This window comes from Gopherus evgoodei, chromosome 21, assembly GCF_007399415.2.
Source record: "Gopherus evgoodei ecotype Sinaloan lineage chromosome 21, rGopEvg1_v1.p, whole genome shotgun sequence".
Classification (NCBI taxonomy): domain Eukaryota; kingdom Metazoa; phylum Chordata; order Testudines; family Testudinidae; genus Gopherus; species Gopherus evgoodei.
In genome coordinates, this window is record NC_044342.1 from 1377234 (window position 1) to 1446004 (window position 68771).

The following is a 68771-nucleotide window of genomic DNA, read 5'->3' on the forward strand; positions in this document are numbered from 1 at the left end:
CAGGGACGCTCCTGGATGCGGTGCATTGAGTTTCTGGGTGAGGAGGGAGCCAGGGGTAAGGGGCCGGGGTTGAGGGGGGGCGTTGGATAAGGGACAGAGAGACCCGGGGACAGTCAGGGGACAGGGAAGGGGCAGAGGTTGGGGGGTGGTCAGGGGACAGGGAATGGGGGGGTTGGATTGTGGGTGTTCTGGGGGTCTGTCAGGATTCAGCGGGGGGGGTGAATAAGGGTCAGGGCAGTCAGGGAACGGGGTGGGGTCCCGAGGTGGTGGCTGTGGGGGGTCTCTGGAGGATGGCGAGGGGACAAGGAGCAGGATGCATTGGGGATTCTGAAGGGGGCAGGCAGTAGGGGGGCAGGAAGTGGGTGGGAGTCGGATAGAGGGCAGGGCCAGGCTGTTTGGGAGGCACAGCCTTCCCTACCTTAAAGCTCATTCAGCAGTTTGAGGCTTGCAGAAGAGCCAAGCTGTTAGCTTTTCCATTAGGGCTACCATCCCCCTGGATTAATTTAATTTTAGCACCCTGTATCCATTCACATGCATGTGCTATTTTGAGCATTTCAGTTTTCACAACATAGGCTCATCCCAGATTCTGGAACACGCTCAAATGCTTAGTTCGTGGAATATGTCCATAAGCTATACTAAAGACAAACCCACAGTAATCATCTCCAGTTTGTGAGGGACTCTGTCGAGCCAGTCTCTAGGAAACAGATAAATGCATGGAGGTTAAGTCCATCAATGGCTATTAGTCAGGACGGGTAAGGAATGGTGTCCCTACCCTCTGTTTGTCAGAGGGTGAAGATGGATGGCAGGAGAGAGATCACTTGATCATTACCTGTTAGGTTCACTCCCTCTGGGGCACTTGGCATTGGCCATTGTCGGTAGACAGGATACTGGGCTAGATGGACCTTTGGTTTGACCCAATATGGCTGTTCTTATGTTCTAAGCTAAATGAACCCAAAGTTACGGAGGCAGATATGAGTCAAGGAAGCCAGCAGAGTATTAGAAACCTGGAAGAATCTCTGATGGGCTCAGGCATTTGGTCACAAGCTGAGGTTGTTCAAAAGTTTTAGATTTTTTTTAAGCAGAATTATTTATTGTTTCTTTAAACAATCAAACACAGCAAGCAGCAAATATTTGTCCCCACATTTCTTAAACCCCAAACCATCTTCAGGTTTCTGCTGACTAATTTCAGCTTTTCAGCTAAAAAAAAACACAACAAATTTTGAAGGAAAGCAGGCATTGTCCGTGATTTTTTTCCTGCTTTTAGAGAGCCCCTAGTTTTCGATCCAAAAAAAGTTTTGATGGAAAATATTTGTCCAATCCTTTTAATGAGCTTTAGTGCCTTTTAGCACCAGCTGATGCTGAGAATCGGTGACACCTTGTAAAGAAGTTTTCTCAAAACTGGGTTTGTGCCGAGATGCAGAAGGTTTATTTTTTCCAGGGCCACCCATGGGGGGGTGAGCAAGCGGGGCAATTTGCCCCAGGCCCCGCAGGGCTCCCACGAGAATATAGTATTATATAGTATTGCAATTTTTTTTATGGAAGGGTCCCCCAAAATTGCTTTGCCCCAAGCCCCCTGAATCCTCTGGGCAGCCCTGCTCATAGCTGGAGACCAAACTGTTCACCTGTGTGTTCATTTTGCTCAAAAGAGGGATGAGTCTGGCAAGAGTGTATGTAGTGTTCAGACTGTGAAACACTGCAAAGTTCCTGTCTGCAGCAATCTCACGTGCAATGTCTGTATTCCAGGCTATAAGGAAACAGGTACGTTTTGCTTTATAACACTGAAAATATTTGCTCTAAACATGGGAACCCAGGCATCTGAATTTCTCCTCTACCCCTTTCCCCACCCTCCCTGAAGGACTATCCAAACTAGATGGGCCATCATGAACCGTCACTTTACAAAGGATTGGTGAATGCTCCTCTCCCTCCTGGGAACTGTTACCTGCAAGGAAGCACTGTGGGCTTGCAAGCTGAATGAAGAAAATAAAAGGAAGCCACAGGCTGATTTTTTAACTAACACAGGCTCTTTCCTTGATTGTGGCTTTTTAGGCATCTAGTAAAGTCTTCTGCAACAATTCCTACTCCTAGGGGAATACTGTGCCCCCCCAAAATGTGCTAAATATTAAAAATTCTGCTCACAATATTTTGTATAAATGCAAAATTTTGCATATTGTATTTGTCAAAAAAAACCCCAACATAATCATGCCAGTTTCAATTATGTTGGTAATTTACTTCAAAATATCTGTCAGCCAGCATGTCTGTAACAATATAGACCAAAAAAGAAGATTCTGGGAATATTTTTTTTTACAGATAGATTTCTTACTAGGCATATTAATTCAGAAATACGCCTCCCCTCCGCCCCACCAAAATGCATACTGCATCAGAAATGCTGCAGTTCCGCTTTGTGACCACCAGAGGCCGCTGTGGTAACAGAACCATCGTCTGCATTCATGCAGCTGGCTGTTCTGGCACCAAAGCGGCCTCTGGTGGGAGAAAGGTGGAACTGCAGAGCTTCTTGGGCAGAAATGTGCAGGACGCATGAATTATGTCCATCCGCAGCTGTGCAGAATTCCCCCAAGAGTAAATTCCCAATTAGTAGTCACATTTTTCTGGTTAAATTCTTGCAGCTGATTTGGCTCAGAATTGTTTTCAGCTTTGTCAAACTGGCCTTCTAAAAGCACGGCACACTCATGTCACTGGGCCAGACTTTGCTCTGGTTGCACATTATAAATGTGATCAAGTCATGATCATCTGCACCTAAGGTATCATTAATTTCTAGTTCTGTGATCAGTTCCTCTTTATCTGTCAAGTCAAGGCCCAGGACAAACTTCCCCCCTGGTGAATGCAACAATTTTTGAGTTAGGAAATCATCATCTGTAATACTTATTAATTCTGAGGATGTTTTAGTGCCGACAGTATGAGCTCTCCAGAAAATGTCCTTCTCTTGAAGTCACCAAGGATGACACAGCTTTTTTAATGCACGTTATAAACAAATGCAGAAGGAGACAGTCATCCTCTGTCACGATGTGATGTGGTTCTCTGTAGCAGACACCAACTAATATACCCTCTTGTGCTTTATCTGCTAGAACATCAATCCATAAGCATTAAGGATCATTTACTTCCATATCTCTGACTTGGAAACAGGTGGTGTCATTTTTAACATAGGGTTTCCCTGTCACCCTCCTTTCGTCCACTTGATCCTTCCTGAATAAGTTATAAGCATTGATTTTGACCGTCCAATCACGGGAATCATCCCACCAGGGTCCAGTCGCACCAACTAGTCCAACCTAATGCTCCTCCCTCCCCTGCCTCTTCTCTGCTTCCTCCCCCAGCGTGCCATGGTCCCGCTCCTCCCCCACCCTCCCAGCGGTTCCTCAGCCACTGAACAGCTGTTTCCCGGTGCTCCAGGAGGGAGGGGGAGGAGCAGGGTAGCAGTGCTCTTGAGAGAGGAGGTGGAGAAGAGGCAGGGAGCCTTGGATCAGGGGGTGGAACTGGGGCAGAGCAGAGCAAAGGTGGGGCCCCCGCGCTCCCCCTACACATACCCACCCCGCCATGAGCTGCTCAGGGCAGGGGCCAGGTGGGGGGCTGGGAGCACTCCATGACCCCAGCCCCTTGCCCGGACTCTTGCACCCCTCACACATCCCCAGTCCCCCCTCCATACACAATGCCCTGACTCCTGCACCACCCCCACCATGAGCACCAAACAGGAGCTCCTTCACCCCCCCACACACACACATTCCCAGTGCACCCCTTGCACCGAACAGGAGCTGCTCCAGGTAAGCGCTCCACACGCCAGCCTCCTGCCCCAAACCTGAGCTACCTCCTGCATCCTAACTCTTGGCCAGACCCTGCACCCCCAGCCCTGACTCCTGCACCCCTGTCACACATTCCCAGCCTCTTGCCCTCCCTTATCCACAGCGCCTTACACTAGTTAGCTAACAGTGCAAACAATATTTGGAAAGATCATTAAGTGGCCCCCTGAGACCCCCAGCGATTTTCAAATGGTCTGTGGAAAAAACCAATCAAGGTACCTCCCTTTATTTTCATTGACCTGTTATTACTTATAGGAGGAGGATGGAGAAAAAAAGAATGAAAAACAGGGGCGGGGGGAGTGATAAGAGAGAATATTCTTTTTCTTGGCTGGGTCCCAAGGAGGGGCCCCAAAAATGAAGCCGAGCACAGGGCCCCATTAACTCTAAATCTGTCATTGGGGCTGACCCCTCCGCCACAGGTCCCCATGCCGCAGCCAGCGGCTGACCCCCACCTCCCCAAGCTCCACATGCTGCTGCCAGGACAGGGGCTGACTCCTCCCTTGCCCCAGCTCCCCACACCGCTGCCAGGGGCTAGCCCCTAACCCCTCCAAGCTCCATTCTACCTGGGGCTGACCCCCAAGCCCTGCTGCCTGACACCTTGTGTCACCACCCTCCCCCACACATGTTCCTCCATGCCCTGCTAGGGGGGTGCACCGGACTTTTTTCGTAAATGGGCATTTGCTCATATGCTCTTGCCGACTGATTTGGGGGGGACCTCAGGGTCATGCACACACGTGCAGGGCTCAGGCATTTCAGTTTCCAACCGCAGCCAATTACACAGGCTGGGGGGAAGGATAGGCCATGCGTCAGCTGGGGATCCTGCACAGTTGGATGGATACTGCATGGCTGGGACCCTGCACAGCTGGCTGGATGCTGCATGGCTGGGATCCTGCACAGCTGGATGGACACTGCATGGCTGGGACCCTGCACAGCTGGATGGATGCTGCATCACTGAATGGAAAAGGTCCCGATGGACACATGTCTAGCAGGATGCAGGGCTGCTCTGGGTGCTGGCTCACAGCTGTGCACATCTGGGGCTCTTACTCACCTGGGCCCATCCTCGCTCTGCTCCCTGCCTGTGTCTGTGTGCTGGGGGCTGTGGGTGACACTGATGAATCTCAGTGGCGGGTGGGAACACGGTCCTTTGATCTTTCTCAGGGTGGCCCAGCTGTGAATGGGGTGCAGGTGGGCTGAGCAGCTCTGATCACAGCAACCGCGGCGGGAAGGTTTCTGTGAAGCCCCCCGGTGAGTCTGTGACCAAACGAACAGGATGTGGCAGCCTGTGTGATGCTGCACAGCTGGGAGCTACAACTCTGCAGCACCAGAGGGGAAATGACACTGCACAGATAGGGGTGGGACCCAGGAATCCTGCCTCCCATCCCCCCCCACTCTAACCCACTAGACCCCACTCCACTCCACGAGCTAGGATAGAACCTAGGAGTCCTGGCTCCCAGACCCCACCCCCCCTCCTTTAACCACTAGACACAACTCCCCTCCCAGAGCCAGGGATAGAGCCCAGGAGTCCTGACGCCCTCCCCCTTTAACCACTAGACACAACTCCCCTCCCAGAGCCAGGGATAGAGCCCAGGAGTCCTGACCCCCTCCCCCTTTAACCACTAGACACAACTCCCCTCCCAGAGCCAGGGATAGAGCCCAGGAGTCCTGACCCCCTCCTCCTTTAACCACTAGACACAACTCCCCTCCCAGAGCCAGGGATAGAGCCCAGGAGTCCTGACCTCCCACCCCTCTTTAACCACTAGACACAACTCCTCTCCCAGAGCCAGGGATAGAGTCCAGGAGTCCTGACCCCCTCCCCCTTTAACCACTAGACACAACTCCCCTCCCAGAGCCAGGGATAGAGCCCAGGAGTCCTGATCCCCTCCTCCTTTAACCACTAGACTCCACTCCGTGAGCTAAGATAGAATCCAGGAGCCCTGGCTCTCAGACCCCTTCCCCTTAACTACTAGACACCACTCCCCTCCCAGAGCCAGGGATAGAGCCAAGGAGTCCTGACCCCCTCCCCCTTTAACCACTAGACACAACTCCCCTTCCAGAGCCAGGGATAGAGCCCAGGAGTTTTGACTCCCAAACCCCCCTGCTCTAACCACTAGACTCCACTCCTTGAGCTAAGATAGAATCCAGGAGCCCTGGCTCTCAGACCCCTTCCCCTTAACTACTAGACACCACTCCTCTCCCAGAGCTAGGGATAGAGCCCAGGAGCCCTGACTCCCAACCTTCCTGCTCTAACCACTAGACACCACTCCCCTCCCAGAACCAAGGATAGAACCAAGGATTCCTGGCTCCCAGTCCCCTGTGACCCAGAGGCCCTTGGTGCCAATCAGCAAAGTGTTCACTGTCCTTCACAAGCCAGTCCTGTCTCAGACCTGACAAACTCACTTCACCTCAGATACTGCTTCCTGGTATTTAGCCCTGAAGGGCAGTGGATGAGGACTCCACTGAAAGCTGGTAACTTGTCAAGCTCCATGCTCGCTGCGAGCCATGTGTACAGGTACTAGTTCAGGGGTAATGTCTCTATCCTGGCACCTATGACTAATGGGCTTGGAGTGACCGTCCAGAGGATCTCCTGGCCTGGGGATGGCCCATTCACACCAGAGGGCACTGTCAGCCCTCCCTGGCTAGCTGGTGATGGACTACATGGTGTGACGGTGGCAGGCCCAGGCAGCTGGCATTAGAACTAACAAACTCGTCACTGGAGACCAGACTGTTCACCTGTGTGTTAGTTTCGCTCAGAAGAGGGATGAGTCTTACAAGAGCATATTTAGAGTTTACAGTCTATGAAATGCTTGAACATTGCTGCCTGCATCAATCTCACAAGCAGTGTCTGTGTTCCAGGCTATAGGGAAACATGAACATTTCGCTTTATAACATTTGTCAAAGTTAGACTCAGGTCTCACAGTTTGTCAGACCACTCTGTTTTATTAGCACAGCGCTCTGCTAATAACATGAGCACCATGCAAGACACACACTATCTTATTTATACAGATAAAAGGGCGAGCACTTAACAAGATAACAAAGGAAGCAGAATCTGATAAGTTTACCTGGGCTAGACATGCATATCTTATTTCCTTCCTAACTATTACTGATCTTCTGTTAATGTTTCACCATTAGCACCATTGTTTATACCTATTGTTTCTTTTCCTGGCACCTGTATTGCAACATTTCTTATTTCTGCTTAAAGGTACATATATCATTTCTTTAATCCATTCTTATTTTTACAATATAATTCATTCTACTATTGATTGAAAGTGTTTGCTCTGAACTTGGGCGCCCAGGCCTGGGAATCTCCACCCCCACTTCCAGCATCCATCCAGACGGACTATCAAAATCAGATGGGCTATCCCAGACCATTACAATACAATAAAATGGTTAATAGCCCTCTGACCACTGGGAAATGTGACGTGCAAGGACGTGCTGTGGGCTTGGATGCTGAATGACGTCAATAAAAGGAAGCCACAAGACAATTTTCTGTCTTTTGGGCTGTTTGACGTCTGAGTGGGCTAGAGCCACCAAACTGGCAGCAGTGTTCCCCAGGGGCTCCCCTGAGAGACACTTTGAACTGATAGACCACTACAGCTCTGGTGCTCTTCAGAGTTAGATGGCAACTCATCGGGGTGTGTATGTCTGCCTGCTTTAGCATGGAAATAACTCTCTTATTCCTTTTTTCTAGTTCATAAACCTTATATAATTCATTAAGAACATAAGAACAGGCAGACTGGGTCAGACCAAAGGTCCATCTAGCCCAGCATCCTGTCTTCTGACAGTGGCCAATGCCAGGTGCCCCAGAGGGAATGAACAGAACAGATCATCAAGTGATCAATTCACTGTTGCTCATTCCCAGTTTCTGGCAAACAAGCTAGGGACACCATCCCAGCTAATAGCCATTGATGGACCTATCCTCCATGAATTTATCTAGTTCTTTTTTGAACCCTGTTATAATCTTGGCCTTCACAACGTCCTCTGGCAAAGTGTTCCACAAGTTGACTGTATGTTGTGTGAAGAGATACTTCCTTTTATTTGTTTTAAACCTTCTGCCTACTAACTTCATTTGGTAACTCCTAGCTCTTATGTTATGAGAAGGAGAAAATAACACTTCCTTATTTACTTTCTCCACACCAGTCATGATGTTATAGACTTCTATCATATCCCCCTTAATCGTCTCTTTTCCAAGCTGAAAAGTCCGTTTTATTAATCTCTCCTCAAATGGAAGCTGTTCCACACCCCTCATCATTTTTGTTGCCCCTTTCTGAACCTTTTCCAATTCCAATATATCTTTTTTGAGATGGGGCGACCACATCTGCACACAGTATTCAATGTGTGGACATACCATGGATACAGAACTGGCTACAGGCGTTGTTTGGTGTAATTGATCCAGAATAAGGCTATGTCTCCACTACCAAATTTGTCAGTATAACTTATGCCACTCAGGGGTGTGAAAAAAACACGTGACACAAGTTACGCCGACAGAAGTGGCGGTGTGCACAGCGCTATGTCGACAGGAGAGCTTCTTCTGCTAACGTAGATACCACTGCTCGTTGGGTGTGGCTGAATTATGCCAATGGGAGAGCTCTCTCCCATCTGCACAGAGCAGCTACATGAATGACCTTACAGCGGTGCAGCTGCATCGGTACAGCTACGTTGCTGTAAGCTCGTTTAGTGAGACAAGGCCTAAGTGACTGGTCTCTGGGGACAGGGAGCATCCTGAATGTGGGGAGTTTTGGTGCCATGACTACTTATCACTAAGTCCGGTTTCTCTTGGTGGATAGACTGGAGCATAGGGGACTGTCTGTGACTCCAGGATATGGGCGTGGTGAAATCTAATCACAGAACACATCACCAGTAGGGTGTCTACCTCTTTCAGCGAGCCTGCCCTGAGATTGGCAACCCTAGTCACATGCCACTCCTGGCACTGTGCCTCCAGGCCCCGTTGTGTACCCTCGCCCCATCCCAGAACAGTCCATGGGAACCCGTGAAAGCCAGACACGAACAACCGAACCCACATGGAGGCAGAGATGGCCATAGTAACCGGCCGATGCTCACGCCGACTGCTATGAGACACAGCCTGCAGAATCAGCATAACACAGGGCAGAAGAAGACCCTCTGTAGCCTTTCCCATAGGAGACGTCTTGGGGTGCGGAGGAATATCAGGAAGGCCCGGATCCTGGGGTGCCAGCCAGCTCTGCAACGGGATGAATTCTGGGAGGGGAAACCTGTTGCTTAGCCAGACATGGGAACTATCAGTGAGTGTCGGCCCTATCTGGCAGCATCTGAGTTCGGTTGCTCCTGTCCCCATCGGTATCGGGGGCTCTCTCTTGTTTCCACGGGAAGCGCAATAAACCCTCTCTTGGTTTTGTTCACCGTGCGCACGAGGGCTGGATGTGACACTGTCACAGTGGGTTAAGGAAAAACAGGGGTACGCTGCTCTCCTGAGGGCTGAGGAGGTGGGATTTCTGTGAGTAGCCAGCAGCAGGGGCTGGGTGTCACAGGGGAGGGTTCCAGGAGACTCGGGGGCAGCTGCCGTTAATCTGGAGGCCGGGTAACAAGATCACTCACAGTCCTGATTACCCCAAGAACCATCCCACACAACTCCCCCCCCAGAGCCAGGGATGGAACCCAGGAGTCCTGGCTCCCAGCTCCCCTTCATGTAACCACTAGAGCCCACTGTCCCTCCCACCCCCCGAAGCCCTAAGACAGAGGCAGTAATAACTGCAGATTAGAAACCATGTTGCAGGGTTTAAAAGGCCCCATGACCAATTCCCCCACCCCTCACTGAGCCAGTCAGTCCCCTGCTGTGGGGCTGGATCAGAGCTGGCACCCCTGAAAGGGGAAAGGCCCCACATCCGATTTCCTATCCCATGATCCAGCCAGTCTCCCTCCGTAGGGCCTTTCTGCACTACAATCAGGGTCCACTGAGTCGTTGTCTGCTCTGCCAGGGCTGGGCAGGGCAGTTCGGTGGGAAGAGAGGAGAAGAGTTTCCATAGCAAAACCATGAGGAAATCCCACACCAGCGCCTTATCCAATGTCTACTGAAATGAATGGACTCCTCTAGAGTGACCAGACAGCAAATTTAAAAAATCGAGACCGGGGTGGGGGGTAATAGGAGCCTATATAAGAAAAAGACCCAAAAATCAGGACTGTCCCTATAAAATTGGGACATCTGGTCACCCTAGACTCCCCTCCCCCTCCCTCCAAGGGTCTGGGGTCAATGGACCCCTTTCCGCTCCCCCAAATAAGGAGAGAAACTAGCCCTAGAGGAGCAGGTGGAATGAGAAAGCCTTTCCTGAGCTGCAGACCACTAGCAGAATGTGAGGGGTTTGTCTCCCTCTACTGGCCAGTCCATGTAACAGGATAAGAGTCTACTAGTGGAGCTCTTCCTGGACTCCCCTTCGAGCTACAAAGATTGTCCTAATGTCTACCCTTAATCTCCTTGCTGCCGATTAACCCATCACTTCTTGTCCTGCCCTCACTGGACATGGAGAACCATTGATCCGCATCCCCATTAGAACAGCCCTTCACATACAGGTCCCCCCTCCATCTTCATTTCTCAAGACCCAACATGCTCAGGTTTTTCACCTTTCCTCCTAGGGCGGGTTTTTGAAACCATTTCCAGACTCATTGTTTTAACACCAGGTTCAAACTCCCACAAACCAAGAGGTGGGAGGCGTCACTGGGAACTGGACAATTATTTTGGTAGTTTGCCATGTTGTTGTAGCCGTGTCGGTCCCAGGATATTAGAGAGACAAGGTGGAGGAGAGGAAGGCTTTTATTCACGTCTGTTCGGGAAAGGGACTGGCTTTGACTTGTGTTTAGCTTGGACACGCTGGAGAACTTTTCCCAGACCAGAAGAATAGATCTGTGTTGAAAGCTCATCTCTTTCTCACCAGCAGAAATTGGTCCAATAAAAGCCATTTCTGCACCCACCTTGTCTCTAATTATTTTTCAATAAATTTTTGATTACATTTTAATATTTTTCCTTATTTTATCCGTCTCACAACTGTTTTTGACTGGAATTTCATTGACCACATGGGAACAAAATTGCAACCAAATTTCCTCTTTCCTTTCCTACCAGCCCTGAAGCTGATCAGACAGTTTCAAAAATCCAACCTGATTCTCCCCACTCGGTGCATGCGTGAGCCACTCCCCCCACACACAAATATTTTAAGTAATTTTTCCAGCAGAAAATGCTATGAGCTTTGGAAAACCTGGAAATTTTCTTGTTATTTTGAGGGAGGAATAAAAAAAAGTTAGGATTGAATTTTCCAGAAAACAATGTCATACATGTTTTGACCAATTATAAAACTGGACCAATTTTTTTCAAATTTTGCGATTCTGATGCAAATATTTGAATATATATTGCTTTAAAAATATGAAGAGGAGGTGTTTTTGGATAACACCTTCATGATATTGTCTCCCCAAATTTCAACCAGCTCTAAAGTGGTTGAAAATCGGCAGTGTGTAGTGGGAAGTATCAGGGAAAATGTCATTTGGTGGGTTTTTTTTTCAGATCTGGATGAAATTTTTTGTTGGAGTTTAAATTTTAACTCCCCTCCCCACCATGTCACAAAAAGAAAGGAACAAAACTTCCATGACATTTTTCCCCTTGATTTTTAGTCAAATCAAGCAGTTTGTAGAACAGATCAGAAATTTCCCATATACCTTTTTAACCAAAGTGTACATTTTCAAAGGGCGGGGGTGTCATAGTATAATTCCCAAATCTGGACCTTAGCATTCAGGATATAGGTACTAGCATAAAGTCCTCTAAGCTTAATTACCAGCTTAGATCTGATAGGCTGCCACCAATCAGGACTTAGTGTAGAGCGCCTGATAGACTCTGGTCTCCCCCAGTACCTTCCCTGGGGACCCCAAGACCCAGATTCCCTGAGTCTCACAACAAAGGGGAATAAACCATTCCCTTCCCCCCTCCCTTCTTCCTCCCAGCTCTTTCCCACCCTGGGAACACTAGGAGATCGCCTGATTCAACTTCTTGAATCACCACACCAAGAAGAGTGTTACCTTCCCCCTCATCCAGAGGTAATACAAGCTGCGTGAATATAACACAAAGAGAAAATTTATCCTTCCCTTCTCCCCACCAATTCCCTTGAACCTTAACTAGGAGAAAAAAATCAAACAGGTCTTAAAAAGCAAAACTTTTAATAAAAAAGAAAGAAAAAAAGTAAAAGGTTTATCTCTGCACTTTAGATGGTAAACAGTTACAGGGTCTTTCAACTTATAAACAATAGAAAGAAACTTTCTCCAGCAGAAACACAATTTAAGCTACTTCCAGCAAGTACACATATGCAAATAAGAAAACAAATTAAAAGACTATAACTGCCTTTTTTCTTACTCACAATTCTGAATAGATAAGAGACTGTAGCAGGGAGATTGGCAGAAACCTGGTTGCACCTCTAGTCCCATCCAGGACCCAGAGAGAACAAAACCAAACCCCAAACCCACAAACAAAGGCTTCCCTCCACGAGATTTGAAAGTATCTTGTCTCCTGATTGGTCCTCTGGTCAGGTGTTTGCAGATCACTGTTTGTTAACCCTTAGCTATCTGTTTATGACAGGGGGGGAGGAATGGTTTTGAAAACTTTTGAGGGAATCACCAAAAAAATGAAATGAAAAAATCTTTAATTACCAGAACAAACCTCTAAGTTTTGGCAGCTCCAAATTCAGACTGTCAGACTTTCTAGAAGATGCTTTACAGAATCACAGAGAGACAAGGCGGGTGAGGTGGTATCTTTTATTGGACCAGCCTGTCTCATCCACCTTGCCTTTCTAAAGTCCTGAGACCCGGCGATTCGTTTTTAAAGCTAAAACCTACGATGGCTGACGGGACCCGTTTAAGGTTTTCAAATGATGTGCATAAGGAAACACTAATAAGACATTATTTATTGATTGGCTTTACCATGAGCCCATCACCATAGTGGCTCGGCTCTAGACACAGCTCCCAGGGGATAAATCCATACGGCTCCTTTTACGGCTGGGAAATTGAGGCAGAGAGCAAAGAAGGTGCTTGCCTAAGGTTAATCCTCCAGCTTTCTCATTGTTTTCTGGATCCAGGGGATGTACACCGAGACTCTGGTGAACATCCTGTGGTGGGGGGGGACCATCTTTTCTGCCGAAAGAGACAATGCCCTGAGCTGTCCCGTCACAAACCAAGGGGCCCCCGGAGTCGCCCTGCAAAATAAACATCAGGTGTTCAAGCTGGTTTCAGCTGTCCTTCCCATGGGTGGGTGTCCCTTGGTACAGCTCAGAGTCTCAGCGTCGCCCCCTGCTGGGCTGAGCTGGGAGGACATGTGCAGGGCAAGAGGGATATTTACCTGAAAGGATGATTTCTCGACTTCCCTGGGGTCGCCTACGCAGAGCATGGAAGTGGGGATGAACTGTGGGTAATGTGTGCACCTGTCCGCCTTCAGCATATATACCTGCCCGGTATATAAAAGCAAGTTATTCCAATGGTTAGGAAAGATAGAAAATGTGGCAAAAGACCACCTTGGCTTACCCTTGAGATCTTGCGTGACCTACAAAATAAAAAGGCGTCATATAAAAAATGGAAACTAGGTCAGATCACGAAGGATGAATATAGGCAAATAACACAGGAATGCAGAGGCAAGATTAGAAAAGCAAAGGCACAAAATGAACTCAAACTAGCTATGGGAATAAAGGGAAACAAGAAGACTTTTTATCAATACATTAGAAGCAAGAGGAAGACTAAGGACAGGGTAGGCCCACTGCTCAATGAGGAGGGGGAAACAGTAACGGGAGACTTGGAAATGGCAGAGATGCTTAATGACTTCTTTGTTTCGGTCTTCACTGAGAAGTCTGAAGGAATGTCTAGTATAGTGAATGCTTACGGGAAGAGGGTAGGTTTAGAAGAGACAATAAGGAAAGAGCAAGTAAAAAATCACTTAGAAAAGTTAGATGCCTGCAAGTCACCAGGGCCTGATGAAATGCATCCTAGAATACTCAAGGAGTTAATAGAAGAGGTATCTGAGCCTCTATCTATTATCTTTGGGAAATCATGGGAGACGGGGGAAATTCCAGAAGACTGGAAGGGGGCAAATATAGTGCCCATCTATAAAAAGGGAAATAAAAACAACCCAGGAAACTACAGACCAGTTAGTTTAACTTCTGTGCCAGGGAAGATAATGGAGCAGGTAATCAAAGAAATCATCTGCAAACACTTGGAAGGTGGTAAGGTGATAGGGAATAGCCAGCATGGATTTGTAAAGAAAAAATCATGTCAAACTAATCTGATAGCGTTCTTTGATAGGATAACGAGCCTTGTGGATAAGGGAGAAGCGGTGGATGTGATATACCTAGACTTTAGTAAGGCATTTGATATGGTCTCGCTTGATATTCTTATAGATAAACTAGGAAAGTACAATTTAGATGGGGCACTATAAGATGGGTGCATAACTGGCTGGATAACCGTACTCAGAGAGTAGTTGTTAATGGCTCCCAATCCTGCTGGAAAGGTATAACAAGTGGGGTTCCGCAGGGGTCTGTTTTGGGACCGGTTCTGTTCAATATCTTCATCAATGATTTAGATGTTGGCATAGAAAGTACGCTTATTAAGTTTGCGGATGATACCAAACTGGGAGGGATTGCAACTGCTTTGGAGGACAGGGTCAAAATTCAAAATGATCTGGACAAATTGGAGAAATGGTCTGAGGTAAACAGGATGAAGTTCAATAAAGATAAATGCAAAGTGCTCCACCTAGGAAGGAACAATCAGTTTCACACATACAGAATGGGAAGAGACTGTCTAGGAAGGAGTATGGCAGAAAGAGATCTAGGGGTCATAGTAGACCACAAGCTTAATATGAGTCAACAGTGTGATACTGTTGCAAAAAAAGCAAACGTGATTCTGGGATGCATTAACAGGTGTGTTGTAAACAAGACACGAGAAGTCATTCTTCCGCTCTACTCTGCGCTGGTTAGGCCTCAACTGGAGTATTGTGTCCAGTTCTGGGCACCGCATTTCAAGAAAGATGTGGAGAAATTGGAGAGGGTCCAGAGAAGAGCAACAAGAATGATTAAAGGTCTTGAGAACATGACCTATGAAGGAAGGCTGAAGGAATTGGGTTTGTTTAGTTTGGAAAAGAGAAGACTGAGAGGGGACCTGAAAGCAGTTTTCAGGTATCTAAAAGGGTGTCATCAGGAGGAGGGAGAAAACCTGTTCGCCTTAGCCTCCAATGATAGAACAAGAAGCAATGGGCTTAAACTGCAGCAAGGGAGATTTAGGTTGGACATTAGGAAAAAGTTCCTAACTGTCAGGGTAGTTAAACACTGGAATAGATTGCCTAGGGAGGTTGTGGAATCTCCATCTCTGGAGATATTTAAGAGTAGGTTAGATAAATGTCTGTTAGGGATGGTCTAGACAATATTTGGTCCTGCCATGAGGGCAGGGGACTGGACTCGATGACCTCTCGAAGTCCCTTCCAGTCCTAGAGTCTATGAGTCTATGAGCACCTTCAGGTTGACCTCCTGCAGCGTGCTTGGCAGGGAAAACCCCTGGCCCGGGTATTCCCCCAGCCCACTACATAGCAGATGTCTCTTAGCATCATCTCTTCGCTGGCCTCAGGCAGAGGGACAAGTTGCACGGCCTTTGTCAGCTTCGCTTTGCCCTTCAGCTGCAAAGAGAGTGGGCAAGGGAAAGGGTGGTAGCAAGGCCTAGCGGATAAAGCACCGGGATGGGAGCCAGGAGATCTGGGATCTGCTCTTGGCTCTTCCAATGCTCTTGGGCGAACCATGGCCCCGCTCTGTGCCTCAGTTTCCCCACCAATTGTTTGTCTATTTATAGCATGAGCTCTTTGGGGCAGGGCTGTGCCTCACTGTGTCTGTGAAGTGTCTGGCACAATGGGGCCCTGATCTCAGTCAGGGTCTGTGCAACATCTGGCACAATGGGGTTCTGATCTTGTTTGGGCTCTGGGCAGCACCCGGCACAATGGGGCCCTGATTTTGATCTAAGTGTCACCATAATACAAACAACTTCTGAAACCACATTTTTTGAAGAATTTTTATTGGGCGGGGTCAAGACTGTGTATATGTGATAAAGACACCGCTCCCTTCTGCAGGAGGGGATGAGATCCCTGCCCGGTATATGTCTGGAGAGGGGAATAACTGATCAATTTACAGGGGGAAAAACTCTATTTCACCCCATTCTGAATTTTTCATATTTTATAAAAAAATGGATGAAAAATGAAAAATTTCAGTTAAAAATCTATTTTGAAATTTTTGAGATTCTTTCTGTCGCTTTGAACTTTTTTCTTGTAGTGAAAAGCAAAACAAGAAATCAAAAAGGACTCGAGTGTGGGACTGTGGGGGGGGACCCCACTTTCCGCACATTTTTATAGTATAGAGGGAAAAGAAAACATGTCTATTGTTTTTTACTTCGTAACAATTTTTTGCCAGTGGGGAAAAATAAATAAGGGAGAGAATTTTTTTCTCTGTTACTCCCTCTCACTTTTTTATCTTTTATCTCTAACTGAGTGTTGGAGGCAGGGGAGTGAAAAGTAGAAAATTTCTCCAGTGTTTGAAAACATAATAAAAAAAACAGAAAAAAAATTCTTTTGTAATTTTATCATTTTGATTTTTTTTTTTACAGGAGCAGTTAGGCAAACCCCCCATTTCTGACCAAAAAACAAACAAACAAAAAAGGTCTTGAGTAAAAATGTAAATACCCTGAATGTGGGGTCATTATTATTATGCTTTATTAGGTGTATTACGGTAGCACCTAGACCTCAGTTATGACCCACAACCCCATTGTGCCAGGTGCTGTCCATTATTTATTAGATGTATTACGGTAGCACCTTGGGCCCCAGTCACGACCCATGAGCACACTGTGCCAAGCACTGCATAAACACAGAGCAAAGTGACAGTCCATGCCTCAAAGAGCTGATGCTCTAAGACAAGAGCTACCAGAAAGAGAGACAGACAGACACACAAACAGGGATGTAATAGGAGAAAATCAGTCACTGGGACCTTGAGTAACATGAGGTCGTTCTCCCACGTCTTGTTGTACTTTGGGTGGGGGATTTTCCGTCGGACGGCCAGGCATTGCTGGCTCCGCTCCCGCTTGGTCACGTTGTGAGCTCCCAGATACACCACGATTTTTCTGGGAAGGCAGAGAGGCGTGGCTGGGAATGGGATAGAGTTGGGTGCTCCTAGATCCCACCTGCCTCTCCTACCCAAAAGCCATCCATGCTGCCCCAACCTTCTGGGGTGTTAAAATAGGAACCAGAGCCTGAGATTTTCAAAGTCACTAAAAGCAGCTGCATTAAAACAGTTATGTACAGAGAGAGGAATTGGTGTCAGTAGAGTTCAGAATTAACATCTCCATGGACCTGAATGAGGGTGGAGCTATTATTGTCGAGTCATGCATGAGGACTTACCCTATGGCAGTGTGCTCTGGTGGGTAGAGTGCTGGAGGGGGACTCAGGAAACCTGGGTTCTATTCACAGGCCTGGTGGATGACCTTGGACAAGTCATTGCCCCATTTCACGCCTCAGTTTCCCCATCTGTAGAATGGGGATTTGTATATTCCAAGGCCACAAGGCATGACTGTAGTTATCTAGTCTGACCTCCTTTTCTTGGTTAAGCTAAAAAGATTTAACTCCTTGAATCACTCACTCTAAGGCAGATTTTCCAATCTTTTAATCATTCTTGCGGTTCTTCCCTTTCCCATGTGTCAACATCTTTCCTGAATTGTGGGGTGCCAGAACTGGACACGAGATCCCAGCAGTGGTTGCACCAGGGCTAAATCCAGAGATAAAAGAACCCCTCTACTCCTACTCAAAATTCCCCTTTTTCTACATCCCCAGGATAATGATCCCAACCCCTTTTGTCAAGTGCTTTGCGATCTCCAGATAGCAAGAGCTAGATATTATAATTAACCTCGCATGGGATGAGATTTGCAAAGCTGTCAAGGGATTTTAGGCCCCCCATTTAATTTTAATGGGGATTGGCCACTATATTAACACTTCCTGGTCCTCCCTAGGACTGGGGGGGACAAAGAACTCTGTGGCTGAGATTTGGAGATTTGGACCCTTCTGGTTTGGCATAACAGGAATGAGTTGTCCAGTTCCCCTAGATGGCTTAAAAACACCTGCCCATGAGCTTGACTTACGTCCACAGAGACAGCCTGGAACGAGAGCCCTGCCTCTGTTCATCTCAGCCAGGCTGTTAACTCTGAACCCTACTGGTGACACATTAAATATCAACACTTAATTCCACTTTAGTGGACACTCAGGCAGTGTAAACATTCCCACCTACTCCCACGGGCAGTAAGCCACAACTGACCCCTTTTGGGGAATTCACCAGGAGGCAACAACTTTGAAATTGAGGGTCAAGACGCAGGCACTTACCTTAGGTCACAGTGGGCAGCCGTCAGCACAAAGTCCTTTTGGATCAGGAATCCTCCACACCTTTCGTGCCCATGCTTCATGCTGATGTTGAGGAAAGCCATGTAGGGTTTGGAGTGAGCCCGGGCTTCCTTTCCCCCAGTGATCCACCCTGGCGGAGATATCCCCACATCAGGATAGATTTAATGTCAGCCTCTGGGCAGGTTAGCTTGACTCAAGAACAATGCACACCTCTGTGTCCATGTGGGCAGGGGCCTGCATCTCCCCCTGTGGCTAAGCAACTTTAGCAATGGCATCAGCTTGGCCTCAGCCTTCTCCAACTCATGGCATCCCACCTGGGTCCTAGGGTGAGCATAATGCCCAAGGCAGAAGTGTCTGACTCTAGGGAGGAGCCAGGATGTGGTAACAGCCACAACAGCACTGAACAGGTCCTGATTCCCCCCGTACTCACCGGTCAGAACCCCTGGGGGCAGGAAAAAAGCCGTGGGGAGCAGGAGCAGAAGCTGCATTATCAGAGCCATCCAGGGAAAGGGACTGTGCATCTGCCTCAGCTCTAGGTGATTTATAGACCCAGCAGGAAACCTGCAGGCCATGCATACATGCTCATCTGAGCGGCAGGTTCAGACTCTGTTCAATCACAGCTGACCACACAGGCTGCGGGGAAAGACAGGCTGTGCGTCAGCCCAGCAACTGGGTCCCTGCACAGCTGGATGGATGATGGACAGAGAAGTCTCCAGTACGGGGATGTGTCCTGCAGGATCCAGGGTTGCTCTGGGTGCTGGCTCACATCTGGACACATCTGAGGCTCTTACTCACCTGGCTCCATCCTCGCTCAGCTCCCTGCCCATGTCTCTGTGCTGGGGGCTGTGTGTGGCAGTAACTGATCTGGCTGGTGAGTAGGAATGTGGTTCTTTGATCTTTCTCAGGGTGGCCCAGCTGGGAGCAGGGTGGGACTGTGCAGACCTGCCATGTGCCTCGATCATAGCGACCCTGGCGGGAGGGTTTCTGAGAAGCCCCCTGAAAAGTCTGTGACCACACGAAGGGGATGTGGCAGGCTCTGTGACACTGTATAGCTGGGAGCTATGACTGTGCAGCACCAGAGGGGAAATGACACAACAGAGCCATAGAACCCAGGAGTCCTGGCTCCCAGACCCCCGCCCCCCCGCTCTAACCACTAGACACTACTCCCCTCCCAGAGTCAGGAGAGAACCCAGGAATCCTGGCCCCCAGATGTCCCTGCTCCAATCACTAGACCCCACCCCACTCCCAGTGCTCCCTGCTGTCAGGAGGGGATGCCTGGTGTTATGTGGAGCTCGACCAGGGAGCAGAGGTGCACCCATCCCCCGATCCCTTCCCTTTGCCTCCCCTTCTGCAGGGGATCGTGGTGGTGTCTCTGCTCTGAAGGGTCCATATTGTCATGGGTGGGGGTGGGTGGCAGGACCGCCTCATGCCCCCATCCCCCACACACACAGCCCGACAACCTGCCCAGACTCCCAGATGTGCTCTAACAACCTGTGTTAGTGGCCATCACAGCCCCAGACCCCCTTAATGCCCTCCCCATCCTGCCGTCCTCTGTGACTCTGCGCACACCCCTTTAACTCCCGCCACCCTCCCCTTCAACCCCCTCAAATCCCCACCGAACGCCCTGAAAATCCGCCACCCGCCCCTTTAACTCCAACCTCCCCTTTAATTCTCTGAGCATTCCGCCTTAACTCCCCCAACTTCCCCTTTAACTCCAACCTCCCCTTTAATTCTCTGAGCATTCCGCCTTAACTCCCCCAACCTCCCCTTTAACTCCAACCTCCCCTTTAATTCTCTGAGCATTCCGCCTTAACTCCCCCAACCTCCCCTTTAACTCCAACCTCCCCTTTAATTCTCTGAGCATTCCGCCTTAACTCCCCCAACCTCCCCTTTAACTCCAACCTCCCCTTTAATTCTCTGAGCATTCTGCCTTAACTCCCCCAACTTCCCCTTTAACTCCAACCTCCCCTTTAATTCTCTGAGCATTCCGCCTTAACTCCCCCAACCTCCCCTTTAATCCCTAACCTCCCCTTTAATTCTCTGAGCATTCCGCCTTAACTCCCCCAACCTCCCCTTTAATCCCTAACCTCCCCTTTAATTCTCTGAGCATTCCGCCTTAACTTCCCCAACCTCCCCTTTAATCCCTAACCTCCCCTTTAATTCTCTGAGCATTCCGCCTTAACTTCCCCAACCTCCCCTTTAATCCCTAACCTCCCCTTTAATTCTCTGAGCATTCCGCTTTAATTCCCCCAACCTCCCCTTTAATCCCTAACCTCCCCTTTAATTTTCTGAGCATTCCGCTTTAATTCCCCCAACCTCCCCTTTAATCCCTAACCTCCCCTTTAATTCTCTGAGCATTCCGCTTTAATTCCACCAACCTCCCCTTTAATCCCTAACCTCCCCTTTAATTCTCTGAGCATTCCGCCTTAATTCCCCCAACCTCCCCTTTAAGGCCCGCGGGCTGGGGACGGGGCGGTTCCAGGTTCCCCAGCCTCACTCTGGCCAGGCAGCCCCGCCCCGTTGGGGGAGGAAGAGCGGCAGGAAGTGACGTACAGACAGAGGCGGAAGTCGCTTCCTGTAATTGGAAATTAGCTGTTTTCAAGGGGGCGCTGGGCCGGGTGAGAGTGTCCGGGGGGCAGGACGCCTGGGTTCCCGGGGGGGGACGGGAGGAGGGTGTCTGGGTCCCGGGGCGGGGGGTCAGGACGCCTGGGCTCCCGGGGCGGGGGGGGGGGACGGCAGGAGGTTGTCTGGGTCCCGGGGGGGGGTCAGGACGCCTGGGCTCCCGGGGCGGGGGGGGGGGGGGACGGCAGGAGGTTGTCTGGGTCCCGGGGGGGGGGTCAGGACGCCTGGGCTCCCTGGGCGGGGGGGGACGGGAGGAGGGTGTCTGGGTCCCGGGGCGGGGGGTCAGGACGCCTGGGCTCCCGGGGCGGGGGGGGGGGACGGGAGGAGGGTGTCTGGGTCCCGGGGGGGGGGTCAGGACGCCTGGGCTCCCGGGGCGGGGGGTTGGGGGGGGACGGGAGGAGGTTGTCTGGGCTCCGGGCGGGCAGGACGCCTGGGCTCCCGGGGCGGGGGGGACGGACGGGAGGAGGGTGTCTGGGTCCCGGGGTCAGGACGCCCGGGCGGGGGGGGGGACGGGAGGAGGTTGTCTGGGTCCCGGGGCGGGGGGGACGGACGGGAGGAGGGTGTCTGGCTCCCGGGGCGGGGGCTCAGGATGCCTGGGCTCCCGGGGCGGGGGGGACGGACGGGAGGAGGGTGTCTGGCTCCCGGGGCGGGGGCTCAGGATGCCTGGGCTCCCGGGGCGGGGGGGACGGACGGGAGGAGGGTGTCTGGCTCCCGGGGTCAGGACGCCCGGGCGGGGGGCGGGGGGGGGACGGGAGGAGGGTGTCTGGGTTCTCGGGGCGGGGGGTCAGGACGCCTGGGCTCCCTGCGGCTCGGTCTCTGACTCTCCCCTGGCTGCAGGCGGAGATGGGGACCCCCTTGGTGGCCAGTCGGGGCCGGCGCTTCAAGTGGGCCATCGAGCTGGGCGGCCCGGGCAGCGGGGGCAGGTGAGGGGCTGGGGCCGGCAGGGGGCTTGTTACAGGGGGTGTGGGGCCAGGCGGCTGGCAGCAGGTTCCGGCCCGGGGGGGGGGGCAGGTCGAGGGTCTGTGCCCGGGGACCCCCAGGTCAGGGTCCAGGAGCTTGAAACACCCTATGCGATCCAGAGGCTGGGATCTCACAGTCTGCGAGGGGCTGGACAGGCGGGGTGGGGCTCGCTAGGAAATGGGACCCTGCCCCTCCCCCCGTTTATTAGTGGCTACATCTCAGTGCCAAGCAAGCTGTCCCCTTTCGGTGTTATATGTGGCTGTTCCTCAGCTGCTCCACCCCAGAGCTGGCTGCAGTCCCCTAGGTGCACAAAGCTCCTGCTGCTGCCTCCTCCCTCTCTCCCTCCCCAGGGGCCGCAATGACCGGGGCAGTGGCCAAGGCGAATCCCTCTATCCCGTGGGCTATTCAGACAAGCAGGTCCCTGACACCAGCGTCCAGGAGACCGACCGTATCCTGGTGGAGAAGGTACTGTGGGGGCCGAGATCCCCCAGGACACCTGGGTTCTCTCCAAGAGGATGGGGTGGGGGCTTCAGAGTAGGATGCTGGTTGGGGTGAGCAAGGCCCCTGTGACACGTTCTCTTCCCCCCCACCAGCGGTGCTGGGATGTGGCCCTGGGGCCACTGAAGCAGATCCCCATGAATCTCTTCATCATGTACATGGCTGGGAACACCATCTCCATCTTCCCCACCATGATGGTGTGTATGATGGCCTGGCGCCCCCTGCAGGCCCTCATGGCCATCTCTGCCAGTGAGTATCCCGTCTCCTCCCCCTCCTTGCCCTGTGTAGTTCACATTGCTCCCAGCAACCCCCCATCTCTGCCAGTGAGTATCCCGTCTCCTCCCCCTCCTTGCCCTGTGTAGTTCACATTGCTCCCAGCAACCCCCACATCTCTGCTAGTGAGTCTCTCTCACCCCCCCAATGGCTATTTCAGCCAGTATCAACCCCCCGTCACTTCCCCACTCCAGGCCATTAGTGACTCCCTGCAGTCTCAGCTCTTCTCCCCCAACCCTGCCCTGCTCCAGGTTCCTCACCAGGCTGGTGTCTGGAGCCTCCCCACAACTTTGGCTCCTGCCCCCTAAGTCCGACTTGGTTCTCTTCTCCGCCCCCAGCCTTCAAGCTGCTGGAGAGCTCCAGCCAGAAGTTCCTGCAGGGGCTGGTGTATCTGATCGGGAACCTGCTGGGGCTGGCGCTGGCTGTCTACAAGTGCCAGTCCATGGGGCTGCTGCCCACCCATGCCTCTGACTGGTTGGCCTTCATCGAGCCCCCTGAGGTGAGGGGGGAAGGCTGGGGTGGGTGGAGGGCTCAGCTCCTGGGGACAGTGTAGAGATTTTTGAGCAGCGGGGAGGGGGTGGCTATGCAGGAAGATGGGGTGGGGGCTGGCAGGGCTGCACTTGACCCCCTCTTCCCTCTCATTGCAGCGGATGGAGTACACAGGTGGGGGGCTGCTGCTGTGACCCCCAACAGCCCTCGCCCTTGGAGTGATCGCAGGCCTTCCAGGAGGACCTGGAGTCTCCACCCCCCCTGCTGGGCTTTGAGCCCCCACATCCTCTCCCAGTGTCTCCCTCCCTCAAGGGGAGGGACAAATAAAGCTGCTGTGTAGAGGTGGCTCCACTGCCTGCTGTGGGAGGCAGATTGCACCCAGCCAACACAGTCTGGATTTTCCTTTCCCTGTGCAAGCATCAGCCCTTGTACTGTCCCCGTTCCCTGCCCCTGCCTCTGGCCCCCACAGCTACACTTAATGTACAAAACTTTATTCTTTACACAGTTCTGGTACAGAGCAAAAAAAAATCCCTTCTCACCCCTAACACTGTAAACTGGAGCTTGACCCCCAATAAATTAAGCCCCCCTCCCCCCCAAAGATCAAGTAGTGGCTGCCACGCCCTGCCTTCCAACTGAAGCTGTAGGGAGAGAGGAGAGTGGATTTGCTTGTTTCAGGGTTGCCCTGGGGGCCAGGGGCTCCAGCAACAGCTTGTCCAGCCTGCCATGATTAGTGCTGAGACACATCAGCAGCTGGGGGAGGGGAGGGGGAGGGGAACAGTGGGGACCTCAGGTCCCTGCCCTCTCTTGGTCCAGCAACCCCACCCCCAGTTCAGCCCCATGGCTATGGGGCAGGAGTGAATGTGAAATAAAAAGTTAAGCCACATGTGTGATAAGTTGGTGGTTTCTCGTGGTTCTCAGCCCCCCTCTGGCCCCTGCAACAGGCACCCCGGCCATTCGGCCTAGGAAGTTGGATCAGTGACTGGCATTGGCCTACCCCCAGCAGGCCCCATTACAGCAACCACGCTGCTTGCACACAAAAGGTTGGGAGAAGGTAGGAGGCCCACAAACCTTCCACAGCAGCTTGAAAGGAAATAAAGCAGCTTTGGCACTGCATGGTGACGAGTACCCTGGGAAATCTCCCATCCCTGCTTTGTGAGGGTTGCCCCTTGGTGACCCTGCCCTGTTGGGTCTAATACCACAGTCCCTTTGGTGCCACCCCCTTTCTTGCCCTGTAGGAGTAGAGAGGTGGAGTAACTGCTCCATGGAGGTGTGCCTCTACTGGATTTTGGCATGCCCCTTCTCCCCAGCCTGTCTGGAGGGCAGCAGTGGAACGAAGTGGCAGGGGCCAGTGGAGGGGGTGCTCTAGGAGTAGATGGTGATGACCTCGCTGCCACCCCCCCGCACCAGCAGCACCCGCTCCAGCCCCTCAGTCAGCACCTCCAGGAACTCCATGTCTGGGGCGTGGGTTAAGGAGCCAACACAGGCAAGACAGATAGACAGCGCTTCCCCCCCTCTCCCGGCTCCCCACGACAAGGATACAGTTCTCATCGCCTGCGGGGTTGCGGGGTGGCCCCGGCATGTTGAGCAGGACCAGCTTGGCCTCGTGGGACTTGTTGACGATCACTTCATTGAGTTTGACAGCTGTGTGCATGCGCCGCACATTGGACTGGTCCCTGCAGGGGGCGGGAGGGTTAGGGGCAGACTCTGGGTTGGGGAGAGCTTGGGGAGGGCTAGACAATGCAGGGTGGCTCCACAGGTGATTGGGATGCCTCCCAGGGGTGGAGGAAAGCATTTGTAGCCTCATGTTGGAGCATCTCCATCACCACCTCCAGGGATGATGGGAGATGGAGGGGGGCAGTCTCCAGGGGCTGATGGGAAGCAAGAGGGGCTTACGGCTTCATGTTGAGCAGGTCCTGCATGCCCTCGAGAGTCCGGGCCTTCTGCCCACGGGCTGCCATGTACTTATCCTTGGTCCAGGTCATCTGCACCTTCTCCTGGTAGGTCTCTGTCTCCTCGTCCTCGTCGGAGCCGATGCTGGTCAGGCGCAGCATGGAGTTACGGTCCTTCACCAGCTGGGCCTGCAGGAAGCCCAGGGGGTGAGTGGAGGAGTGCCCCATGGGGAAGGGGAGCAGCCCACCCCCAGCCCTCAGTCCCCACTTACCTCTCTGTCCCGCTCAGTCTTGGAGAGCCGCATGTGCCGTAGCATCTGGGAGCGCTGCTCCATCATTAGAGTCCGCTCATAGGTGTAGGCCGAGATGTCACTGTCGTGCTGCATGGGGCACATGTAGGGTGAGCTGAGACCAGAGGTGCAACCTGCCCCACCCTCCTCCTAGAGCTGGCACAGAACCCAGGAGTCCTGACTCCTGCAGGGCAGGCTTTAGGAAGTGCGGGCCCCACTTCAAATATTTTCGGCGGGGCTCCAGCAGGGATGACCAAAAAAAAAAATTCATTTCTTAGCAGCCGGTTCCCTGTAAAAAGTTCTGATTTAAGGGATGTGCCACAGTATGTATTTTTTGTACCAATAGGGGTACCATACGTCCATATTTTTAATAATTCCTCCCAGATGGCAATTTAAGAGCCAAAAAGCTGGACGTGTCTGGGAAAATACGGATGTATGTTAACCCTACCTCAAGTTATTTTTTAAAAAGATGGGCCTGAACTAGAAATGAGCTCCATTTCACATGCGTGGGTCCCCACCACTTCCTTGGGGTGTGCTAGGGTGACCAGATGTCCTGATTTTATAGGGACAGTCCCGCTTTGGTAGTCTTTTTCTTATATAAGATCCTACTACCCCCCACCCCATTCCAATTTTTCACACTTGCTGTCTGGTCACCCTAGGGTGTGCACATGTGTGGGTCCCAGCTGCTCCCTGCCCCTCTCATTGAAGTAGGTGTGCAGGGTTACTGCCCTGGGAACTGCAGGGCACTAGTGGACATAGGGCTGGCTAGAGGCAGGGCAGGGGCTGACTGGAGGTAGAGTCTGGCTGCAAGCAGGGCAAGGGGTGTGGGGCTGGCTGCAGGCAAGGCAGGGGGTGTGCAACTGGCTGCAGATGGGCTGGTTGCAGGCAGGGCAAGGGGTGCAGGGCTGGCTTCAGGCAGGGCCTCAGGGGAGTGCGGCAGGGGTTGGCAGGCCTGGAGACAGAGGAGTGTGGGACTGGCTGGCTTCAGGCAGGAGGGTGCGGCAGGGGTTGGCTGCAGGCAGAGCAGGGGGTGTGGGACTGGCTGCAGGCAGGGGCTGGAGCAGGGGCTGGCTGTGGGTAGGGGTGCGGGTATGGGGGTGCAGCCTACCCTGTACGGTAAGTGCCCCCTCCTCCACCAGGGTAGTAGAAGCAGCCCAGGGCTCGGGGGCTATTTGAAGGGCCCATGGCTCCCCTGCTTCCACCGCCCCAGCCCTTTGAATAGCCATGGGAGCCCTGAGGAAGCGACAGGGCTCCAGGGGCTATTTAAAGGACTGGGGCAGCAGAGGCAGCTGGAGCCCCCCGCTACCCCAAGGCTCTGGGGGTTATTTAAAGGGCCTGGGGCTCCCCTGCTTCTACCACCCCAGCCCTTTAAATAGCTGCTGGAGCCCTGAGGAAGTGGCGGGGCTCCGGGAGCTATTTAAAGCGCCGGGGTGGTAGAAGCAAGGGGAGCCCCAGACTTTTTAAATAGCCCCCAAGGCTCCAGCAATGGGGCTCTGGTGGCAATTTAAAGGGCCTGAGGCTCCAGTCCCTGCTGGGAGCCCCAGACCCTTTAAATTGCCCTCTGGGGAAGCTGGGCCACCCTGGTACAGCGCACCAGCAGGGCTTGGGTGCGGGGCCCGATTTGGGGGAATTGGTTGAATTGGCCTAAAGCCAGCCCTGCCCTCCCCCTCCAAGCCCTGGACAAAGCTGTCCCATGTGAAGAGATGGGGCCTACACCTGGGCCCCCCAAGAGAGGCTCCACTCTTCAGCTGCTGCAGTGCTGCCCCCTAGGGGCCGTTCTGCTCATATACAGCCTCCCCCATTCCTGTAGAGGGGCCACAGAGCATGGCCCTCTCCCTGCCAACCATTCCCTCAAGTCTCTCACCATCTCCACCACCTCCACCTCGGCCTCAATGCGCAGGTGGTATAGGAAGGTGGCCAGGTCCTTCTTCATCTGGATGCTGTTGTCCTCCAGCTGGGCCACCGTGAAGATGCGGATGTTGCATTTACGCCACACCTGGAGGCATGGGGGGAGGAGGGGAGAGAGAGAGAGAGAGAGAGAAACCAAAACCTGGATGGGTCAGCACCTGCAGATCAGCTCCCCAGTCCTGCGGCCCCAATCCCCCCCACAGGCCGAGCCCCTACTTGCACCTTGTGCTGCTTGAGCAGGAAGGGCAGCAGCATGAGCATGCCCCCATCGTGGACGATCCACCACACATCGATGTTGCCCTCAAGGAAGGGCTCCGCGTTGCCTGGGTAGAAGGCCACATTCTTGGCCACCAGCAGGGCCAGGCGAGCAGCTGTGGTGACCCTGACGGTGCCTACGGTGACAAAAAGTGGTCAGAGGGCACCAGTAGGGGAGAGGGGAGGATCCCCCCCAAGCCCAGACCCCCACGTACTGATGAAGGTCTTCCAGGCTCGAGCATCCTCACTCTGGCGCCAGGCGTTGGGCCAGCCCATCACCACCGTGTTGTGCTTCATGCCGCCCAGGCCACAGGACTGGATGAGATGGGAGATGCCCTCCCGCACCTTGGCTGCCACCACCAGCTGGCAGAAGCCCTTCACGCGCTCTGCCTCCATCAGGTGCTTGATGGTCTGCAAGACATACACACGGGAGCGGCTAGGGGGCACTGTGCTGCTGGGGGTGAGGGCCTCTTCAAGGGAAGCCACAGCACTCGGGGGGAGGGGTCACTGTGCCGCAGAGAGCAGGGTCTGGGGTGCTCAGCGGGGGTGGGGGGTGGTTAGCACATGGCAGGAGATGCTGTGCCATACACAGCGGGAGCCAGGGGGTTTCTATCGGGGGCACTGTCCTGGGGCTCAGCAAGGGACGCCATACTTCTGGGGGGGAGGGGGAGGCACCTGGCAAGGGGCACCGTGCAGCAGGGTGGATCTTGGCAGGGGGTGCGCTCTCCCGTCCCTGACCTGCTCAGCCGCCAGCGCCTCGGCGTAGTTCTCCAGGAAGTTGCCCACCATGACGGAGCCCACGATGGTCAGGCCCTTGCCCGCCTTGAGCTGCGAGGCGAAGGTCAGCAGGCGCGGATGCTTCACGTGCAGGTCCTCGTCCAGCTTCAGCAGCACCAGCAACTGGGGCCTGCGGGGAGTGAGGGGTCACGGGGGGGCCACAGGGGCTCACCCCATGGAACAGCAGGGTGTGGGGGGGCTCTCCTACCTCCAGTTCTTGGTGTGGGGGGGGCCCTCCTCCAGGCGCAGCAGGGCGAAGCGGGCAGCGCTCAGTGACAGGCCCCGGATGCCGTCGCCCCACTCCTTCTCGGCTCTGGGGGGGGAGAAGAGACACGATGCTCAGCCGAAAGCCATCCACCCCACACTGAGGAGGTCACTGAGGAGGTGGGGAAACTGAGGCAGGGAAAGGGACCTGGCCAAGTTCAGACTCGACAGAACGCAGGCGTCCTGGCTCCCAGCCCACTCTTGTCCAACCACGAGACCCCACTCCCCTCCCAGAGCTGGGACAGAACCCAGGTGTCCTGGCTTCCAGCTCCCTCAGCTCTACCCATGAGACAGGTCTTCCTGTACAGAGCCACAGCACTCCATCCCGGCAGGGTGGCCAGTGGGGGAAGGGGGTGTCTCCCATTGCTACAGCTGCCCACAGGCCCCTGGATGGCGGCCCCCAGAGAAGGTGAGGGCTGCCTGCCCCATGGAGCCCGAGCCCCACTCTGCTCCCTAGTGGGCAAGGGATGGAGAAGCCGAGGCAGAGGAGGTGGGGAACTTCCCAAGCTCTAGCCCAAGCGGTGCCAGGCCCTGCAGGAGACGACGCACCCCTGGTACTCGATGTACTTGTAGATCATGCCGGCGATCACCATGGCGACAATGGCGTAATACCAGGACGACACAAACATGAGCGCCAGGCAAATGCTCATGCCCACAAATGAGAGTGCCCTGCAGGGAGGGAGGGAGAGACAGAGTGCGCATACACACCCAGGAGTCCAGACACTCATTTCAACCCACCAGGCTCCTTCCAGAGCTGGGGAGAGAACCCAAGAGTCCTGTCACCCAGTCCTCCCAAACCCACTAGACCCCGTACTCCTCCCAGAGCTGGGATAGAACCCAGGTGTCCTGGCGCCCAGCCCCTCCTACTCTAGCCCAGCCCCGTACCCCTCCCGGTGCTGGGGCAGAACCCCTTACCAGTGGTAGTAGCGAAAGCGGGGTCTCCAGTTGGGAGTGCGCAGCAAGGTCTGCAAGGCGCAGGCCAGATTGACGAAGAGGTAACACATCAAGAAGAACCTACGGACCCGGAAAGACAAGAGACAGTCGGGGGTGGTGCCTCGGTGGCTCCCCCTTGGGTGCAGGCTGGCATGCCACCACGAGATTCCCCACTCTGGGATGCGAACACCAAATCCCAGCTGGGAGCAGGATCTGCCCCCTCCCCACAGAGTCCTGCCCACTCCCTTCCCCCCCATGTAGCTCGGCAGGAACCTTACATAGACAGGATGGGGGCCACCAGGTCCAGTGAGGCAATGAGGATGCCCAGCTCGGCGATACCCGCTGTCAGGAGCAGAGCCCATGTCGGCTCCCCATTGGCTTTGCTATGGCCGAATACCTAGGGTGACAGCACACAGGAAACCCATTTCAGGAATGCAGCCAGCTCGGGGGCAGAGGGGCACAGCTGGAGGACAGCCACACAAGGACGGCTCGCCCAGCATGGAGATGCAGCCAGCTCTGGGGCGGGGCAGCTGGGTACTGTGGGAAGGAGAGTGAAGCAGAGCGCGCTCGTACCCGCAGAAAGGGAATGATGTTGTCCTTGGCGATGGCTTGCAGCAGGCGAGGGGCGCCAGTGAGGCTCTGTAGCCCAGCCCCACACGTGGAGAAGAAGGAGCCGATGACGATGACCCAGGGTGAGGGCCAGGAGAGCGTCCCAACCACCAGGTTCCTGTGCACAGCGTCGCCAAACCTGCCGGCGGGAGAGGGACCATCAGCTGGGGGGACCAGGCACGGAGGAGCCTCGGACAGGGGAACCGCATGGAGGGGGGCGATGGAGACTCAGTGGAGGGGCATAATGGGCTGGGGGGCCCCAGTGGAGGGAAGCTATAGGGAACCAGTGAACAGGAAAACCATGTGGATGGGTGCTACAGGCTGGGGGAGACTCAATGGAGAGAGACTATAGGGATGCAGTGGATGCAGGGACCTAGTGGAGGGATGTCATCGGCTGCGGACGACCCAATATAATGGGAGACAACCTAGTGGAGAGGTGCTCTGGGGGGACCTCACGGAAAGAGGACTATGGGCAGGGGGACCCACACCCCCTGAGGAAGCGGCATTATGGTGAGGACAGGCAGCCTCAGCGGCAGGTGTTGGCGAGCACCACAGGGCAGGTTCCCCCAATACTCACTTGTCCCGCAGCACCACCCCTTCGATGCAGGCCCCGAACAGAACCACATTGCTGAGATCTATGGCAGTGTGGAGTTAAGGCAGCCATGGCCCTAGGGTCACAGTGGGGTGGTCAGTGAACCCCCATCCCCACGCAGCCTTGCCCCGCGGGAGGGGGCCCTTCTCCACCTGGCCTCATATGGGCTCTGGCATGCTCTGACCCTGAGCGAGGCATGTCCCTCCTTGCCCAGTCCGTGCCCCTCCCGCCACACTAGCCCTGGCAGGATACAGACGAAGGAGGTGGTGAGGATGGCCAGGATGGTGCCGATGGGGATGGATTTCTGAGCATCCTTCAGGTCTCCAGAACGGTTCGAGCCAGCCATGATCCCTGCAAAGATCAGCACAGGAGAAATGGCTGCCAGGTGAGCACCCTGCACCATTGTCCCAGACCCCAGGGTCCTATTCCCTAGCAGTGGGAGCCTGCAGGGCCCCCAAGAGATGATCACCCTGTACTACCCTCTTGGACGCCAGGGTCCCCCAGCTCCCATCCCCCACGGCAGCAGTGCTCACCGGTGACGGAGGGGAAAAAGATGCCCACGAGCAGGGTAAAGGAGGTGGTGATGTCGGCTAACACATACTCCTGGCTCATGGCTCCCAGCACGTCGACAGAGTGGGCTGAGGGCTTCTCGATGATCTCCCCCTTCTGCAGATAGCTGCTCCACAGGTTCTCTGCAGGGAGGGAGAAGCGGCTAGTCAGCAGGGCTGGGGCCATGGGGTAAAGTCAGAGGGGGTTAGACTGTCCCATCCCAGAGCCACCAGGGTCTCGAGTCGGCACTAGGGTGTCGGTCTCTACAACCCAGGAATTCTAGCCAGTACCATGAAAACTGCTGGCTCATGGTTTGGCCGAGGTTCTGGAGTGCCTCGTGCTGCCATTGTGGATGCCTGGGTCCCATTCTCCCTCCCAAATCTCCCGAGCTGCAGTGTCTGCATTTAAGCTACTGGAGTGTCTTGGGAGCCAGTGCTGGTCTGAGGACCTCAGAAAGAGGGCTGAGAGGCTCCATAGCTGACAGAGCTCATGCCCAGATGGCACTGGGCTGCAGCCACGGCAGGGTCCCCTCTCCACTGGCTGGTGGGCAGATCCGCCTAGCCGCACTAGGCCCTCACCGGTGATGATGCCGCTGGCCAGGCCCGGGATGCCCTGGATGGAGGTGACATTGTTGTGAGCGAAGTATTCGTCGCAGGTGGCGTTCAGTTGCTTGCTGGAGTTGCAGAAGAGGCCCCAGAGCTGGGTGGGCACCGTGAAGTTGCCCAGTTCCTGGGTCTTGGCGCAGATGTCGATTTGCCGACCAGAGAGGGTGCGGTTCCCCAGCATACAGACCCTGCGCCAGGCGAGAAGGCAGATTGACAGAGCCCCAGAGCATAGAGCCCCCCATGGCACCCCTAACCAAGGTGAGCCCCACCCTCGAGGAGTGCCAATCCCCCCGCGCCCTCTGCCAGCCCCCCGCAGAGCCCGCCGGCACCTACGGGAAGCGGGGTGGGGCAAAGGAGGATTTGATGGCCCCGGCGTAGATGGCCAGGATGGAGACAATGACGCAGGCGAGGAAGAGCGAGGCGAACTTGTTAACGTAGCGCACGCCGACAAAGACCACCAGCACCATAAGTACGAGGAAGGCCGAGCCGTAGACCCGCATGTTGTTTAGCATGGCCGCCGACTCCTTCAGCGCATCGGTGCTACGGAAAATGGCTGCCTCGGGGGCGATGTACATCTGTGTGGGGCACAGAGATGTCACCTCCAGGAGGCACCGGCTCCAAGCCACCCCAGGGCGGTGGGGGGGGGCAGCTGGCTCACGGGGGTGGGGAATGGGATATGACACACACCACACAGATCTCAGGCCCCCGGGGGCAGCGTTCTCACCAAGAAGATCTCGATGGCTCCCAGAATGTACATGGCGGCGGCAAAGGTGGTGCCCAGATAGAAGCAGAGCCCCACAGCACCCCCGAACTCAGGGCCCAGCGCCCGGGAGATCATGAAGTAAGAGCCCCCAGCTAGAGAGAGAGAGAGAGAGAGAGAGAGAGAGAGAGAGAGAGAGAGAGAGAGGACAGAGACAGTCAGGGTGCAGCTAGGGAGATTGGGGTGTGTCCCAATGGCTCCTCATCCATAGGCGCCAGGGCAGAGGATGCCCTGAGATGGAGGTCAGGAAGGAACCAGCCACCACAGGGAAGAACTGAGGCCTGGCTGATGGGCCCAGTCCAGAGCTGAGGGGATGGGGATGCTGGCCAATCCAGGAGAGAAGAATGGCCTGACCCACTCACCCGGCACGACTCCATTGGTGGCGATGGCACTCATAGAGATGGCAGTTAACAGCGTCTGCGGAGAAGGTGAAAGAGGACAGCAGGAGGTGTTATTAGAGGAACAGCACTGAATTGGCAGCAGACATCAGGTTCAGCCTGCACCGAATGCAGCTGCCTCTGGGGTGAGATGAGACAGCTGGAGAGGCCCAGTGAACAAGGGCTTGGAACCAGAAGTGGTGGAGAATGACATCGCCAATGGTGGATGCAGGGCAGGCCTGGGGAAGCAGAACCGTATTGACTGAGGCCAGATTTGGGTAAGAGACCAGGGTTCACGATCCTTAGAGAGCTCACTATACTCCTCTAGCTGGGACACTCCCTGCAGAACAGCACACGACAGTGCCACACTACGGTCAGCACTGCCCGCAAGGGCAGAGCTCCAGTGCCCCTTAGTGCCCCCCTGAGGGCAGACACTCACGCAGCAGCAGCAGATGAGGACAATGGCGAAGGCCTGCAGCACTCCGGCCGTGCCCACCACCCAGGTGAGGCGCAGGAAGAGGATGACCCCAAAGATATTCTGCAGGCAGGGCAGATAGACGCCCATGAAGGTGCCCATCTGGGGCGTCTGCGAAGAGAGAGATTGTGGTTAGGGCAAGGAGCACTGGGAGGCAGGACTCTGCTCTGGGAGGGGATAGACTAAGAGGGCTGGTGCCCTTCAATCCCACCCCGCAGCCCCCTGCTATCCCATCTCTGGGCTCCCCGCACTGCCCCCCAACCCTGCCCCTCCATCCCACGCTTCAGCCCCATGCCATCCCAACCCTGAGATCCAGCCTGGTCCCAGCTCGACCAGTGCCCCTCAATCCCACCCCGCAGCCCCTCACCTTTGTGGGCTTCTTCTTGCCCTCTGCAATGTTCTCAGCCTCCTCATGCTCCCGTGCCCCCTGCGTCAGGTTGGTGTAGTTCGCCATGCGGTTAAGCAGGGAGGACACCTTGGGCCGGGTATCCATTTCCTCCTGCAGGACGAGAGGAAGTGAAATGGGGAGCTGTCCCTGCTGCCTGAGTCTGCAGAGAGCCTGAGCCCGTTACTGAGATGCAGCCTGAGCCCGAGCCCATTGCTCCAGGAAGTGTCAACTGCCTACGTGCATCTCAAAGGGGTGTGAACTTGAAGCCCCACCACACCTATCCCAGCAGCAGAGAACCAGCCAGAGGAAGAGCACAGCAGACCCTGGCTTCTGGATTAGTTCTGGGGGAAGGGACAAACCCCCAGGCCCTGTTACCCCATCGGAGGGCAGGGCTGCATCATAGCGCCTGGATGGACATGAACCACACTTCAGCCTCCCAGCACTGGCCACCAGAGGGCAGCAGATGTCCACCTCCCCACTCTGCCCTCTCCTCCCTGCCTGTGGGGGGCAGATTCCACCAGGGTACCTCGAAGAGCGCCAGGTTCTTGTCGAAGTACTCATCCCCATCCTCGTAGCTGGTGTTGTTGAGATAGATGTCTTTCTTGCGCCCGGGGTCTGAGGAAAGACAAGTGGGACAGGGAGATCCCAGTATGAGGTGCAGTGAGCTGGGGGGTCTCAGCCCTGTACCAGCTTACCAGGGTTATCCAAGAGCCCATCCATTCACCGCTCCCTCCTGGCAGCACCAATTTACAGACACTCACGCCTCTACAACTCCTCTGGAATGGAAGGAGACTGAGGCACAGCAGCAAGAGTCCTGGCTCCTAATCCCACCCTGCTCTAACCCACTAGACCCTACTCCCCTCCCAGGGCTGGGGATAGAACCCAGGAGTCCTGGCACCCAGCCTCCCGGGCTCTAACCTGTGGTCTCACCCTGTCTCTGCCTCTTGGCAAGAGGTGAGTCAACAGTCAGGCTGCTGCTTGCTCAGAGGAAGATTCCTTGCTGGGCTGGGCAGAATAACCACCTGTTCCTTATTGCCCAGCCCAGGCCCCCAGGCCACGGAATCACAGGCAGATGCCTGCACAGTTTGAACCTGCAGCCACCTCTGCATGTTCAGCCAAGAGGCAGCGGCACAGGAATAACAACTCTCTGGCACCCTGCCCCCCAGGTAGTAGGGAGCTCCCCAGGCCCCTTCTGCTGCTCACAGCTCGGAATGGGCCTCTGGGGCAGTTGGCAGAAGACTGCCCAGAGTTAGCTCACCTAGCACGGCCAGCACAGCACCCCCCAGTGCCACACTGGGGAACTGGGGCCAGCGCTGACTGCCAGGGGAGAGAGCCCCCACCCCACTCCCTACAGCACAGAGCACCCCCAGTGCCACACTGGGGAACTGGGGCCAGCGCTGACTGCCAGGGGAGAGAGCCCCCACCCCACTCCCTACAGCACAGAGCCCCCCCAATGCCACACTGGGGAACTGGGGCCAGCACCGACTGCCAGGGGAGAGAGCCCCCACCCCACTCCCTACAGCACAGAGCCCCCCCAGTGCCACACTGGGGAACTGGGGCCAGCGCTGACTGCCAGGGGAGAGAGCCCCCACCCCACTCCCTACAGCACAGAGCCCCCCCAATGCCACACTGGGGTACTGGGGCCAGCGCTGACTGCCAGGGGAGAGAGCCCCCACCCCACTCCCTACAGCACAGAGCCCCCCCAGTGCCACACTGGGGAACTGGGGCCAGCGCTGACTGCCAGGGGAGAGCCCCCACCTCACTCCCAGAGCACACCACCCCTAGCACCGTTCTGGGGCAGCGTAATGTCACCCCCCATGGGCACTGCTATTTGTGCAGCTGCCAGTGGCAGGGCCTGAGCAGCTCAGCTGGCCTTGGTGTTTGCTTTGTACACAGCACAGGGAAAGCCACGCTACCAGCCAACCGCTGAGTCAGGACAAGGTCAGCGGAGAACAAGGTACTAAGAAATGAGCCCCACGGCACTCGATCCACGGGCTGGGGGCTCCCCGGCAGGAAAAGCCAAAGTAGACTACTTCAGCATGGAATTAGGGGGCATTATGCTGCAGAGAGCGGGGGCTCAGGAGGGGGCGCTGTCCCCTCCCAGTCAGTGCTGGCCCCTGGGGGCACAGTGCTGCAGGGAGCGGGGTTCGTAGGGGCATTCTCCCCAACACCCGAGTGGCTTAAATAGAACTCAGGAGTCTTGTCACCCAGTTCCAACAGACCAGACCTCCTCTATGACTGTGAAATGGGGCTGAGAAGGACCACGGACAAAGCCACACCTCAGTTTTGGGCCTGGAGCTCAAGCTGCAGGTACCTGCGATGATCCAAGGACAAGCAGATGAGGAAAGAGGGGAATTAGTAGCGAGGGGTATGTAAATTACCCTCTCCTTAGGGTAGTCTGATTGAGGGGTGAAACACACATGCACACACAGAGCAGGGCTTCGGCAGGGGGGCAGTAGGGACAGACACACAAAGCAGGGTTCAGCCCCTCCAGCAAGAGGCGATAGGCACAAATGGACACACACACAGGCTCGTTCTGGCAAGGAGAGAGAGAGACACACACACACGACTCCTTAGCAATACCATACCTAAGAGCTGACACTGTTCCCCTGTGATGGAGGTTTGACTCACGTCTGAAAATCAAACAGAAGATGGGAAAAAATGAATCACAAAAGAAAAAAAAAAGGAATGAAAAAACAAACAAAAAAAAGACTCTGATAAAATATATTTCCTCCCACTGATACATGTTAGCAAAGAAAGGGAAATGAGCAAAGACTCTGGGGGTTTCAGAGCATGATTTCAAAACCAAAAAGTAGCTGCAATAATATAAAAAGAAACCAGTGCAATTATATAGCAGAGTTCAGGGAGTGGGGGATGGAGCCTTTCTCCTCTAACAGGCACCAGCTCCAACCTGACCGCAGAGCGGGGGACTGGCTGCCTCACGGGGGTCAGGGTCTTTTCCCTCTAGTGGGCACCGATTCCAGGCTGCTCTACGCGGCAGGGTAGGAAACTTGTCAGTCTCCCGCCCAGACACACAGGACATGCTGGACCCCCGAGGGGCAGAAAGTGCCAGTCTCCCAAGATTAGACTCCTCAAATCTTTTCCTGTCACCTAAACCCTCAAGCAGCAGAGAGCAACGTGACTGAGCGAGGTGGGCGGCTGGGAGACAGTTGCCTTGGGTCAGGTAATGAATCAAGCCTTTGTTGAGCCCCCCCCACCTGTCAGGGGCTCTGGAAGAAGGATTCAGCACAGCCCATGTACTTCCAGGAGGGGGAAAAAAGAGACAAAGATGGGAAAGAGAGAGAGAGAGTCCAGCCCCACAGCTCCCCCGGCTGTGTCTGTCCCCTGGCCCTCCTGCTCAGCCGATGAGGCAGCGTCTGGCGCCAGACTGGGGATTTTGTCCCTGCTCACTGGGTCGGGAAACGGCCCAGAATAATTGGGGATTACATGGAAGAAGCTGGGATCCTGCCCTTTCCAACCACCCAGATAACAGATCTGTCCCAACGCTGGCTCCGCTTCAATTCACATGCTGCCCCAGAGGTAGTCCTGTTTCGGGAGCAGGGAGAGAGAAAAGCAAGGCGTTGGACCACCTGTGGGTGTGGAAAAGGGTCTCTCAATACCAGGGTCACTGCCTTAGGACCCCACACAGGACTCCTGGGTTCTCTCTTTACTTACAGACACTTGATCCTGTGGCCAGTGCTTGAGCTGCATTACACTCCCACTCCACGGAGCAAGGTAGATTTTCAGCCACTGACTCCCTATCCCCCATTTATATTTTCTGCTGAGTAAAGAACCCAGGAGTCTTGACTTCCAGCCCCTCCTGCTCTAACCACTAGACCCTCTGCCCTCTGGGAGCAGGAACAGAACCCAGGAGTCCTGGCTCTCTGCATGCCATCTGAGTGGCTGCAACTGTGCTGCCCAGAGCTGGGAATACATTCATAGACCATCTCCTCTCCACCTAGCAGACAGGCAGCATGAGCCCTGACAAGCAGAGGGTGGCCTGGCAGGAAGCCAGGGGCTAGGCTTGGGATATAATCCCTGATGCTGCCCAGGCTATAGACTGCCCTCCCCGCTGGAGCTAAATCGAATTAGCTGGGCTGCTGTGTGACATAAGGCCTGCTCCTGCTCAGCCACTGGGCCGGGGGGTGGGGTGGGTGGTTCCGTACTTAGGAACACTGGGCCTTTCCCATTCAGGGGGCACTTGCCCCGATCCAGCCCCAGGGTAGGGGAATGGCTGGACATTCCCCCTCTCCCTAATCCCAGAGGTTGGGATAGAACCCAGGAGTCCTGGCACCCAGCCCTCTCCAACCACTCCTGCTCCAACCACTAGACACCACTCCTCTCCCAGAGCCACAGTGAGAGCTCAGGAGTCCTGACTAGGGAGCTGGATTGACACGCGGGCCTTGTATGAAGTGGGTGGTATATTAACACACACCCCTCTTCCAGCTACAGCTCAGAAAAGTCACTTCAGCCATGTGCAATGCCCAACGAGATCCAGGCACAGTAGGTGGAAGACACTGCAGGGTGTATTTCCCAGGCTGCACAGAGCCTGCTTTAGCCAGGAGAGGGCAGGGAAAAAGGAAGAAAGAATGAAAAAGTCAGATGGGGGGAAGAATGAAAATGTCAGAGAGATGGAAGGAAATTCCCTGCCAGGGGAAGGAGCCAGGCCAGCAGTGACTCCTCTGTGCAAGCCCAAAGCAGGGGCAGATACAGCGAGAGCTTCCCCCAGTGTGCACCCTCTCCCAGGAGCGCTCCCTCTAGGTCGACAGGGGAGGCCAGTCTCTGTGCCAAAAGTGAGTGCAAACCCAGTGCTCCAGCTACTGAGCATAACTGATTCTTGATTAGGAACCACAGGGAACAAGGCAGAAAGGAAAGGGTTAAGCACATGGGTGTGGGGGAGGAAGGGGGGTGTTTGCCATCTAAGGAGGTTCTCAGTCAATCCAGCTTCACGGGCATGGAGGGATATAAAAACACTGCTGGGATCACTGAGATGCAGCCACCTCTGGATCGGGGCAGCTGGGTAACAGCTACACAGCAACGCTGCACTAGGATCGGTCACCCAGTGCTAAGATTCTACAGATTCTGGGGTGTGAACTGACAGCTACATAACAATTGCATAGCGAAACGGCACACAAATGGCTTGCCTGGGACTGAGATGCAGCTATCTCTGGGGTGGGAACGGTTGAGTAACAGCCAAACAGCACTGCCATGTAGGTTTGGGACAGACAGTGAAGGAGGGTGCCATGTGGCTTGGACCAGGACAGAATCAGCAGAGCTTGAATGTGCCAGGAAACTGGGGTTTGCTCCCTCTCTCTTGGTGGCAGGAGCTGTTTAGAGTCTGAGCAAACATAGCACCCCCCCTTTAACTACCCCCATCACCCCCACTATGACAGGATCCCCTATCCCCATCGTCAGCTGCATCAATCCCCAAGGGGACAGTCACGCCGCAGATCCCTTCCCAAAAACTGCCTGTCCAGATCCACACTGGACTCAAATGCACACCAGTCATGTACAGGGTAACAGCACAGGGCATTCCCGCGGCCCGTTTGCTGTCAGGTCTCCAGGCCTGATCCAAATCCATGGAAAGGTTTCACTCAGATTGGAGGGCTCAGGATCAGACCCTGTAGCACATTCCACAGTCCCGCCCCCAGCCTCATACAGCAGAGAAAGTGAGGCCCAGGGCAGGGGAAGAACCAGCACAGAAAACACACAGCTATGAAAAGGAAGAACCCAGGAGTCCTGGTTCCCCTGATTTCTAATCCACTAGACCCCACTTCCCTTCCAGTGGTGAGAACAGAAACCAGGAGTCCTGGCTCCCAGTGCCCCCCTGCTCTAACCACTGGAGCGTACTTCCTTCACTAATCAGTAGCGGAGCTGTGGTTGGTGTTTAACTGAAGATCACGGGACAGGTTAGGAAGAGCCCAGGGGAGGCTGCCATGATGGTTGAGGAAGGCAGGCTGGGGAGGCTGCTTGGATCTGGGGGGCAATCAGGAGGGAGGGAACAATAAAGAGATACTGCCCCCCCATACCACCCCATGCACCCTCCCCCTGAGACAGAGGGGGCAGCCCAGGGAGGGGAGGAGCAGCCAAGAGACAGAGGCAGGTAAAGCAGATTAATGTGGCATGTTTACATGACAGCTCACCTGATACCATGATCTCTCTGGGCATCCAGATGCCAGCCCTGTTGGCTCCTTCCTGGGACCCTTCTTCCACACCACCCTCCTCCTCCTCATCCACCTTGGTAACAGTGAAGTGAGGCATTTTCTGGACTAACTTTTCCCCCAGCACCAGCAAAGAAAGGGACTGGAACCGCCAGGATCAGGTGACTGGCAGGCTCCAGGGGAAGAGGCGGGACAGTGTGGGGGGGGAACACGCCCTCCCCTGCTGTGTGTGTGTATTACTGGCACTAAGAGGATTAACTGCTCCACCTACAAATGCTTCCACTCTCCCGCTGAACTGTAGCAGGCAACATGGGAGAGGCAGGGACCAGCACGGGCACAGCGCTGTGATGCAGCCAGCTCTGGGTAAGAGCCCCACAGCTACTGTCTGGATGGAGAGGTCTGTGGCCACCTGAGCTGTAGCATGGCTTTCAGAGAGGCAGGATGGAATCAGATCAGGACTCCTGGGTTCTGTCACCAGCTCTGGAAAAGAGTAGAGTCTAGTGGGTTAGAGCAGGGGGGCTGGGAGCCAGGACTCCTGGGTTCCCCCTTGCTCTGGGAAAGGAGTGGGGCTAGTGGATTACAGCAGGAGAGGTGGAGTTGGGCAAACTCCAGCACATGGTGGCCTTTTCCCTACATACCCCACCCTCTCTATTTATACCATGAAGGAGCAAAGATTAGGGGAAAGGTCTGAATCAGTTTAGGAAATGCCTAAATGGGGAACTCCAGGCCACGGTGAATGACATAAACGCTGAGTTGGACCCACACCACTTCCCACTCCAGAATGGGTTTAGCCACACACCCCTGCCCTGAAATGACCCCTTAAGCAAGCACAGGAGAGCCCTGGCACAATGGCCCCTTCAGTTCTCTGTTGAGGCTTCCCACCCCCTGCACTGGCTCAGGTGAATAAGTTACCTTTGCAAACTGTTTTGAGATGATCAGGGAAAAGGGATTAGGGACAGAGCAACATAGGGCTTGTCTACACTACAAAATGAAGTCGACGTACATTAAGTGGACATACAGCCACCGCAGTATTTAAAGCAGTGGTTCACATCCTCACCAGGGGCGCTTCCACTGATTGAAATGGGACATTGCTGGATATTGACAGCTGGAGCCCAGCAACCCTGGGGCAGACAGCCCCAACTGTAGGCATGGGGCTCGCAGATGCCCCTCCCCCAGCTGTTAGGCGGATGCCGGGCTCACAGCTGGGCCACCCCCCACCCTGGCACTGACAGCCCCAACTGTGAGCCCACAGGGGGCTCTACTGCACAGCAGGGAGCCCACCAGCCGTGAAATTGACATTATTGTCAGTTTCATGGCTGCTATTATTTCAAATTCTAGCATGGGCTCTGGACGTCAGCCTGTGGGGAGCTCACAGCTGGAGTCCCCTCCCACCTGAGCTGACAGAGGGAGATGGAAAGGAAATGGGAAAAGCTGCATCAATTTCACTGCTGGTAGGCTCCCTGCTGTGAAACAGACACAGGTGCAGGCTCACAGCTCTGGCTGCCAGCCTGGGGGTAGCCTCCCGCTGTGACCCCCACTGCTGGGGCTGATAGCTGGAGCCCCCCTGCTGCCACCCCGTGAGAGACTGAGGGAGGGGGCCAGGATTATGGTCTCCTTCCCCACCCCTCCAATCCCTCACAGGGAGGCAGCAGGGCTGGAGGTTGCTAACAGTTGTCAGCCCAGCTTGGGGCAGACAGCCAACGTAAACAACACAGTGTCTACACAGACACTGCGTCATCCTTACTACATTGACATAAGCCCTGTGCCTCTCGTGGAGGTAGAGTTATTACATCGGTGTAGTGGGCTTGCTTATTTCAGCAGAAACACCATTGTAGTGTAGACACAGACATGATTAGGTAGACGTAAGCTGCCTTACGTACACCTAACTATGTAGTGTAGACCTGGCCTCGGTTCTCTTATTAGAGACAATTCATGTTCCCCTTGTCAGGTATCTTAAGTTTATTTCTGCTGCCATCAACAGGCCAAACTACACATTACACCACAGCATATGTTCAAGTGGAACAGTCAGGGGGGCTGCAGGTTAGGACTGAGGGGCACCAGAAAACTACTGGGTTGGTGAAAGACAAGGGCTGGGGCAGCAGGTGCTGTAGGGTCGGTACTGAGGGGCACCAGCAGAGGTGGGGGAGCCCAGGGATAGGATAGCAAGGGGCTGAGAGTCAGGACTGAGGGGCACTAGCAGAGCTGAGCAACAGTGAGATGCCAGGGCTGGGATAGCTGTAGGTCAGGACTGAGGGGCACCAGCATAGCTGTGCAGAGTGAGAGGCCAGCAGCTAGGGCTGGGATAGTTGTGGGCTGGGAGTAATTTTGCTTACAACCTCTAGTCCTGACCCAGAGCCCCACCTCTTGTTCCAGTTATGCCCTTTCAGTTCCTCCTCTGCTGCTCTCTGCTCCAGCCGTGCACACCCACACAGCTGTGTGATGCCCTAGAACAGAGGGGGCCTGAGGTCACATACTATGGGGCAGAACTGAAGTCACCCCCCTGGGGGTTTCTCTTCGGCTGCCACAGATTCAGGACTGGTTCCAGGCTCCGCTCCCCCTGCAGTCAATCCAGAGTCACCCCTAACTGCAGTGGAGACCTGACTCCATTTTGTTTGCAGCACAGAAAGGACACACATCCATCTAGCTCGGACAGAGGAATCAATGGATGGGGAAGGCCAGAGAGCCAGCTGTGAGCATCTGGGATGGGGGTGGGGAGATCAGGACCTAGCCCCTAGCACACAGGGAGCCCAGGACAGCACTCCACCCCCACCCTCACAGGCTGGAGCTCTCCCAGCCCTATGACTGTTTGAGGAACAGAGAACAGGCGTAGGCGGGTGCTGCAAAGGGCCATTTGTCATGGGATGATGGGAAGGAGGGAGCTGCATGAGACAGGGACTGTGGGTGAAACAAGCAAGTGGGGAGACAGCTCAGCAGGGAGGGCAGCAGGCACTCACGTCAGTGGGTCAAGCGGCCCCCATGCACAAGTGTGCATTGAACAGCAGCAGAGCGCTACACGTATGCATTGGTGTGTAAGATCACATAAGATCTATGCACCTGTCTCTGTGCATGCATGAGCCGCTGTTGAAAACAAGTCAACCTCATGCACATGCGTGAGCTTGTACATCTGTGTCTTTGTGCATGTACTGAAAAATCAAGGAAGTTGAGTGAGAACACGGACAGATAGACATACACATCCCAGCCTTGGGGCCACATCAGGTCACGCAGCAACCTTCTCCCCAGTCCCCATCCACTCTCTCTGCCCAAGGACAAAGGACGTCTGGAAAAGCACAGCCAGCCTCTCTTGGGAGATAAACAGCTGGGGTGCTGGGGACATTAAGTCCCCGAGGCGCAAGCTGTCTGCTCGATCTGTCTTCCTGTGCCACACACACACACACACACGCTCTCCAGTTCCTGCTGTGCCTGTTTTGCTGCTTCACCGGGCTTCAGCCCTCTGATGGCAACAAAAGGGCCCCCTTCGAGGAATACTGCGGCCTTGATGTCTTGTAAAACGTCTATGACATTACCAGAGTAATGTCCCACAAGTTATCCCACAGACGGGACGGGGAGCACAGGACCGTCCCAGGTGCTCCAGTGGTGAAGGCTCATAGGCACGTGAGTATGAACTGGACAATATCCATAAACCAGCTCTCCCTTCCTGATCCCAGGCTGATCAGCTTTGCCCCAGAGCATGGCCATCCATGAGCCCCTTATGACAAGAGGGAGATGAACACACCTGGTGCCAGGGCGAACTCACAATTGTACACTCATGTTCACTGCAAGAGCTGGGAATGAACCCAGCATCTCAGAAAATCCCAGCTCTAAAGAGTCACCTCTGCCTCCTTTAAATCTCTCCTTGCAATATCAATCCAATCCAAAGTCCTCCTTCACTTCCTGTCCTAAACTCTTGGGAGCTGTTAAAGCAGCAGCCATGCTCCACACCAGAAGCAGCTGCATCTCAGCACTGTGCATCATTATTAGGCACTGTTACACAGCTGCTTCACCCCAGAAGTCGACGCATTTCAGTGCTGGGTGAGCAATCCCTGCGCACAGATCCTATGAGGCAAACATGGCATTTATGTGCACGTACTGCAGACAACAGCATTATCAGGCCTGTAACACAACCCACGCTGGGAGGCCCCGAGAGGAGCCGTGACTCTGAATCAGTGGTGACCGAAGCCCCAATACCAAGTTCTAGGACTTCTCTCTCATCTGAGTCTGCACGAAAAAGGGAATCAACAGGATTAAAGGGAAGTTCAATTCGCCCGAGTCATTTCCGCTGAGCCTTGCTCAGCATTTCCCATGCAGGAAAGAGGCTGAAGAAATAAGGATACTGGCTGAGTCAGTGATAGCAATAGAGTCAACACACTATAACCCTCTGTGAAAACACCACCCCATCCAGCCACACCTATCTTAAAGCTGGCAACCAAGACACCTCACCCCCAAAATGGAAGATGGAAGTGTGTTCCCGTTTGTTGTGAGCAAGTGGAAAGACCAAAGCATTTAGGAGGCACCTGATGGGCAGCGACAGAGAACTAGCAAGACAACTGCACCTGGTGATGCACTAGCCACCATAAACCGGCCTACCCCCCTGCAGCCATGAATTATTGTGGAGTCATCCATAACTGATCCCCCTCCATCTACATCTCCAATGCACCCATGAGTCATCCCTCTCTAATGCAGCTGAAAGAGGTCTCCTTCCATCTCCAGCACACCCAGCAGTTGCAATGCACTTATCTGTTGGCCAACTTGCAGTTGCGCAAGTTGAGTGTGTCTTCTCCACTTCCAATGCACCCATAAGTTGCAGTGGATGCATCCAACATCCCCTAGAGAGGTCCTACTCTAGCGTCAATGCAAAAAAAACTGTCCACCTCCATTGCATCCATGTCTCTCACCACGCTCCCATGAGATGTCCACCTCCAGTGCACCCAGGTCTCCATCCACCCTCCCACACCAGGCAAACCACCACAGTGGTAGCCACATCAACATTGGTGACTTCCTAGCTTCTCGTGCTAATGCACATAACCGGCCGTGTACCACCTACCTTCTGCCACGTCATGGGGGTTGGACGTCCTGTCGCTAGCCTGCTCACCCGCAAGAGTGGCCACCGAGGTGGTGGCCCCTGAGAAATCACTCATGCCCTCGCTGCGGCTTGTCTCAGGGACACTCTCCCGGGAGCTGAAGCGGACCCGGGAGCTGGAGCGGGAGCTGAGGTCTGGACTGGTGTCAGATAGGCCTGGGATGTCATCGATTTTTGTAGGGGTCACCATGAACCGGACAGAAGCCATTTTGGCAGGGGACCGTTGGTGTTGGTGCATGCACGCGTGGAGAAATCTAATAACCTCCTGGGGAAGCTTTAAATTCTAATAATCCAGAAACAACAACAAATAGAAGGGAAACAATAATTTAGGAGGGTAATGAATTGAGTGGGGTAACAGCAGGCTCCACCACCAAGTGGATTCATGTCTAGGGTGGATTCTCAGCAGTCTGGTGCGATGTGGTGCCCAGCCATCCAGTGGTTATCAAGTGAGTTTTCCACAGGTGTGGCTAAATGTGGAGAATGGGAGCTGACCCATGGTTTACCGTGCAAATATTTCACAGCTGTCTGGTTTAGTCAATGATTTCTTTGTTGGAGGCCCTAGCCCGAGGCTTTGGCATGCAGACAATCCTTGGAGAAGTGCACTGCAGGGCCAGTTTGTGCAAGGAGAATGTCTCACAAGTCCTGGGGCAAGCACTTGTTTGCAAATATTCTGCAGGGAAGGTGGTTCTAGGAAGGGGTCTCTTGGTTATGGAAATGAGACAGTGCAAGGAGACAAAAGAATTTTACAGTGTCCTAGTGCAACAGTGGAGGCAGAAGAGAACAAGAGATCCAGGTGCGAGGAGGAGAATGACCCACCGGTTTCTGGTGTAATGTGCAAGGAAAGCAAGTATCCTAAAGAGTTCTGCAAATGTCCCACGTGATCCTGGTGCAACAAGGTGAAATATCTCAAGGGTCCTGGTGCAGGATGGCAGCTATTCTACACGGTTCTGGTACAAGGAGGTGGAGTATCCTAGTCCAAGGAGATGATTATTGCACAGAGTCCTGGTGCAAGGACATATGAAACTATTCCTTGAGGTCCTGGTAGGGTTTGCTGCATAAACATACAACTTTTTAACAGGGTCCTGGAGTGAGAAGACAACTATTAAATATCAGCCTAGTGCAAGGACACACAATAGCACAAGGCAATATGGCTATTCCAGAGGATCCTAGGGCAAGGGCCCACAAACTCCCTACAGGATGCTGATGAAACTCACATAAAGGCATGCAGTCGTGCAAGGGTGAGAAAATCCCACATGTGAAGCCCCCATATTGTCCACATACGGGGGATATAATTATGCAAGGGCATACATATCACCAATGCATCAATGAGGCAAGGGCGTGCAAACCCACTGCAGGACAGGGACGATAGCGCAAGACCCCCTGTGTGTTGGGGCAGCGATAGACCAGGGAATATACAAAATCCTAGGGAATGGGATGATTGTGCTCGATCCCCAGAGAAGAGGAATGATGGTGCAAGGAATGTTTAAAACCCTTATGAATAAATCACTGGTGCAAGGGCATTCATAAACTCTGTGAGGAAAATAATGGTGCAAGGGATGTGGGTCTCTCAAGTCACTATTGGAAAGGTTGTATGAGCCCTGTAAGTGGAATCAATGATGCAGAAGGCAGGCAAGCCTCCTGTGAATAGGTGCCAAGGCATGCACAGGTTCCACGGGGACGGGGGGGGGGGGGAGGACCAGTGGTGCAAGAGGTCCATAGTGTGGGGGGTGCACAAAACCCGTGAGGGAGCAATGGGGTAAGGGATGCACAAACCACATGGGGGAACCGGTGGTGCAAGGGGTATGTAAGAACTCCCTGTGCAAATCATTGATGCAAAAGCTGCACAAGAGCCCTGTGAGGGGGGATATAGAGCAAATGGCATATAAGCCACATATGGGGAAGTGATCGTGCAAGGCGCGTTCAAGGGCTCCACACTCAGGCCATTGGTGCAAGGAGCATGCAAGAGCCTTGTGAGGGAGCAATGGTGCAATGGGTGCACAAATCACATATGGGGAACTGATGGTGCAAATGATGTGTGAGAGCCCCATGTTGGTGCAATGGGGGAGGCATGCAAGAGTCTGTGACCAGGTCAGTCGTGCAAGGGGTGTACAAGACTTCCCCCGAGGGGGGGCGATGGTGTGAGGAGGGGAGGAGACCCACACTGCCCGCTTGTTTATGGGGGACTCACACTGCGCGTGCGCAGCAGCCCCCCGCCCCGCGGCGCCCCCTCGCCCGAAAGCGCGGGAAAAACCCCGGGTAGACGTTAGGGACCGTCCGTTGTTTACCTGTGGCGCGCGCCGGCTTCTGCTCCCCAGCGTTCCACAGGGTCCCCGCGCGCCGAGGCTGCGGCTGCTGCTCGCGCTGTCAGCTGCCGGCTTTAGAGGAGGAGGGGGTGGTTCGGAGGAAGCGCGCTTCCCCCGCCCCTTTCTCGGCACATGCGCAGACCCGAAGAGCTCGGGCTATTACCAGGCTTCAGTCTAGTTCTTTATGAGCGGGGTCAGAGGTCATGAGTGGAGGGGGAATACCACAGCGCGGGGACTGCTGGGAATCGTAGTTTTCTGAAGCGAGGGGGGCAAACTAGTAGCAATGACAAATGTGGAAGGGGAAAATGTGGGGGAGGGGATTAGGGGTCAGGATGAATGGGGGGCAAATGTTGGGGGGCATTTGGAAGCACAGCAGAGGGGCAAATTCAGGGGTGGGCATTACAAGGGCAAATGTGGGGGAAAAGGGTATTTGAGGCATCAGGGGCTGGGGCAAATTAGAGGGAGCATTGGAGGGATAAGGGGAGGCAGATGCAGGAACGCGGGTGTTTGGGAGTGAGGGGCAGTGGGCGAGATGGGGTAACCGTGCAGAAGGGGCTATTTGGGGGACAGAGGAGGGGAAGGGCAAATGTGGGAGCTTTGGGGAGCTGGCAGTCTCTGGGGGTGTGGGGGGAGGGGAAGGTAGTTGGGGGTCACCACAACTTCCTGCCTCCAGCCTGACAGGGTTTTGGTGCAATGGGGTGGGGGGGGCATGCCAGAGTCTGTGATCAGGTCAGTCGTGCATGGGGTGTACAAGACCTCCCCCGAGGACGGGGCAATGACGTGCAGAGGTGTCCCATGAGGGCCCCCAGGCTGAGCCCCTTCCCACTCATGCCAGGGATGGATGCTGCCCTCACTCCTCTCCTGGCAGGAGCCAGACTGGCTCAGCCCGCAGGGCCACTGACATGCCGCCTCCACTGCTGGTGCTCACCAAGGGGCCTGAGGCATTGAACCCACCAACAGCTCAGCTGGCTATCGAAGGCTGTCCTGGGACTCTGTGCAAGGCACTGCAGGGAGCACAGCTCCTGCCAGCCCTGATCCTCCCCACCACACACAGCTCTGCCTTGTCCCACTCCTGACTCACAGATCCCTGTAATTTCCCCACCGCAGCTCTGCTGGTGCCACTCACTCCCAACCCACAGCCCCTCACTGTCCCAGCCCTCGGCTTTCCCCCACAGCTCCGCAGCCTTCTGGTGCCAGGTATGGTGCCGGGACCCAGGTGCTGCCCCTTTATCCTCTGCCAAGCCCTGGGCCCCTCGATGCTGCCTGTGAAGTGGGCACAGCTGGCCCAGGGCCAGATGGAGCATGTGGGACGTGTCCAGTTGCGTTCCCTGCACTGGGAAGAGGAGCGGGGTCTCCTGCCCAGCTCAGGGGGCTGGGAGCCAGGACTCCTAGGTTCTCTCCTCATCCGTGTTCGCTCTTACTCCATCTTGTGCCCTGCCATACATTAATCTGTGTCACAGCAACCCCGGACTTGTTTTCAAACACTGCTACTGCCCGATTGGTGCTCTGCCCAAAATGCCCAACTCCATTTATGCCAGGCAGATGCTGCCACCTGCAGGATGCTGGGGGACATCATTCCCCAAGAGGTGTTGGGCATGGAGATGAAGTTACTTGTCTCTCCACAATTTAAATAAGCCCAGTCAGAGAGCCCATCCAAACCGCTCCTCAGCCTCCCCTCCCAGCAGGCCTGTAGCCTTCCCCATAGATCCCCCCCATTAGTGTTCCCACAGTCCAGCCACCTCACCCCAAACCAGCCCCTCCCCCCAGCCCCTTTACCCTGCCAATACCTCTCCCGTTTCAAATTTGCTTGCATGTGCTGCCAGTCTCTCTAATCATTAAGGCCAAGGTCAGCAATTCCTACAGAGGGCGATCGTCTAGTACAGTGGTTCTCAACCAGGGGTACATGTACACCTGGGGTTACACAGAGGTCTTCCAGGGGGTACATCAACTCATCTAGATATTTGCCTCATTTTACAACAGACTACATAAAAAGCACTAGTGAAGTCAGTACAAACTAAAATTTCATACAGACAATGACTTGTTCATACTGCTCTACATACTATACACTGAAATGTAAGTACAATATTTATATTCCAAATGATTTTACAATGATCTGGTAAAAATGGAGAAGTCAGCAATTAGTCAGTAAGAGTGAGCTACGACACTGTTGTATTTTTTGTATGTTTTTATAAGTAGTTTTCAAGTGAGGTGTAGCTTGCAGGGTATGCAAGACAAATCAGACTACTCTCCAAAGCAGTCCGAGAACCACTGGTCTAGTCCTACCAGTGACGCAGGTAGAATTAATTCCTGCTTGACCTGGAGCACATCTGCTGTGAAAATCAACCCTGTCTCCCCATAAAGCTCGCCAGAGACGGAAAGTCAGCTCCTCTGCCCCACATCCTCCCCTGCAGGCCCACCCATAGCTCATCACAGCAGAGATCCCTTAGCATGAAACTAACCGGCCAGGCATCACCACTAGGCAGGTTTATTAGGAATTATTTTGGGAGTGTTCCCAAACCTCTGTTACCTGAGAGGCCAGACTAGACCACCTCTTCTGGCCTTGAAATCTAGGGGTCTACGATCAAAACCTGACAGATCATGTGGGATCAAGACAATTTATTTGCACCACAGAGGAACAGTATATCCAGTTGAAGCTCGATATGGGCAATCTAACTCGGGTTCTTGCAGAGGGGCAGAGCACAGGCTCTGTGGGAGCCAGGGGCTGGATTCAGGGAGCAGCTAGACCCCATCTCAGCTCAGCCGCAGCTCCAGTAGGCTGGGCACTCGGCTCACAGGATGGCCTGCGGCTGTTGGGTCATCAGGACGCCAAAGCGTTTCTTGATGGTGATGCGGTGGCGGGAGTACTTGTCATCCGGGGAGAAGCGGGCAGGATGTGCGGAGCAAGTTAGCTGGCCTGAGGGGTCCACTTTCTGCCAGGTACAAGACACAGGAAGGACAAGACATGTTAAAACAACCTAGGCCTGACCCATAGCCCCCTGCTATCCCAGCCCTGTACTCCCCCTGACCCACGTCTGCCGGTGCCTGCCCCTCCTGACCTGCAGCCCCCTGCTAGCCCAGCCTTGTGCCCCTCAACCCTGCCGGAACCCCTCACTCCTGACTGGCAGCCCCCTGCTAGTCCCGCCCTGCCCCCTCCCCACAGCCCTGAGGGGGCCCCTCACTCACAACCTGTGCTAGCCCAGCCCTGGGCTGGGCTTCCCCCAGCTCTGCCAGAACCCCCCACTCCTAACCCACAGCCCCTTGTTAGCCCAACCCTGGGCTCCCCCACAGCTCTGCCAGGGACCCCCACAACTGACCCACAGCCCCTGCCCCCACAGCCCTGAGGATGCCCCTTCCTCCCAACTCGCAACCCGTGCTAGCCCAGCCCTGCCGGAACCCCCCCACTCCTGACCCACAGCCCCCTGTTAGCCCAGACCTGGGCCCCCCTACAGCTCTTCCAGGGCCTCCCCCTGCCCCCACCACCGACCCACAGCCCCTGCCCCCACAGCCCTGCGGATGCCCCTTCCGCCCAACTCACAACCCGTGCTAGCCCAGCCCTGCCGGAACTCCCCTACTCCTGACCCACAGCCCCCTGTTAGCCCAGACCTGGGCTCCCCTACAGCTCTGCCAGGGCCTCCCCCCGCCACCACCACCGACCCACAGCCCTTACGGGGGGGCCTCAGTCCCAACCCGCAGCCACTGCTAGCTCAGCCCAGCCCTGACCCCCCACTTTCCCAGCTCTGCTAGTGCCCTCACTCCTGACCCGCAGCCCCTCCTAACCCAGCCCTGGGCTTCCCCAGCTAGTGCATGCCGAGCCCTGGAGCCAGGCAGCAGGTAGGATGGGGCGGGGCGGGGCCGGGAGTGCGGACAGTGGGAAAGCTTCGGAAGGATCCGGATTGGGACGGGAGTCCCCAGCTCTGCAATCCGGATTGCACCCCGGGGCTGGGAGGGGCTCACCTTGAGGGTGTAGACCCTGTCCCCCTGCGCGTTGAGATAATACTGCAGGAACATGCTGCACAGCCGCACCGCCTTGCAACGCACGTGCTGCCGATCCCGGGACCCTGCACCGCGGGGAGGCCAGCCGCAGCGCACGCTGGGAACTGCAGGGCGCTCTAGCCCCAAGGTACTCCAGGAGAGGGACTACCCGCACTGCACTCTGGGAGTTGTAGTACCGTCTAGCCCCTAGGAGAGCTGCAGGGTCTCTACCCCAGGGCACTCTGGGAATTGTGCCTTAATGCACTCTAGGAGAGGGACCTCCAGCCCCAGTAACCTAGGAGGGATGGGGGTGTGTACTCTAATGCACTCTGGGAGTTGTAGTACAGTCTAGCCTCAATGCCCTAGGAGAGCTGCAAGGTCTCTACCCCAGGGCACTCTGGGAATTGTGCCTTAATGCACTCTAGGAAAGGGACCTTCAGCCCCAGTAACCTAGGAGGGATGGAGGGTGCATACCCTAATGCACTATGGGAATTGTGCCTTAATGCACTCTGGGAGAGGGACCTCCAGCCCCAGTAACCTAGGAGGGATGGAGGGTGTGTACCTGAATGCACTATGGGAATTGTGCCTTAATGCACTCTGGGAGAGGGACCTCCAGCCCCAGTAACCTAGGAGGGATGGAGGGTGTGTACCCTAATGCACTCTGAGAGTTGTGCACTCTGCCCCAATGCCCTAGGACAGTTGCCGGGTCCCTACCAGACTTGTAGTGTGTTCCAGCCCCAATGAACTCTGGGAGCCATTCTCTTTCTACCCCCAAAACCTTCAGGGAGTTGTATTTGTTTGGCTAGCCAGGTGCATTATGGGAGTTGCAGTTTCTTAGCCCTCCAGTATGGCACTCCAGTGCATTTTGTGATATGTCCTTTCTGAGTTTCTAACCTCCCTGCTCCCAATATACCTCATCCAGCTCCATGACTTTAAACTAGGTTCGACGGGGACAGGTGAGCAAAGCCCACAGGTAAGTGGGGAACAAGACCTGGGAGATGGGTTGGAAACAGGAGGGAGCACGGGCTATAATGGCAGAGAGGAAGGAGGGTCAGGGCGAAGCTGGGAGGCAAGATCAAACCAGTATCTTAGATGCCTTTATACAAATGCAAGAAGTATGGGTAATAAGCGGGAAGAACTGGAAGTGCTAATAAATAAATACAACTATGACATTATTGGCATTACTGAAACTTGGTGGGATAATACACACGACTGGAATGTTGGTGTGGATGGGTATAGTTTGCTCAGGAAGGATAGACAGGGGAAAAAGGGAGGAGGTGTTGCCTTATATATTAAAAATGTACACACTTGGACTGAGGTGGAGATGGACATAGGAGACGGAAGTGTGGAGAGTCTCTGCGTTAGGCTAAAAGGGGTAAAAAACACAGGTGATGTCGTGCTGGGAGTCTACTACAGGCCACCTAATCAGGTGGAAGAGGTGGATGAGGCTTTTTTCAAACAACTAACAAAATCATCCAAAGCCCAAGATTTGGTGGTGATGGGGGACTTCAACTATCCAGATATATGTTGGGAAAATAACACCGCGGGGCACAGACTATCCAATAAGTTCCTGGACTGCATTGCAGACAACTTTTTATTTCAGAAAATTGATAAAGCTACTAGGGGGGAAGCTGTTCTAGACTTGATTTTAACCAACAGGGAGGAACTTGTTGAGAATTTAAAAGTAGAAGGAAGCTTGGGTGAAAGTGATCATGAAATCATAGAATTTGCAATTCTAAGGAAGGGTAGAAAGGAGTACAGCAGAATAGAGACAATGGATTTCAGGAAGGCGGATTTTGGTAAGCTCAGAGAGCTGATAGGCAAGGTCCCATGGGAATTAAAACTGAGGGGAAAAACAACTGAGGAAAGTTGGCAGTTTTTCAAAGGGACGCTATTAAAGGCCCTGAAGCAAGTTATTCCGATGGTTAGGAAAGATAGAAAATGTGGCAAAAGACCACCTTGGCTTACCCTTGAGATCTTGCGTGACCTACAAAATAAAAAGGCATCATATAAAAAATGGAAACTAGGTCAGATCACGAAGGATGAATATAGGCAAATAACACAGGAAAGCAGAGGCAAGATTAGAAAAGAAAAGGCACAAAATGAACTCAAACTAGCTATGGGAATAAAGGGAAACAAGAAGACTTTTTATCAATACATTAGAAGCAAGAGGAAGACTAAGGACAGGGTAGGCCCACTGCTCAATGAGGAGGGGGTAACAGTAACGGGAGACTCGGAAATGGCAGAGATGCTTAATGACTTCTTTGTTTCGGTCTTCACTGAGAAGTCTGAAGGAATGTCTAGTATAGTGAATGCTTACGGGAAGAGGGTAGGTTTAGAAGAGAAAATAAGGAAAGAGCAAGTAAAAAAGCACTTAGAAAAGTTAGATGCCTGCAAGTCACCAGGGCCTGATGAAATGCATCCTAGAATACTCAAGGAGTTAATAGAGGAGGTATCTGAGCCTCTAGCTATTATCTTTGGGAAATCATGGGAGACGGGGGAGATTCCAGAAGACTGGAAGGGGGCAAATATAGTGCCCATCTATAAAAAGGGAAATAAAAACAACCCAGGAAACTACAGACCAGTTAGTTTAACTTCTGTGCCAGGGAAGATAATGGAGCAGGTAATCAAAGAAATCATCTGCAAACACTTGGAAGGTGGTAAGGTGATAGGGAATAGCCAGCATGGATTTGTAAAGAACAAATCGTGTCAAACTAATCTGATAACGTTCTTTGATAGGATAACGAGCCTTGTGGATAAGGGAGAAGCGGTGGATGTGATATACCTAGACTTTAGTAAGGCATTTGATACAGTTTCGCATGATATTCTTATAGATAAGCTAGGAAAGTACAATTTAGATGGGGCTACTATAAGGTGGGTGCATAACTGGCTGGATAACCGTACTCAGAGAGTAGTTGTTAATGGCTCCCAATCCTGCTGGAAAGGTATAACAAGTGGGGTTCCGCAGGGGTCTGTTTTGGGACCGGTTCTGTTCAATATCTTCATCAACGATTTAGATGTTGGCATAGAAAGTACGCTTATTAAGTTTGCGGACGATACCAAACTGGGAGGGATTGCAACTGCTCTGGAGGACAGGGTCAAAATTCAAATGATCTGGACAAATTGGAGAAATGGTCTGAGGTAAACAGGATGAAGTTCAATAAAGATAAATGCAAAGTGCTCCACTTAGGAAGGAACAATCAGTTTCACACATACAGAATGGGAAGAGACTGTCTAGGAAGGAGTATGGCAGAAAGAGATCTAGGGGTCATAGTGGACCACAAGCTTAATATGAGTGAACAGTGTGATACTGTTGCAAAAAAAGCAAACATGATTCTGGGATGCATTAACAGGTGTGTTGTAAACAAGACACGAGAAGTCATTCTTCCGCTTTACTCTGCGCTGGTTAGGCCTCAACTGGAGTATTGTGTCCAGTTCTGGGCACCGCATTTCAAGAAAGATGTGGAGAAATTGGAGAGGGTCCAGAGAAGAGCAACAAGAATGATTAAAGGTCTTGAGAACATGACCTATGAAGGAAGGCTGAAGGAATTGGGTTTATTTAGTTTGGAAAAGAGAAGACTGAGAGGGGACCTGATATCAGTTTTCAGGTATCTAAAAGGGTGTCATCAGGAGGAGGGAGAAAACTTGTTCACCTTAGCCTCCAATGATAGAACAAGAAGCAATGGGCTTAAACTGCAGCAAGGGAGATTTAGGTTAGACATTAGGAAAAAGTTCCTAACTGTCAGGGTAGTTAAACACTGGAATAGATTGCCTAGGGAAGTTGTAGAATCTCCATCCCTGGAGATATTTAAGAGTAGGTTAGATAAATGTCTATTAGGGATGGTTTAGACAGTATTTGGTCCTGCCATGAGGGCAGGGGACTGGACTCGATGACCTCTCGAGGTCCCTTCCAGTCCTAGAGTCTATGAGTCTATGAGTCTATGACCTAAACCAGGGAGGGCAAACTTTTTGGCCGAGTGCCACATGTGCGAATAGAAATTGAATGCTCTCAAAATTGGGGCTGGGGTGTGGGCTCTGGGGATGTGGAATTTGGGGTGTCGGAGGGTACTCTGGGCTGGGATTGAGGGGTTTGGAGGGTGGGAGGGGGATCAGGGCTGGGGAAGGGGTTCAGGAAGGGGTGCAGGTTCCGGCTGGGGTTGCAGGCTCTGGGGTGAGGTTGGGGATGAGGAATTTGTGGTGTAGGAGGGTGCTCTGGGCAGGGATTGAGGGGCTTGGAGGGTGGGAGGGGGATCAGGGCTGGGGAAGGGGTGCAGGAAGGGATACAGGTTCCAGCTGGGGGTGTGGGCTCTGGCGTAGGACTGGAGATGAGTGGTCTGAGGTGCTCTGGGCTGGGATCGAGGGGTTTGGAGAGTGGGAGGGGGATCAGAGCTGGGGCAGGGGGTTGGGGCATGGGGAGAGGCTCAGGGGTGCAGGCTCAGAGGGACACTTACCTCAAGCGGCTCCTGGAAGCAGTGGCATGTCCCTTCCCTACGTGGAGACGTGGCCAGGCAGCTATGGACGCTGTCCCCGCACGCATTGCCCCTGCAGCTTCCATTGGAGCACGTAGGAGCCGGAGTGGGACCATGCTGCAGCTTCCAGGAGCCGCGTGGTGCAACCCCCAACTCTGCACCCCAGCTGGAGCACCAAGGGGGACCCTGCGCCCCGGCCAAAGAGGGGCTGAGTCACGTGGTGCGGCTTGCTGCACCAGATTAAATGGATCTTGGGCCGTAGTTTGCCTACCCGGGCCTAAACTGTTCGCCCATAGGTGCCAACTCTGTGGGTGCTCCGGGGATGGAGCACTCACAGGGGGAAATTGGTGGGTGCTCTGCACCCACTGGCAGCTCCCTGCCGTGCCCCGGCTCATCTCCGCCTCCTCCCCTGAGCACCCCGCATTTCCACTTCCCCCCCGCAGTGGCCAGCGCTTGCGCCGCAAACCAGTTGTTTTGCGTAGCAAGCGCTGGGAGGCAGGGGGGAGGAGGGGGAACACGGTGTGCTCAGGGGAGGAGGCGAGGATGGGGCGGGGATTTGGGGAAGGGGCCCAATAGGGGAAGGGAGGGGGTGAAGTTGGGGTGGGGACTTCAGGGAAGGGTTTGGAATAGGGGTGGAGAAAGGGTGAAGTTGGGGTGGGGCCAGGGGCACGAGCACCCACCGGTGGCAGGGAAAGTTGGCACCTGTGCATTCTCCCCGTTAGCTCCCCACACAAACTCTGCAGCGGCTCAGCTGGCCCACTGCACCCTGTGAATTGGAGTCTCTTGGCTCCTCATTGCAACCTGGGACGTGTAGTCTATTAGCTCCCACTGCGCCTTGGGGGTTGTAGTCTCTAACATCCAGTGCATTCTGGGAATTGTAGTATCTCCCCCTTCCCAATCCCTGTGAGCATTGTCATCCCCTAATCCTGTCTTAATTAGCCTTATACTGTAAATAGGGAATAGTCACTGAGCAGGTGTGTGAATGATTGAAGGATTAGAAACATGCCTTAGAATGAGAGACTCTGTGAGCTCAAGGTATTTAGCTCAACAAAGAGAAGGTAAAGAGGTCACTCGATTACCTTATATAGGTATTATAAGGAGAACAAATATGATGATGCGCTCAAAGGTCTAACAGGATCCAATGGCTGGAAGTTGGAGCTAGACAAATTCAGATTGGAAAGAAGGCGTAAATTAACAGTGAGAGTAATTAACTACTGGAATGACTACCACTGGTCATGGTGGAATCTCCATCGCTGGTGACTTTTAACTCAAGATGGAATGTTTTTCCTAAAACATCCTCTCTAGGAATTATTTGGGGGATGTTCTCTGGCACATGCTATACAAGGGGCGTTCAGAAAGTTTCTAGCCTTACAAAGAAAAAACAACTCAATTTGCATTGTGTTATTTATTTTTATTATAATTCTCCTTGACACCAATGCACGGGCCCATCTTGGAGAAGAGCTTGCCGTGCGTTGCCAGAAATGCCTCCACTGCTGCAACCGCCTTATAATTGCATTTGAAACGCTACCCACAAAGGTCCTCCTTCAATCTGGGGAACAGGTGGACATCTAAGGGAGCCAGATCTGCTGGAGAGGCTGGACAGGAAGCAGTTGAAAGCCGCATTAGCTAGCTGTGGCCATTGGGACGTGAAAGGTGACACATTGTCTTGGAGAAGCAAAAAGCTCCAGAGTATTCCTGGAAACGCCACATTGTGCTCTCACGTTCAGGGCACCTGCCTTGCTGACCCGTTTCTTGTGCCTGAGTCTTCAATCAACTATGCACCTGACTGTTGATCTTTCCCTCTGGTCTAATGGCATCTCTGGGATGTCCTGACTTTGGCTCATCCTCTGTGCTGATCCGCCCTTGCTTAAATTCAGCAGCCCCATTGTTTACAGTGGCACCATCTCCCAGCATCCTCCCCGCCCCCCATGGATGTTCTGTGCATTCAAGCCATTCTTATGCAGGTACTAGCTCCCTACCAAACTTTCAGTCTTCTCCATTTTTAGATCTTTGGTGACTGACTCGCTGCATGTTCTGCACAGGTGAAAAACTGTCTTCTAGCAAAGAGGTGCATCAAAGTGTCAGCATGTTGGTCCGCGAAATCTGCTGGGTCCCAGCGTGTCCTTAAATAGGTCTGGCTGGACCTTTTTTGAGTTACCCTAATACAGATGATTCCTTATGGCCTGGGTATGAGCAAAAGTCATGTCCATGCCGCTCCTTTCCTTAGTATTGGGGGCCACACTGAAAGCCTGGCAGGTGGGTAGAGTTTTTTGCGGGGTGTCCTGGTTGCTCTAATGTTAACCCCAAAGCCACAGGAGCAAACCAGGGTATGATGAGTCGGGATTGAGGGGCACAGGGTATGATGAGGGGCACAAGAACAGCTGGGGGATGGGGAGTCCAGGTCTGGAAGGAGAGGACTGCAGTCAGGATTGAGGGGCACTGGTAGAGCTGGGGAAGGAGAACCTTAGGATCAGGCTCTGAATCCCCCACCCCCCACCGGAACCCCCAACGTCTCTGGGTTCCAGATTTGTTTTGATTCAACCTGGCAGCTGGGGGTGGGGGGGATTGGCCCCTGGGCCAGATTGGAATGTGAGTTTCCCAGCAGCCCTTGCTCTCTGGCAGGTGCTGCCAACACCCTCTGCAGAGAAAGGCCTCCCCTTTCCCTCACCCCTCATGCTCTCCAACCCTCTCACCCCTCCTTGCCATGACCTCCCAGCCCCGCCAGGTTCCCCCGCTGCCCCCTCTCCTGCTGCCTGCCTTCCCTGGTGCTGCCCTGCTCCTGACCTCACCCGACATCCCCGGGGGCAAGCTCATTGTCAAGCTGAAGCCAGAGGGAGCCCAGGAGCTACCTCAGGCACAGACCATCATCCTGACGGGAGCACCGGTGGGCTGGTCCCCCCCACGGCGGGACGGGGCCCCCATCCGGCTCCAGCTGGCAGCCGGGATAAGAACTGTTCTGCTGAGCAAAGCTGGGGAGGAACCAGGACCCAGGGAAACCCCTCCAGCCCAGGCACCCCCCACCAGTGACCCCTCTGCCTCCTGCACCTCCAAGGGTGTCTACGAGAACTATCGGCGCTGGCAGCGCTACAAAGCCCTGGCCAGGCGGCACTTCCCGGGAACGCCCGACGCCGAGGCGCTGGCCTGCTTCTTCATGTGAGAGCCTGGAGAGAATCTGGCTGCGATAGCAGGGGCTGTGGGTTGGAAGTGAGGGGCATTGGCACAGCTGGAGGATGGGGGTTCCCAGGGCTGGGCTAGTAGGGGGCTGTAGGTTGGAAGGGAGGGGCATCAGAAGAGCTCCTGGGGGAGCCCAGGGCTGTGCTAGCAGGGGGCTGCGGGTTGGGAATGTGGAGCTCCCTCCAGCGCTGACACAGGCTCCCCCACAGCCCCGTCTTGCGGTCGCTGACCCGCCTGCGCCCCGAGATGGCTCTGGAGGAGGGGGTGCCACGTGCCGTGCAGGAATGGGAGCGCAGCAGCAACTTCGAGCGCATGATCTTCTACGAGATGGCTGAGAAGTGAGTCTTGTCCTGTGGGGCTGGCCACCGGAGGACTGCGCTGGAGATCCCGGGGCTGTCGCCCCAGCTCTGAGCCCAACCCTCCTCCTCTTCCTCAGGTTCATGGAGTTCGAGGCCGAAGAGGAGCTGCAGATCCAGAAAATGAAGCTCCTGAGTAGCTCCCAATTCCAGTCCCCACCCGCTGACCCCCCCAAGCTTCCCAGCCCGTCAGCCCCCGATGCTGGACAGCAGCAAGGTACCTTCCTCTTAACCCCCCACAATACCCTGGGGAAGGAAACCCCACTTCACAGGTGATAGGAGATAGTCACTGACTGACTGCAGGGTTCTCCACCCACACCTTGGGTTTTTTTGGACTTTTTTTTTGCACAAGCCTTTCACTTTGGCATGGTTTTTGCAGACACCCAGCATCTTTGGCTTCTGCACATACCTAGAATGTTTGCACCTGCAGAGCACCTGTGGAGTTTTTTCCTTGTACCTATCAACTTGGCCTGGGTTTTTTTGTGCACACTCAGCACTTTTTCATGATTTTTGTACATGCCTAGAACCTCCTCTCTTTTTTACACATACCCAGCATTTTGCACAGTTCTTGTATGTAACTAGACTTTTGCACACTAGCAGCAGTTTTGTACTTTTGTAATACATGGAACCTTTGCACATACCACACCCAGCACTTTTGCATGTTTATTTGCATGCACCTAGAATCTTTACATGTTTTTGCACATACCCTTTTGCCCAGTTTTTGCATGTACCTAAAACCTTTGCACCTTTTACAGTACCTAGAACGTTTGCACTTTTCACATCTACCTAGAAGAGGGGTGGGCAAACTTTTTGGCCCGAGGGCCACATTGGGGTTCCGAAACTGTATGGAGGGCTGGGTAGGGAAGGCTGTGCCTCCCCAAAAAGCCTGGCCCCATCTGCCCCCTCCCACTTCCCGCCCCCTGACGCCCCCCCTCAAAACCTCTGCCCCATCCAGTCCCCACACTCCTTGTCCCCTAACCGTCCCCTTCCGGGACCCCCCGCCCCTAACCACCCCTCCAGGACTCCACTCTCTATTCAACCCTGCCTGCTTACTGTCCCCAAACCTCTGCCCCATCCAACCGTCCCCTGCTACCAGTCCCCTGACTGCCCCCTGGAACCCCCTGCTCCTTATCCAACCACCCCGCTCCCCATCCCCTTACCATACCACTTAGAGCACCAGGACTGGCAGCCGTGCCACCCGGCTGGAGCCAGCCATGCCACCAGGCTGCCTGACAGGAGCTCATAGCCCTGCCTACCAGAATGCTGGCGGCACGGGAAGCTGAGGCTGCGAGGGTGGGTGGACAGCAGGGGAGGGGCTAGGGACTAGCCTCCCCGGCTGGGAGCTCAAGGGCTGGGCAGGATGGTCCTGCAGGCTGGGTGTAGCCCACGGGCCGTAGTTTGCCCATCTCTGACAAGCTTTGGTGTTTTTGCACATACTCAGCATGTTTGCCCAGTTTTTGCACATACCTAGAGTCTTTGCACATTTTTGCATGTATCTAGAACTTTACACATTTCTTGCACGTAACCAGCACTGTTGCATGGTTTTTTTTTGCATGGACCTAGAACCTTTGCATGGTTTTTTTTGTTCCTACCCAGCACACGTTTTGCACATACTTAGAATATTTGCATACATCCAGCACTTTCACACAGGATATTTTTGCACAGACCCAAAACCTTTGTACATTTTTTCTCTATTAGCCTGGTGCCACTCCATGTTCCTTTTGGCTGAGTGGAAGTCACTGATGATGTTACATCCCTCCACTAGGGGGCACTGGGTGCTGAGTGGAGGATCCCAAGGACTCTGGGTGCTGGGTGGGTGGTCCACGGTGGTGCTGGGTGGGGGCGTCCCTGGGGATACAGGGTGCTCAGTCACTGGGTGGGGTTCCTGAGTGCACAGTGCGTGGGTGGACATCCTCACAGTCCCTGCATGGTGCTCTCCCTTTCCCTCGCAGTGTACATCCCCAAAAAGGCAGCATCCAAGGGGCGGCAGCCCCGGCGCCGCCAGCGCCGCCTGTCCGGCCCGCTGGCTCCAAGGGAACCACGGGAGATCCCGCCTGAGGCCGTGAGGCAGTACGCCGAGATCATGGAGGGGCTGCGGCCCAGCTGGGAGGAGAAGGCCGGGGAGACCAGTGGGCGTGGCGAGCCCCAGAGCCAGGCACAGGGGGCACTCCCAGACCCTACACTACTGCAGTACGTCGAGCAGCTCTGTGAGGACGAGAGCTTCATCTGCAAGGTGAGTGTCTCCCGCGGGAGGTGCCACATCCCACCCACAGGGCCCTCAGCTCCCAGCATCCAGGGGGCACAGAGTGGGGCGGGGATGGGACCCAGGTGTCCGGGATGGCAGGGCAGGGCCATATAGGTCCCAGCCCCTGTGAGTAGAGAGCAGGATAGGGATGGGACCCAGGTATCCAGGATGGTGGTGTAAGGTGCTCATCCCAAGGGGGACCCATAGCTCCCAACCTACGGGGGGAGGCACCAGGACAGGAGATGGGACCCAGGCATCCAGGTTGGCAGCATCGCACCAGGACCTCGCTCTCAGCCCGCTTCCCCTGCCCCTTTCCCCTGCAGGTGGAAGCCGTGATCCACCCCCAGTTCCTGGCCCAGCTGCTCTCTCCAGAGAAGAGACGTGACCCCCTGGATCTCAGCGAGGAGCTGGAGCAAGAGCTGGGACTCACCCCAAGCCAGGTACCACCCCACATGGCCACTGAGGAGCCAGACCAATGAGAGTAGTTGTCTCTCTACCCCCTTTACACAGAACCCACCCCCCACAGCGACCGCCTTTCCTCTCTCCCCACAGCTGGTTGAGAAACGTCTCCTAGCCCTCTCAGAGGAAGAGCTCAGCCTCCCGTTGTGCCCTGCCCCTCATTTGGACTCCACCCCCTCCCAGTCCGAAGAGGAGGATGAAGGCAGCAGCCAAAAGGGACTGGCTAGCCATCGGCAGGCCATGAGCGGAGCCTCACCCCCTCGAGGCAGCAGGGTGAAGGGCGGGGCTCTTGGGACAGAGACACCAGAGACACCCACCCCCACACCTGTGCAGCCGTCCCAGCCACGCCAATGGCAGACAGGAGATGCGGCAACTCCAAGATGCCTGTCCCCTCACAAATGTGGCGGCAAAGGGAGACTATTAGCCTCGCTGAAGAATCGAGTTGAGAGGGTGTCCCAGCAGCCTCAGGGGCAGGGCCAGGACGGAGGCCGAAGGGAAGGGTCAGCAGTCACCCTCGGCACAACACAACCTGTCAGCCAGGCCTGGAGCATAAGATCACAAGGGGACAATTCGATAGGACCAGCAAACCTTGCGTCAACTCCCAGCAGATACAGAAAACAAGATGGTGGCCAAGAAGGGAAGGTCAAAAGTCAATCTGAAGACAATGCTGAAGGAGAAGGACTAAGAGATGCCCCAACGGGAACAAAGTGTTGTTGCCAAGGAGACAACCTGGTGGAAGCAGGAGCTCTGGAGTCAGGTCTCAGTGGACATGGACAACAAGATGGCTGCCAAGGAGACACGGTCAAAGGCCAACCCCAGGCTGGATGGGAACCATTGGGAGACATCCCAAGTGCCACAGGCCAAGCCAATATCATGAGGTCACACAGGGACAACCTGGTGGAACAAAGAGCTCTACAGTCAACTCTCAATGGACATGGAAAACAAGACGGTGGCCTAGAAGGGAAGGTCAGGGGTCAAAACAAGAAGGAGGCTGATTGGAGTGAAGCCGCCCTGAGAGAGTGTGATCTACAGCCTGGGAGCATGAAATTGAGTGGGAACAACCTGAAAGGAGAAGGAAGCCCAGCATCAACTCCCGCTAGGCTTGGAGAACAAGATAGCAGTCAAACAGGTCAACCAACCAAACTGGAGTCTAGGGTGTGTGGTGGCCACCCTACAGTGTTACTACTCAGCAGGGCCAATGGGCAACCCTTAGGACTCTTTGCTCACCCTCTGGGTGCTGACAGGCGAGGGGAGGGTGAATTGCCACCAGTGTCCAACATTCACAGCCAACATCCTGACCCACCTCCCCTTGGCCTGAGTGGCCCAACTGGACCTACTGAGGCCTGGACGGCTTCAGAGGCCAAATCCAGTTGCCGAGCAGAGCCAGAATGGAGATTTGGAATAGAGATGGGGTCAAGACAGCCTCACCTCCACGATGGTGGCAATAGTGAAGGCACTGGAGTCAAAACCACGGCTGGACCTGGAGATCCAGAACAATGTGAGGCAGGAGCTACCAGGGGCTGTGGCAACGGGACCAGTTCCAGGGATGATAGAAAGGAGGTGGGAGAGGCAAGTTCAGCCATGGGCGATGGCCCCTCCAAGATGGCCACAACTGCCAGCTCAGAATTTCCCCCAGGGGGCACGGAGGATGTTGGGAAACATGATGATGATGAGGATGATGAAGAGCTGTCTAGTTTTTCCTCTCTGCTGGCATCGAAACTCCATCTCTCCAGTCCTGAGGGACCTGTTGGCTCTGTCCTTGCCCTGAGGGACCAAGTGGGGACCGACAGCAGAGCCCTCTCCCCGACTTGGGAGCCAGTGAGATGGGATCCCATGAGGAGACGCTCCACACGGCTGTGCCCAGGTGGGGTGCTTGATGAGTCACATGCCATGGACACTGGCGTTCGGCTCAGCCATAAGAGGAGGAACAACAGTATGGCTGCCAGGAGGAGCAAGCGCCCGCGCAGCCAATGAGAGAGGGCAGCCATGATGAGGGTTGACTGCAATTGGCTGAAAAGTTCCAGCTGGGTATATTTGTGGGTGCCTTAAATTCCTTCTTCAGCCAATTGTTGGGCCCTCTCTCCTCCAAGCCCCACCCCTTTGAGATGAAACAAAGAGCACTCTGGCAGATCCCCCTGCCCCTTGGAACACTGAGGATGAAATGGAGAGTCCTCATTGACTGGAAGACCGCCCCGTTCCCATGCATGCTGAGGATGGAAGTGAGGGCTCTCATTGGCCAACTCCTCCTAACTCTCAAAGTCCTGCCTCTTGGAACGTAGAAGGTGAAGTAGAGGACACTGATTGGCTTCCTGTTGAATGGGCGGCATCATTAGGAAACATGGTGCCGGGGCAGAGCAACCTTGTAATTTACTGAGTCAATTAAAGGGATTTGGATCAATGTTTTGGCCCCAGTCGTGATCACATGGATCCGGCTTCATCTAAGGCAGAGCTGAGAGTGGGGCCTTGCTTAGGGGGCTCCCTAGGGCTGTGTCCCTTTCCCGCCTCCCTGAGCCAGCCAGCCCCCTGCCCTGGGACTGGATCGGGATAATTACCTTAGATTGGGAAACCCCCTTGAAACTGCCACTGAAGTTTCATGATGTGGCATGAAGGTGACCTTGAAACCACTGTATTAAATGTGAAGGTCCAGCCCCAGGGCCCTCTGACACCCTTTTTTCCAACGAAGGCCGCTCAAAACCACCTTTACTTTAAAAGTTAGTGTGTGTGTATATATATATATATATATATATATATATAATATTGTCATAGAGATATAGATATTTGATATATAAAATAGCATTTGTTTACATTTTACAAAACAGAAGAAACCCAGCCCACCCGCCTCACTCCAAAAAATAAAATAAATTCCAAAATAATTAAAATAAAATAAATCCCCCTCCCCCGAAATTGGCTGTTTCCTCCCCATTTCCTGTAGCCCTGAGTTGCTGGGTGTGTCCCGGGTAGCGAGTGTGCTGGGGAAGGGGTGTCACTGTATGGTGGGGAGGGGCATAGTTCAGTCTGCCTTGCTCTTGGTGTGGGGGAGGCCGTTGGCATGAGGGTTGGGGGCCCGGTGGGCGGGCACTGGGAGGCACAGGTAGGTGCTGAAGAGTGGAGCATAGACAGGGTGGCGCAGGGCGAAATCCTGGAACTGACCTGGCAGGGAGACAAGGAAGGAGAAGGTGAAATAGCCACTGGGCTGGCTCAGCCATCCCTTGGTCCGTCTATCTGCCCCCTCCCTCGTCCGTCTGTCTGCCCATCCGCTCTTCTGTCTGTCCATCTGTCTGCCCTCTTTTCCATCCATCTGTCTGACTGTCCATCTGTCTGCCCTCTCGTCTGTCTGTCCGTCTTGCATGTGTAGCCTCCCTCTCTTTCTCTCTCTTCTTCCCCACGTGTCAGTTTCTCAGCCTGTTTGTCTGCTGGGCGTCCCCGTTTGTCATTGTCTGCTAGGCCTGCCCCCATCCAAATGCATGTCTGTCTGTCGGTCTGTCTTCTGGATCCCCGCATCTGTCTGTCTGCCAGAACTCCTCCTGTCTATCCGCCAGGTTCCCCCACCCCCTGCCCCGGTCTGTCTGTTGGGTCCCCCTGTCTGTCTGCCAGGCCCTCTGTCTGTCCAGGGGTGCTCACCGATGCTCAGACCGTGGTGGGGCTCAGCCCCGCCCAGCGCAGCGAAGAGCTTGGCTCCGTCGGCCCAGGGTGTTCCCAGCAGCAGGTGCAGGATGGCACAGAAACCCTCCGGGGGCAGGCATGGGGCCCCCAGCCCGGCCCTCACTTCGCAGAACAGCTGTGTGGAGGGGGAGAGACAATGTGAGCATGAGAGAGACCCCCACAATCCCCATGCCCCCAGTCCCCCATACTCCCCCCACAGCTCTCATATCGCCCCGCCTGTGGCCCCCGATATACCCCACCCAAAGCCCCTATATCCCCCCACAGCCCCATTATCCTCTCACATCCCCCAGATACCCTCACCCACAGCCCCCATATCTCCCTGCAGCCCCTAGATCCCGCCGACTCCCAGATACCCTCCATATCCCCCACATAATATACTCCCCCATTCCACATCCTCCAAGCCAGCCTCCTCCCCCCACCCTCTATATCTCCACACATACCCTCCCAGACCCAGACCCCTCCTCCCACATACTCCCAACCCATCCCCCTATATCCCCATCCCTGCCCTATTCCTGCCAGAGCCCCTCCCCCTGCACCTCACACTCCCTGTCCCCCCACCTCAAAGGCCAGGCGTGTGAGCTCCTCGGGGCTATGCACCCCCTCCAGTGCCTGCAGGGCCAGTCGCACCGCCCGGGCATCCACGGCGCCCCCCATGTCCTGGTGGATAGAGACATGGATGGGGGTTACCTCTGGACACAGAGTCCCACACAACCCTCTCCCCTGCCCAGGGATGCATTTTTATGCACCCCAGGGAAATCCCCCTCCCCTCCCCCATCCTGGGGCAATTTCCCACTCTCTGGAGCAATCCCCCTCCCCTCCCCCATCCTGGGGCAATTTCCCACTCCCTGGGGCAATCCCCCTCCCCTCCCCCATCCTGGGGCAATTTCCCACCCCCTGGGACAATTCTCCACTCCTGTGGCAATCCCCCTCCCCTCTCCCACCCTGGGGCAATTCCCCACGCTCTGGGGCAATCCTCCTCTCTAACACCCCTAGAGCAATTCCCCATCCCCAGGGGCAATTCCCCTCCCTGACCCCTGGGGCAATTCCCCTCCCCTCCTCCAACACTGGCAATTCCCCACCCCAGGGGCAATTCCCCTCCCTGACCCCTGGGGCAATTCACCTCCCCTCTCCACCCAGGGGCAATTCCCCTCAGCCCCGATGCAATTCCCCCCCAGCCCCAAGGCAATCCCCTTCCCCTCCCCGATCCTGGGGCATTCTCCTCCCCAGCCTTCTCCCACTCCCTCCCTGCCCCCCGGTACCTGCTGGAAGTAGGCACAGAGCTCCTCAGGTGCCTCAGGGTGGGGCAGCCCCAGCCAGTGGGCGAGTTCCTGGCACCCCAGAGTCCCTGCTCCACCATCAGGCAGGGGGCCGCCTGCGACCCACCTGCAGGGGGATCCCCATGTGGGGGGGAGAGAGGTCAGAGACACAGGCGATACAGCCCTGCCCCCAAGGCAGCACTGTCCCATCTGTCCCTCCCCTACTGCCTATCCATTCTCCCCTGCCCCTCTTGCCAACCCTCCCCTCTCCTCCCCAACCTCCCAACCTCCCCACACTTCCTCTTCTCTCCCTCTGTCTCCCAGCCCCTCACCTGGCCCTCCGCAGCGCCCTTTCCAGCTCCCAGAGCCGGGGCTCCAGCGCCACCCGCAGGCGCCCGACCGCCCGCACTGGCAGGGTGCCCACCAACTCGCACTCGGTGGCTGGGACGCCCAGCGCCCTGCGGGGAGACAAGAGCAGGGAGTGGTCAGATTGAGGGGTCCCCCGAACGCCGAGCCCCCTATTGTGTCCCCTTGAGTGCCCCAGACCCCACTGTACCCGCTACAGTACCCCGACTCCCTGTATCCCCAACAACCCGTGTACTTTCCTTCAACCCCCCATACATACCCCTCAGAGCACTGACCCTCCATAATCTCCTCAAAAATTTTCCATGTGGCCATTCTGACCCCATAACCCCCCTGCCAACCCCTCCCAAGACCCCCACACCACCTCATCTGACTACCCCACATGGCCCCAACCCCCATATCCCCTGCGTCAACCCCATCTAAGTACCCTGATAACCCACCATCCCCCACACTGTGGCCATGTCAATCCCGAGGGCCCAAATAGCAACCCCCCCATGCCCTTCCACGCCAGCCCCCTCTGTGCTCCCTTCACCTGCCTCCATGGATCCTGTGACAACCGATGCCCATGGCCCCCCCACACCAAGTCCCTGGTACCATGTGCTCCTCCCTTGTACCCCTCACGCCACGTGCCCCAGACACCCCAGGTCCACCCCCCGGCGCCTCACGCCAATCTCCCCACCACCACCTTACCCCAATATTCTTTGCCAAACCCCCATGGATGCCCCCCATCCTACCCCCCTTCAGTGACCCCCAAGGGGAGCCCAGTCGGCCCCCACCAGGGCCACTCACTGGGCCATGGCTCTCTGCACGTTGCTGGCGTAAAGGGTGGGGTTGACGCTCTCTTCGGCAGTGGGCTGATAGACAGGGAGGAACTGGAAGAGATAAGGGGGTTAGGGGGCAGCAGGGAGTGTGTGGGGAGCTCAGCCAGGGAGTGTTGGCCCTACTGCTCTGGCACGGCACTAGGGGGCGCTGTGCAACCTCACCTCCACTTCCACAGTGGTGCAGAGTTGCGATGCCGTCAACCAGATGACTTTGAGTCTGTGGGGGGCAAGAGAGACATGACAGTCCAAGTTAGTCATTCAAGAGTACAGCAGGGAGACAGACAGGCAGACACACAGCAGGGCTTGTCCCCTCCAGCAGGGGGCAGCAGACAGACAGGCAGACACACAGCAGGGCTTGTCCCCTCCAGCAGGGGGCAGCAGACAGACAGGCAGACACACAGCAGGGCTTGTCCCCTCCAGCAGGGGGCAGCAGACAGACAGACAGATACACAGCAGGGCTTGTCCCCTCCAGCAGGGGGCAGCAGACAGACAGATACACAGCAGGGCTTGTCCCCTCCAGCAGGGGGCAGCAGACAGACAGACAGATACACAGCAGGGCTTGTCCCCTCCAGCAGGGGGCAGCAGACACACAGCAGGGCTTGTCCCCTCCAGCAGGGGGCAGCAGACAGACAGGCAGATACACAGCAGGGCTTGTCCCCTCCAGCAGGGGGCAGCAGACACACAGCAGGGCTTGTCCCCTCCAGCAGGGGGCAGCAGACAGAC

At 54.8% G+C, this 68771-nt stretch overlaps 4 protein-coding genes and 1 pseudogene across 11 annotated transcripts in view; 1 reads left to right on the forward strand and 4 right to left on the reverse strand.

Moving 5' to 3' along the window:
- Window positions 1-12371: 12371 nt before the first annotated feature.
- LOC115637982 lies at window positions 12372-19363 on the reverse strand (annotated as a pseudogene).
- Window positions 19364-21680: 2317 nt separating this feature from the next.
- On the forward strand, window positions 21681-23941 carry EMC4 (ER membrane protein complex subunit 4). Its single transcript, XM_030539561.1, has 4 exons — window positions 21681-21761; window positions 22392-22545; window positions 22908-23068; window positions 23217-23941. Exons 2-4 carry the CDS (start codon window positions 22434-22436, stop codon window positions 23250-23252), a joined length of 309 nt encoding a protein of 102 aa, XP_030395421.1. The 5' UTR covers window positions 21681-21761; window positions 22392-22433; the 3' UTR covers window positions 23253-23941.
- SLC12A6 (solute carrier family 12 member 6) lies at window positions 23510-47356 on the reverse strand. 8 transcript variants are annotated; one of them, XM_030539553.1, is made up of 26 exons: window positions 47253-47356; window positions 44932-46049; window positions 36318-36362; window positions 34256-34344; window positions 33709-33840; window positions 33306-33452; window positions 32852-32906; window positions 32454-32584; window positions 32063-32304; window positions 31703-31917; window positions 31109-31267; window positions 30828-30926; window positions 30561-30618; window positions 29948-30122; window positions 29653-29771; window positions 29357-29455; window positions 28991-29110; window positions 28386-28490; window positions 28139-28307; window positions 27616-27811; window positions 27368-27537; window positions 27102-27233; window positions 25220-25327; window positions 24952-25136; window positions 24598-24731; window positions 24421-24512 (listed from the first exon to the last, which is right to left on the reverse strand). In XM_030539553.1, exons 2-26 carry the CDS (start codon window positions 45203-45205, stop codon window positions 24421-24423), a joined length of 3450 nt encoding a protein of 1149 aa, XP_030395413.1. In that variant the 5' UTR covers window positions 45206-46049; window positions 47253-47356. The 8 variants fall into 8 exon arrangements, with proteins under 8 accessions (XP_030395416.1, XP_030395413.1, XP_030395415.1 ...); XM_030539555.1 differs by having other exon boundaries at window positions 44932-45250; window positions 47253-47351; XM_030539554.1 differs by having other exon boundaries at window positions 44932-46018; window positions 47253-47351.
- Window positions 47357-49871: 2515 nt separating this feature from the next.
- On the reverse strand, window positions 49872-51381 carry NOP10 (NOP10 ribonucleoprotein). The gene is made up of 2 exons (XM_030539562.1): window positions 51225-51381; window positions 49872-50200 (listed from the first exon to the last, which is right to left on the reverse strand). Exons 1-2 carry the CDS (start codon window positions 51276-51278, stop codon window positions 50060-50062), a joined length of 195 nt encoding a protein of 64 aa, XP_030395422.1. The 5' UTR covers window positions 51279-51381; the 3' UTR covers window positions 49872-50059.
- Window positions 51382-64708: 13327 nt separating this feature from the next.
- LPCAT4 (lysophosphatidylcholine acyltransferase 4) overlaps window positions 64709-68771 on the reverse strand; it is a 15542-nt gene continuing 11479 nt past the window's right edge. Inside the window, exons 8-14 of the mRNA XM_030539897.1 lie at window positions 68211-68265; window positions 68017-68099; window positions 67197-67322; window positions 66868-66991; window positions 66167-66265; window positions 65567-65723; window positions 64709-65095 (exon numbers count right to left, since the gene is read on the reverse strand). Of these exons, the coding sequence (XP_030395757.1) occupies window positions 64956-65095; window positions 65567-65723; window positions 66167-66265; window positions 66868-66991; window positions 67197-67322; window positions 68017-68099; window positions 68211-68265 (784 nt within the window). The 3' untranslated portion in view covers window positions 64709-64955. The remainder of the gene's footprint in view (window positions 65096-65566; window positions 65724-66166; window positions 66266-66867; window positions 66992-67196; window positions 67323-68016; window positions 68100-68210; window positions 68266-68771) is intronic.

Bases quoted from the DNA above. Each gene is read 5' to 3' on its own strand.
- NOP10 (XM_030539562.1), bottom strand. From the start codon at position 51,278: ATGTTCCTGCAGTATTATCTCAACGCGCAGGGGGACAGGGTCTACACC. The intron at 50,201-51,224 runs GTGAGCCCCTCC...TGTACCTGGCAG, and splicing joins ACAGGGTCTACACCCTCAAG to AAAGTGGACCCCTCAGGCCA.
- EMC4 (XM_030539561.1), top strand. From the start codon at position 22,434: ATGAATCTCTTCATCATGTACATGGCTGGGAACACCATCTCCATCTTC. The intron at 22,546-22,907 runs GTGAGTATCCCG...CTCCGCCCCCAG, and splicing joins CCTCATGGCCATCTCTGCCA to CCTTCAAGCTGCTGGAGAGC. The intron at 23,069-23,216 runs GTGAGGGGGGAA...CTCTCATTGCAG, and splicing joins CCTTCATCGAGCCCCCTGAG to CGGATGGAGTACACAGGTGG.
- SLC12A6 (XM_030539556.1), bottom strand. From the start codon at position 45,205: ATGCACCAACACCAACGGTCCCCTGCCAAAATGGCTTCTGTCCGGTTC. The intron at 29,772-29,947 runs GTACGAGCGCGC...CTGTCACCCTAG, and splicing joins ACATCATTCCCTTTCTGCGG to GTATTCGGCCATAGCAAAGC. The intron at 25,328-27,101 runs GTGAGAGACTTG...TGCCCCATGCAG, and splicing joins AGGTGGAGGTGGTGGAGATG to CACGACAGTGACATCTCGGC.